Source organism: Accipiter gentilis, chromosome 4 (genome assembly GCF_929443795.1).
Source record: "Accipiter gentilis chromosome 4, bAccGen1.1, whole genome shotgun sequence".
NCBI lineage: Eukaryota > Metazoa > Chordata > Aves > Accipitriformes > Accipitridae > Astur > Astur gentilis.
This window is the reverse complement of record NC_064883.1, coordinates 1863750-1934279: the sequence shown is the minus strand read 5'-3', so window position 1 is coordinate 1934279 and position 70530 is coordinate 1863750.

Genomic DNA, 70530 nt, shown 5'->3' with positions numbered 1-70530 from the left:
GCACTGGGGATCTCTGCTTTCCCAGAGACTCAGCATGTCACGGTACCCGTTCTCGGCAGTGCCTTTTTCTGAAAAGGCAAACTTACGGCTTCTTCTCCCACAAGGAAGGTGCCAGCCCTGAAAGAAATTGCTCATCTTCACCGTCCCCCTGCAGCCTATCCACAGGCACATCAGCACTGGGGATCTCTGCTTTCCCAGAGACTCAGCTTGTCACGGTGCTCGCTCTCGGCAGAGCCTTTTTCTGAAAAGGCAAACTTACGGCTCCTTCTCCCACAAGGAAAATGCCAGCCCTGAAAGATCTTGCCTGTATTCACTATCCCTCTGCAGCCTATCTTTAGCCGCAACAGCATTGGGGATCTCTGCTTTCCCAGAGACTCAGCATGTCACGGTGCTCTTTCTCTGCAGAAGCTTTTTCTGAAAAGGCAAACTTACGGCTCCTTCTCCCACAAGGAAGGTGCCAGCCCTGAAAGCTAATGCAGCTCTTCACTATCCGCCTGCAGCCTATCCACAGGCACAACAGCACTGGGGATCTCTGCTTTCCCAGAGACTCAGCATGTCACGGTGCCCGTTCTCGGCAGAAGCTTTTTCTGAAAAGGCAAACTTACGGCTCCTTCTCCCACAAGGAAGATGCCAGCCCTGAAAGAAACTGCTGATCTTCAGTATCCCTCTGCAGCCTATCCACAGGCACAACAGCACTGGGGATCTCTGCTTTCCCAGAGACTCAGCATGTCACGGTGCTCGTTCTCGGCAGAAGCTTTTTTCTGAAAAGGCAAACTTACGGCTCCTTCTCCCACAAGGAAGGTGCCAGCCCTGAAAGAAATTGCTGGTCTTCACCGTCCCCCTGCAGCCTCTCCACAGGCACAACAACACTGGGGATCTCTGCTTTCCCAGAGACTCAGCATGTCACTGTGCTCTTTCTCGGCAGAAGCTTTTTCTGAAAAGTCAAACTTACGGCTCCTTCTCCCACAAGGAAGGTGCCAGCCCTGAAAGCTAATGCAGGTCTTCACTATCCCTCTGCATCCTATCATTAGCCGCAACAGCAGTGGGGATCTCTGCTTTCCCAGAGACTCAGCATGTCACGGTGCTCGTTCTCGGCAGAAGCTTTTTCTGAAAAGGCAAACTTACGGCTCCTTCTCCCACAAGAAAGGTGCCACCCCTGAAAGAAATTGCTGATCTTCAGTATCCCTCTGCAGCCTATCCACAGGCACAACAGCACTGGGGATCTCTACTTGCCCAGAGACTCAGCATGTCACGGTGCTCGCTCTCGGCAGAAGCTTTTTCTGAAAAGTCAAACTTACGGCTCCTTCTCCCACAAGGAAGGTGCCAGCCCTGAAAGAAATTGCTGATCTTCAGTATCCCTCTGCAGCCTATCCACAGGCACAACAGCACTGGGGATCTCTGCTTTCCCAGAGACTCAGCATGTCTCGGTGCCTGTTCTCGGCACAGCCTTTTTCTGAAAAGGCAAACTTAAGGCTCCTTCTCCCACAAGGAAGGTGCCAGCCCTGAAAGCTAATGCAGCTCTTCACTATCCGCCTGCAGCCTATCCACAGGCACAACAGCAGTGGGGATCTCTGCTTTCCCAGAGACTCAGCATGTCACGGTACCCGTTCTCGGCAGTGCCTTTTTCTGAAAAGGCAAACTTACGGCTTCTTCTCCCACAAGGAAGGTGCCAGCCCTGAAAGAAATTGCTCATCTTCACCGTCCCCCTGCAGCCTATCCACAGGCACATCAGCACTGGGGATCTCTGCTTTCCCAGAGCCTCAGCTTGTCACGGTGCTCGCTCTCGGCAGAGCCTTTTTCTGAAAAGGCAAACTTACGGCTCCTTCTCCCACAAGGAAAATGCCAGCCCTGAAAGATCTTGCCTGTATTCACTATCCCTCTGCAGCCTATCTTTAGCCGCAACAGCATTGGGGATCTCTGCTTTCCCAGAGACTCAGCATGTCACGGTGCTCTTTCTCTGCAGAAGCTTTTTCTGAAAAGGCAAACTTACGGCTCCTTCTCCCACAAGGAAGGTGCCAGCCCTGAAAGCTAATGCAGCTCTTCACTATCCGCCTGCAGCCTATCCACAGGCACAACAGCACTGGGGATCTCTGCTTTCCCAGAGACTCAGCATGTCACGGTGCTCGTTCTCGGCAGAAGTTTTTTCTGAAAAGGCAAACTTACGGCTCGTCCTCCCACAAGGAAGGTGCCAGCCCTGAAAGAAATTGCTGATCTTCAGTATCCCTCTGCAGCCTATCATTAGCCGGTACAGCACTGGGGATCTCTGCTTTCCCAGAGACTCAGCATGTCACGGTGCTCGTTCTCGGCAGAAGCTTTTTCTGAAAAGGCAAACTTACGGCTCCTTCTCCCACAAGGAAGGTGCCAGCCCTGAAAGCTAATGCAGCTCTTCACTATCCCTCTGCATCCTATCCACAGGCACAACAGCACTGGGGATCTCTGCTTTCCCAGAGACTCAGCATGTCTCGGTGCTCTTTCTCGGCAGAGCCTTTTTCTGAAAAGTCAAACTTACGGCTCCTTCTCCCACAAGGAAGGTGCCAGCCCTGAAAGAAACTGCTGATCTTCAGTATCCCTCTGCATCCTATCATTAGCCGCAACAGCACTGGGGAACTCTGCTTTCCCAGAGACTCAGCATGTCACGGTGCCCGTTCTCGGCAGAAGCTTTTTCTGAAAAGGCAAACTTACGGCTCCTTCTCCCACAAGGAAGGTGCCAGCCCTGAAAGAAATTGCTCGTCTTCACCGTACCCCTGCAGCCTATCCACAGGCACATCAGCACTGGGGATCTCTACTTTCCCAGAGACTCAGCATGTCACGGTGCTCGCTCTCGGCAGAGCCTTTTTTTTAAAAGGCAAACTTACGGCTCCTTCTCCCACAAGGAAGGTGCCAGCCCTGAAAGCTAATGCATGTCTTCACTATCCCTCTGCATCCTATCATTAGCCGCAACAGCACTGGGGATCTCTGCTTTCCCAGAGACTCAGCATGTCACGGTGCTCGTTCTCGGCAGAAGCTTTTTCTGAAAAGTCAAACTTACGGCTCCTTCTCCCACAAGAAAGGTGCCAGCCCTGAAAGAAATTGCTGATCTTCAGTATCCCTCTGCAGCCTATCCACAGGCACAACAGCACTGGGGATCTCTGCTTTCCCAGAGACTCAGCATGTCTCGGTGCCCGTTCTCAGCAGAGCCTTTTTTCTGAAAAGGCAAACTTACGGCTCCTTCTCCCACAAGGAAGGTGCCAGCCCTGAAAGCTAATGCAGGTCTTCATTATCCGCCTGCAGCCTATCCACAGGAACAACAGCACTGGGGATCTCTGCTTTCCCAGAGACTCAGCATGTCACGGTGCTCGCTCTCGGCAGAGCCTTTTTCTGAAAAGGCAATCTTAAGGCTCCTTCTCCCACAAGGAAAATGCCAGCCCTGAAAGATCTTGCCTGTATTCACTATCCCTCTGCAGCCTATCTTTAGCCGCAACAGCATTGGGGATCTCTGCTTTCCCAGAGACTCAGCATGTCACGGTGCCCGTTCTCGGCAGAAGCTTTTTCTGAAAAGGCAAACTTACGGCTCCTTCTCCCACAAGGAAGCTGCCAGCCCTGAAAGCTAATGCAGCTCTTCACTATCCGCCTGCAGCCTATCCACAGGCACAACAGCACTGGGGATCTCTGCTTTCCCAGAGACTCAGCATGTCTCGGTGCCCATTCTCGGCAGAAGGTTTTTCTGAAAAGGCAAACTTACGGCTCCTTCTCCCACAAGGAAGGTGCCAGCCCTGAAAGCTAATGCAGCTCTTCACTATCCGCCTGCAGCCTATCCACAGGCACAACAGCACTGGGGATCTCTGCTTTCCCAGAGACTCAGCATGTCACGGTACCCGTTCTCGGCAGTGCCTTTTTCTGAAAAGGCAAACTTACGGCTCCTTCTCCCACAAGGAAGGTGCCAGCCCTGAAAGAAATTGCTGATCTTCAGTATCCCTCTGCAGCCTATCCACAGGCACAACAGCACTGGGGATCTCTGCTTTCCCAGAGACTCAGCATGTCTCGGTGCCCGTTCTCGGCACAGCCATTTTCTGAAAAGGCAAACTTAGGGCTCCTTCTCCCACAAGGAAGGTGCCAGCCTTGAAAGCTAGTGCAGCTCTTCACTATCCGCCTGCAGCCTATCCACAGGCACAAGAGCACTGGGGATCTCTGCTTTCCCAGAGACTCAGCATGTCACGGTGCTCGTTCTCGGCAGAAGCTTTTTTTGAAAAGGCAAACTTACGGCTCCTTCTCCCACAAGGTAGGTGCCAGCCCTGAAAGCTAGTGCAACTCTTCACTATCCGCCTGCAGCCTATCCACAGGCACAACAGCACTGGGGATCTCTGCTTTCCCAGAGACTCAGCATGTCACGGTGCTCGCTCTCGGCAGAGCCTTTTTCTGAAAAGGCAAACTTACGGCTCCTTCTCCCACAAGGAAGGTGCCAGCCCTGAAAGAAATTGCTGATCTTCAGTATCCCTCTGCAGCCTATCCACAGGCACAACAGCACTGGGGATCTCTGCTTTCCCAGAGACTCACCATGTCTCGGTGCCCGTTCTCGGCACAGCCTTTTTCTGAAAAGGCAAACTTAAGGCTCCTTCTCCCACAAGGAAGGTGCCAGCCCTGAAAGAAACTGCTGATCTTCAGTATCCCTCTGCAGCCTATCCACAGGCACAACAGCACTGGGGATCTCTGCTTTCCCAGAGACTCAGCATGTCACGGTACCCGTTCTCGGCAGTGCCTTTTTCTGAAAAGGCAAACTTACGGCTCCTTCTCCCACAAGGAAGGTGCCAGCCCTGAAAGAAATTGCTCGTCTTCACCGTCCCCCTGCAGCCTATCCACAGGCACATCAGCACTGGGGATCTCTGCTTTCCCAGAGACTCAGCATGTCACGGTGCTCGCTCTCGGCAGAGCCTTTTTCTGAAAAGGCAAACTTACGGCTCCTTCTCCCACAAGGAAAATGCCAGCCCTGAAAGATCTTGCCTGTATTCACTATCCCTCTGCAGCCTATCTTTAGCCGCAACAGCATTGGGGATCTCTGCTTTCCCAGAGCTCAGCATGTCACGGTGCTCTTTCTCTGCAGAAGCTTTTTCTGAAAAGGCAAACTTACGGCTCCTTCTCCCACAAGGAAGGTGCCAGCCCTGAAAGCTAATGCAGGTCTTCACTTTCCGCCTGCAGCCTATCCACAGGCACAACAGCACTGGGGATCTCTGCTTTCCCAGAGACTCAGCATGTCACGGTGCTCTTTCTCGGCAGAGCCTTTTTCTGAAAAGGCAAACTTACGGCTCCTTCTCCCACAAGGAAGGTGCCAGCCCTGAAAGAAACTGCTGATCTTCAGTATCCCTCTGCAGCCTATCCACAGGCACAACAGCACTGGGGATCTCTGCTTTCCCAGAGACTCAGCATGTCACGGTGCTCGTTCTCGGCAGAAGCTTTTTTCTGAAAAGGCAAACTTACGGCTCCTTCTCCCACAAGGAAGGTGCCAGCCCTGAAAGAAATTGCTGGTCTTCACCGTCCCCCTGCAGCCTCTCCACAGGCACAACAACACTGGGGATCTCTGCTTTCCCAGAGACTCAGCATGTCACGGTGCTCTTTCTCGGCAGAAGCTTTTTCTGAAAAGGCAAACTTACGGCTCCTTCTCCCACAAGGAAGGTGCCAGCCCTGAAAGCTAATGCAGGTCTTCACTATCCGCCTGCAGCCTATCCACAGGCACAACAGCACTGGGGATCTCTGCTTTCCCAGAGACTCAGCATGTCATGGTGCTCGTTCTCGGCAGAAGCTTTTTCTGAAAAGTCAAACTTACGGCTCCTTCTCTCACAAGGAAGGTGCCAGCCCTGAAAGAAATTGCTCGTCTTCACCGTACCCCTGCAGCCTATCCACAGGCACATCAGCACTGGGGATCTCTACTTTCGCAGAGACTCAGCATGTCACGGTGCTCGCTCTCGGCAGAGCCTTTTTTTGAAAAGGCAAACTTACGGCTCCTTCTCCCACAAGGAAGGTGCCAGCCCTGAAAGCTAATGCAGGTCTTCACTATCCCTCTGCATCCTATCATTAGCCGCAACAGCAGTGGGAATCTCTGCTTTCCCAGAGACTCAGCATGTCACGGTGCTCGTTCTCGGCAGAAGCTTTTTCTGAAAAGTCAAACTTACGGCTCCTTCTCCCACAAGAAAGGTGCCAGCCCTGAAAGAAATTGCTGATCTTCAGTATCCCTCTGCAGCCTATCCACAGGCACAACAGCACTGGGGATCTCTGCTTTCCCAGAGACTCAGCATGTCTCGGTGCCCGTTCTCAGCAGAGCCTTTTTTTGAAAAGGCAAACTTACGGCTCCTTCTCCCACAAGGAAGGTGCCAGCCCTGAAAGCTAATGCAGGTCTTCACTATCCGCCTGCAGCCTATCCACAGGAACAACAGCACTGGGGATCTCTGCTTTCCCAGAGACTCAGCATGTCACGGTGCTCGTTCTCGGCAGAAGCTTTTTCTGAAAAGGCAAACTTACGGCTCCTTCTCCCACAAGGAAGGTGCCAGCCCTGAAAGAAACTGCTGATCTTCAGTATCCCTCTGCAGCCTATCCACAGGCACAACAGCACTGGGGATCTCTGCTTTCCCAGAGACTCAGCATGTCACGGTGCTCGTTCTCGGCAGAAGCTTTTTTCTGAAAAGGCAAACTTACGGCTCCTTCTCCCACAAGGAAGGTGCCAGCCCTGAAAGAAATTGCTGATCTTCAGTATCCCTCTGCAGCCTATCCACAGGCACAACAGCACTGGGGATCTCTGCTTTCCCAGAGACTCAGCATGTCACGGTGCTCGTTCTCGGCAGAAGCTTTTTTCTGAAAAGGCAAACTTACGGCTCCTTCTCCCACAAGGAAGGTGCCAGCCCTGAAAGAAATTGCTCGTCTTCACCGTCCCCCTGCAGCCTATCCACAGGCACATCAGCAGTGGGGATCTCTGCTTTCCCAGAGACTCAGCATGTCACGGTGCTCGCTCTCGGCAGAGCCTTTTTCTGAAAAGGCAATCTTAAGGCTCCTTCTCCCACAAGGAAAATGCCAGCCCTGAAAGATCTTGCCTGTATTCACTATCCCTCTGCAGCCTATCTTTAGCCGCAACAGCATTTGGGATCTCTGCTTTCCCAGAGACTCAGCATGTCACGGTGCCCGTTCTCGGCAGAAGCTTTTTCTGAAAAGGCAAACTTACGGCTCCTTCTCCCACAAGGAAGCTGCCAGCCCTGAAAGCTAATGCAGCTCTTCACTATCCGCCTGCAGCCTATCCACAGGCACAACAGCACTGGGGATCTCTGCTTTCCCAGAGACTCAGCATGTCACGGTGCTCATTTTCGGCAGAAGCTTTTTCTGAAAAGGCAAACTTACGGCTCCTTCTCCCACAAGGAAAATGCCAGCCCTGAAAGATCTTGCCTGTATTCACTATCCCTCTGCAGCCTATCTTTAGCCGCAACAGCATTGGGGATCTCTGCTTTCCCAGAGACTCAGCATGTCACGGTGCTCATTCTCAGCAGAAGCTTTTTCTGAAAAGGCAAACGTCTGGCTCCTTCTCACACAAGGAGCTGCCAGCCCTGAAAGCTAATGCAGGTCTTCACTAACCGCCTGCAGCCTATCCACAGGCACAAGAGCACTGGGGATCTCTGCTTTCCCAGAGACTCAGCATGTCACGGTGCCCGTTCTCGGCAGAAGCTTTTTCTGAAAAGGCAAACTTACGGCTCCTTCTCCCACAAGGAAGGTGCCAGCCCTGAAACAAAACTGCTGATCTTCAGTATCCCTCTGCAGCCTATCCACAGGCACAAGAGCACTGGGGATCTCTGCTTTCCCAGAGACTCAGCATGTTACGGTGCTCTTTCTCGGCAGAAGCTTTTTTCTGAAAAGGCAAACTTACGGCTCCTTCTCCCACAAGGAAGGTTCCAGCCCTGAAAGAAACTGCTGATCTTCAGTATCCCTCTGCAGCCTATCCACAGGCACAACAGCACTGGGGATCTCTGCTTTCCCAGAGACTCAGCATGTCTCGGTGCCCATTCTCGGCAGAAGGTTTTTCTGAAAAGGCAAACTTACGGCTCCTTCTCCCACAAGGTAGGTGCCAGCCCTGAAAGCTAGTGCAGCTCTTCACTATCCGCCTGCAGCCTATCCTCAGGCACAACAGCACTGGGGATCTCTGCTTTCCCAGAGACTCAGCATGTCACGGTGCTCGCTCTCGGCAGAGCCTTTTTCTGAAAAGGCAAACTTACGGCTCCTTCTCCCACAAGGAAGGTGCCAGCCCTGAAAGAAATTGCTGATCTTCAGTATCCCTCTGCAGCCTATCCACAGGCACAACAGCACTGGGGATCTCTGCTTTCCCAGAGACTCAGCATGTCTCGGTGCCCGTTCTCGGCACAGCCTTTTTCTGAAAAGGCAAACTTAAGGCTCCTTCTCCCACAAGGAAGGTGCCAGCCCTGAAAGCTAATGCAGCTCTTCACTATCCGCCTGCAGCCTATCCACAGGCACAACAGCACTGGGGATCTCTGCTTTCCCAGAGACTCAGCATGTCACGGTACCCGTTCTCGGCAGTGCCTTTTTCTGAAAAGGCAAACTTACGGCTCCTTCTCCCACAAGGAAGGTGCCAGCCCTGAGAGAAATTGCTCGTCTTCACCGTCCCCCTGCAGCCTATCCACAGGCACATCAGCACTGGGGATCTCTGCTTTCCCAGAGACTCAGCATGTCACGGTGCTCGCTCTCGGCAGAGCCTTTTTCTGAAAAGGCAATCTCAAGGCTCCTTCTCCCACAAGGAAAATGCCAGCCCTGAAAGATCTTGCCTGTATTCACTATCCCTCTGCAGCCTATCTTTAGCCGCAACAGCATTGGGGATCTCTGCTTTCCCAGAGACTCAGCATGTCACGGTGCCCGTTCTCGGCAGAAGCTTTTTCTGAAAAGGCAAACTTACGGCTCCTTCTCCCACAAGGAAGCTGCCAGCCCTGAAAGCTAATGCAGCTCTTCACTATCCGCCTGCAGCCTATCCACAGGCACAACAGCACTGGGGATCTCTGCTTTCCCAGAGACTCAGCATGTCTCGGTGCCCATTCTCGGCAGAAGGTTTTTCTGAAAAGGCAAACTTACGGCTCCTTCTCCCACAAGGAAGGTGCCAGCCCTGAAAGCTAATGCAGGTCTTCACTATCCGCCTGCAGCCTATCCACAGGCACAACAGCACTGGGGATCTCTGCTTTCCCAGAGACTCAGCATGTCACGGTACCCGTTCTCGGCAGTGCCTTTTTCTGAAAAGGCAAACTTACAGCTCCTTCTCCCACAAGGAAGGTGCCAGCCCTGAAAGAAATTGCTGATCTTCAGTATCCCTCTGCAGCCTATCCACAGGCACAACAGCACTGGGGATCTCTGCTTTCCCAGAGACTCAGCATGTCTCGGTGCCCGTTCTCGGCACAGCCTTTTTCTGAAAAGGCAAACTTAGGGCTCCTTCTCCCACAAGGAAGGTGCCAGCCTTGAAAGCTAGTGCAGCTCTTCACTATCCGCCTGCAGCCTATCCACAGGCACAAGAGCACTGGGGATCTCTGCTTTCCCAGAGACTCAGCATGTCACGGTGCTCGTTCTCGGCAGAAGCTTTTTTTGAAAAGGCAAACTTACGGCTCCTTCTCCCACAAGGTAGGTGCCAGCCCTGAAAGCTAGTGCAACTCTTCACTATCCGCCTGCAGCCTATCCACAGGCACAACAGCACTGGGGATCTCTGCTTTCCCAGAGACTCAGCATGTCACGGTGCTCGCTCTCGGCAGAGCCTTTTTCTGAAAAGGCAAACTTACGGCTCCTTCTCCCACAAGGAAGGTGCCAGCCCTGAAAGAAATTGCTGATCTTCAGTATCCCTCTGCAGCCTATCCACAGGCACAACAGCACTGGGGATCTCTGCTTTCCCAGAGACTCAGCATGTCACGGTGCCCGTTCTCGGCAGAGCCTTTTTCTGAAAAGGCAAACTTAAGGCTCCTTCTCCCACAAGGAAGGTGCCAGCCCTGAAAGAAACTGCTGATCTTCAGTATCCCTCTGCAGCCTATCCACAGGCACAACAGCACTGGGGATCTCTGCTTTCCCAGAGACTCAGCATGTCACGGTACCCGTTCTCGGCAGTGCCTTTTTCTGAAAAGGCAAACTTACGGCTCCTTCTCCCACAAGGAAGGTGCCAGCCCTGAAAGAAATTGCTCGTCTGCACCGTCCCCCTGCAGCCTATCCACAGGCACATCAGCAGTGGGGATCTCTGCTTTCCCAGAGACTCAGCATGTCACGGTGCTCGCTCTCGGCAGAGCCTTTTTCTGAAAAGGCAAACTTACGGCTCCTTCTCCCACAAGGAAAATGCCAGCCCTGAAAGATCTTGCCTGTATTCACTATCCCTCTGCAGCCTATCTTTAGCCGCAACAGCATTGGGGATCTCTGCTTTCCCAGAGCTCAGCATGTCACGGTGCTCTTTCTCTGCAGAAGCTTTTTCTGAAAAGGCAAACTTACGGCTCCTTCTCCCACAAGGAAGGTGCCAGCCCTGAAAGCTAATGCAGGTCTTCACTTTCCGCCTGCAGCCTATCCACAGGCACAACAGCACTGGGGATCTCTGCTTTCCCAGAGACTCAGCATGTCACGGTGCTCTTTCTCGGCAGAGCCTTTTTCTGAAAAGGCAAACTTACGGCTCCTTCTCCCACAAGGAAGGTGCCAGCCCTGAAAGAAACTGCTGATCTTCAGTATCCCTCTGCAGCCTATCCACAGGCACAACAGCACTGGGGATCTCTGCTTTCCCAGAGACTCAGCATGTCACGGTGCTCGCTCTCGGCAGAGCCTTTTTTTGAAAAGGCAAACTTACGGCTCCTTCTCCCACAAGGAAGGTGCCAGCCCTGAAAGCTAATGCAGGTCTTCACTATCCCTCTGCATCCTATCATTAGCCGCAACAGCAGTGGGAATCTCTGCTTTCCCAGAGACTCAGCATGTCACGGTGCTCGTTCTCGGCAGAAGCTTTTTCTGAAAAGTCAAACTTACGGCTCCTTCTCCCACAAGAAAGGTGCCAGCCCTGAAAGAAATTGCTGATCTTCAGTATCCCTCTGCAGCCTATCCACAGGCACAACAGCACTGGGGATCTCTGCTTTCCCAGAGACTCAGCATGTCTCGGTGCCCGTTCTCAGCAGAGCCTTTTTTTGAAAAGGCAAACTTACGGCTCCTTCTCCCACAAGGAAGGTGCCAGCCCTGAAAGCTAATGCAGGTCTTCACTATCCGCCTGCAGCCTATCCACAGGAACAACAGCACTGGGGATCTCTGCTTTCCCAGAGACTCAGCATCTCACGTTGCTCGTTCTCGGCAGAAGCTTTTTCTGAAAAGGCAAACTTACGGCTCCTTCTCCCACAAGGAAGGTGCCAGCCCTGAAAGAAACTGCTGATCTTCAGTATCCCTCTGCAGCCTATCCACAGGCACAACAGCACTGGGGATCTCTGCTTTCCCAGAGACTCAGCATGTCACGGTGCTCGTTCTCGGCAGAAGCTTTTTTCTGAAAAGGCAAACTTACGGCTCCTTCTCCCACAAGGAAGGTGCCAGCCCTGAAAGAAATTGCTGATCTTCAGTATCCCTCTGCAGCCTATCCACAGGCACAACAGCACTGGGGATCTCTGCTTTCCCAGAGACTCAGCATGTCACGGTGCTCGTTCTCGGCAGAAGCTTTTTTCTGAAAAGGCAAACTTACGGCTCCTTCTCCCACAAGGAAGGTGCCAGCCCTGAAAGAAACTGCTGATCTTCAGTATTACCCTGCAGCCTATCCACAGGCACATCAGCAGTGGGGATCTCTGCTTTCCCAGAGACTCAGCATGTCACGGTGCTCGCTCTCGGCAGAGCCTTTTTCTGAAAAGGCAATCTTAAGGCTCCTTCTCCCACAAGGAAAATGCCAGCCCTGAAAGATCTTGCCTGTATTCACTATCCCTCTGCAGCCTATCTTTAGCCGCAACAGCATTGGGGATCTCTGCTTTCCCAGAGACTCAGCATGTCACGGTGCCCGTTCTCGGCAGAAGCTTTTTCTGAAAAGGCAAACTTACGGCTCCTTCTCCCACAAGGAAGCTGCCAGCCCTGAAAGCTAATGCAGCTCTTCACTATCCGCCTGCAGCCTATCCACAGGCACAACAGCACTGGGGATCTCTGCTTTCCCAGAGACTCAGCATGTCACGGTGCTCGTTCTCGGCAGAAGCTTTTTCTGAAAAGTCAAACTTACGGCTCCTTCTCCCACAAGGAAGGTGCCAGCCCTGAAATCTAATGCAGGTCTTCACTATCCCTCTGCAGCTTATCATTAGCCGCAACAGCACTGGGGATCTCTGCTTTCCCAGAGACTCAGCATGTCACGGTGCTCATTTTCGGCAGAAGCTTTTCCTGAAAAGGCAAACTTACGGCTCCTTCTCCCACAAGGAAAATGCCAGCCCTGAAAGATCTTGCCTGTATTCACTATCCCTCTGCAGCCTATCTTTAGCCGCAACAGCATTGGGGATCTCTGCTTTCCCAGAGACTCAGCATGTCACGGTGCTCATTCTCGGCAGAAGCTTTTTCTGAAAAGGCAAACGTCTGGCTCCTTCTCACACAAGGAGCTGCCAGCCCTGAAAGCTAATGCAGGTCTTCACTAACCGCCTGCAACCTATCCACAGCAACAACAGCACTGGGGATCTCTGCTTTCCCAGAGACTCAGCATGTCACGGTGCCCGTTCTCGGCAGAAGCTTTTTCTGAAAAGGCAAACTTACGGCTCCTTCTCCCACAAGGAAGGTGCCAGCCCTGAAACAAAACTGCTGATCTTCAGTATCCCTCTGCAGCCTATCCACAGGCACAAGAGCACTGGGGATCTCTGCTTTCCCAGAGACTCAGCATGTGACGGTGCTCTTTCTCGGCAGAAGCTTTTTTCTGAAAAGGCAAACTTACGGCTCCTTCTCCCACAAGGAAGGTGCCAGCCCTGAAAGAAACTGCTGATCTTCAGTATCCGCCTGCAGCCTATCCTCAGGCACAACAGCACTGGGGATCTCTGCTTTCCCAGAGACTCAGCATGTCACGGTGCTCGCTCTCGGCAGAGCCTTTTTCTGAAAAGGCAAACTTACGGCTCCTTCTCCCACAAGGAAGGTGCCAGCCCTGAAAGAAATTGCTGATCTTCAGTATCCCTCTGCAGCCTATCCACAGGCACAACAGCACTGGGGATCTCTGCTTTCCCAGAGACTCAGCATGTCTCGGTGCCCGTTCTCGGCACAGCCTTTTTCTGAAAAGGCAAACTTACGGCTCCTTCTCCCACAAGGAAGGTGCCAGCCCTGAAAGCTAATGCAGGTCTTCACTTTCCGCCTGCAGCCTATCCACAGGCACAACAGCACTGGGGATCTCTGCTTTCCCAGAGACTGAGCATGTCACGGTGCTCGTTCTCGGCAGAAGTTTTTTCTGAAAAGGCAAACTTACGGCTCCTTCTCCCACAAGGAAGGTGCCAGCCCTGAAAGCTAATGCAGCTCTTCACTATCCCTCTGCATACTATCCACAGGCACAACAGCACTGGGGATCTCTGCTTTCCCAGAGACTCAGCATGTCTCGGTGCTCTTTCTCGGCAGAGCCTTTTTCTGAAAAGGCAAACTTACGGCTCCTTCTCCCACAAGGAAGGTGCCAGCCCTGAAAGCTAATGCAGCTCTTCACTATCCCTCTGCAGACTATCCACAGGCACAACAGCACTGGGGATCTCTGCTCTCCCAGAGACTCAGCATGTCACGGTGCCCGTTCTCGGCAGAAGCTTTTTCTGAAAAGGCAAACTTACGGCTCCTTCTCCCACAAGGAAGGTGCCAGCCCTGAAAGAAACTGCTGATCTTCAGTATCCCTCTGCAGCCTATCCACAGGCACAACAGCACTGGGGATCTCTGCTTTCCCAGAGACTCAGCATGTCACGGTGCTCGTTCTCGGCAGAAGCTTTTTTCTGAAAAGGCAAACTTACGGCTCCTTCTCCCACAAGGAAGGTGCCAGCCCTGAAAGAAATTGCTGGTCTTCACCGTCCCCCTGCAGCCTCTCCACAGGCACAACAACACTGGGGATCTCTGCTTTCCCAGAGACTCAGCATGTCACGGTGCTCTTTCTCGGCAGAAGCTTTTTCTGAAAACTCAAACTTACGGCTCCTTCTCCCACAAGGAAGGTGCCAGCCCTGAAAGCTAATGCAGGTCTTCAATATCCCTCTGCATCCTATCATTAGACGCAACAGCACTGGGGATCTCTGCTTTCCCAGTGAGTCAGCATGTCACGGTGCTCGTTCTCGGCAGAGCCTTTTTCTGAAAAGGCAAACTTACGGCTCCTTCTCCCACAAGGAAGGTGCCAGCCCTGAAAGCTAATGCAGGTCTTCACTATCCGCCTGCAGCCTATCCACAGGCACAACAGCACTGGGGATCTCTGCTTTCCCAGAGACTCAGCATGTCACGGTGCTCGTTCTCGGCAGAAGCTTTTTCTGAAAAGTCAAACTTATGGCTCCTTCTCCCACAAGGAAGGTGCCAGCCCTGAAAGAAATTGCTCGTCTTCACCTTCCCCCTGCAGCCTATCCACAGGCACATCAGCACTGGGGATCTCTACTTTCCCAGAGACTCAGCATGTCACGGTGCTCGCTCTCGGCAGAGCCTTTTTTTGAAAAGGCAAACTTAGGGCTCCTTCTCCCACAAGGAATGTGCCAGCCCTGAAAGCTAATGCAGGTCTTCACTATCCCTCTGCATCCTATCATTAGCCGCAACAGCAGTGGGAATCTCTGCTTTCCCAGAGACTCAGCATGTCACGGTGCTCGTTCTCGGCAGAAGCTTTTTCTGAAAAGTCAAACTTACGGCTCCTTCTCCCACAAGAAAGGTGCCAGCCCTGAAAGAAATTGCTGATCTTCAGTATCCCTCTGCAGCCTATCCACAGGCACAACAGCACTGGGGATCTCTGCTTTCCCAGAGACTCAGCATGTCTCGGTGCCCGTTCTCAGCAGAGCCTTTTTTTGAAAAGGCAAACTTACGGCTCCTTCTCCCACAAGGAAAATGCCAGCCCTGAAAGCTAATGCAGGTCTTCACTATCCGCCTGCAGCCTATCCACAGGAACAACAGCACTGGGGATCTCTGCTTTCCCAGAGACTCAGCATGTCACGGTGCTCATTTTCGGCAGAAGCTTTTTCTGAAAAGGCAAACTTACGGCTCCTTCTCCCACAAGGAAAATGCCAGCCCTGAAAGATCTTGCCTGTATTCACTATCCCTCTGCAGCCTATCTTTAGCCGCAACAGCATTGGGGATCTCTGCTTTCCCAGAGACTCAGCATGTCACGGTGCTCATTCTCGGCAGAAGCTTTTTCTGAAAAGGCAAACGTCTGGCTCCTTCTCACACAAGGAGCTGCCAGCCCTGAAAGCTAATGCAGGTCTTCACTAACCGCCTGCAGCCTATCCACAGCAACAACAGCACTGGGGATCTCTGCTTTCCCAGAGACTCAGCATGTCACGGTGCCCGTTCTCGGCAGAAGCTTTTTCTGAAAAGTCAAACTTACGGCTCCTTCTCCCACAAGGAAGCTGCCAGCCCTGAAAGCTAATGCAGCTCTTCACTATCCGCCTGCAGCCTATCCACAGGCACAACAGCACTGGGGATCTCTGCTTTCCCAGAGACTCAGCATGTCTCGGTGCCCATTCTCGGCAGAAGGTTTTTCTGAAAAGGCAAACTTACGGCTCCTTCTCCCACAAGGAAGGTGCCAGCCCTGAAAGCTAATGCAGGTCTTCACTATCCGCCTGCAGCCTATCCACAGGCACAACAGCACTGGGGATCTCTGCTTTCCCAGAGACTCAGCATGTCACGGTACCCGTTCTCGGCAGTGCCTTTTTCTGAAAAGGCAAACTTACGGCTCCTTCTCCCACAAGGAAGGTGCCAGCCCTGAAAGAAATTGCTGATCTTCAGTATCCCTCTGCAGCCTATCCACAGGCACAACAGCACTGGGGATCTCTGCTTTCCCAGAGACTCACCATGTCTCGGTGCCCGTTCTCGGCACAGCCTTTTTCTGAAAAGGCAAACTTAAGGCTCCTTCTCCCACAAGGAAGGTGCCAGCCCTGAAAGAAACTGCTGATCTTCAGTATCCCTCTGCAGCCTATCCACAGGCACAACAGCACTGGGGATCTCTGCTTTCCCAGAGACTCAGCATGTCACGGTACCCGTTCTCGGCAGTGCCTTTTTCTGAAAAGGCAAACTTACGGCTCCTTCTCCCACAAGGAAGGTGCCAGCCCTGAAAGAAATTGCTCGTCTTCACCGTCCCCCTGCAGCCTATCCACAGGCACATCAGCACTGGGGATCTCTGCTTTCCCAGAGACTCAGCATGTCACGGTGCTCGCTCTCGGCAGAGCCTTTTTCTGAAAAGGCAAACTTACGGCTCCTTCTCCCACAAGGAAAATGCCAGCCCTGAAAGATCTTGCCTGTATTCACTATCCCTCTGCAGCCTATCTTTAGCCGCAACAGCATTGGGGATCTCTGCTTTCCCAGAGCTCAGCATGTCACGGTGCTCTTTCTCTGCAGAAGCTTTTTCTGAAAAGGCAAACTTACGGCTCCTTCTCCCACAAGGAAGGTGCCAGCCCTGAAAGCTAATGCAGGTCTTCACTTTCCGCCTGCAGCCTATCCACAGGCACAACAGCACTGGGGATCTCTTCTTTCCCAGAGACTCAGCATGTCTCGGTGCCCGTTCTCGGCAGAAGCTTTTTCTGAAAAGGCAAACTTACGGCTCCTTCTCCCACAAGGAAGGTGCCAGCCCTGAAAGAAACTGCTGATCTTCAGTATCCCCCTGCAGCCTATCCACAGGCACATCAGCAGTGGGGATCTCTGCTTTCCCAGAGACTCAGCATGTCACGGTGCTCGCTCTCGGCAGAGCCTTTTTCTGAAAAGGCAATCTTAAGGCTCCTTCTCCCACAAGGAAAATGCCAGCCCTGAAAGATCTTGCCTGTATTCACTATCCCTCTGCAGCCTATCTTTAGCCGCAACAGCATTGGGGATCTCTGCTTTCCCAGAGACTCAGCATGTCACGGTGCCCGTTCTCGGCAGAAGCTTTTTCTGAAAAGGCAAACTTACGGCTCCTTCTCCCACAAGGAAGCTGCCAGCCCTGAAAGCTAATGCAGCTCTTCACTATCCGCCTGCAGCCTATCCACAGGCACAACAGCACTGGGGATCTCTGCTTTCCCAGAGACTCAGCATGTCACGGTGCTCGTTCTCGGCAGAAGCTTTTTCTGAAAAGTCAAACTTACGGCTCCTTCTCCCACAAGGAAGGTGCCAGCCCTGAAATCTAATGCAGGTCTTCACTATCCCTCTGCAGCTTATCATTAGCCGCAACAGCACTGGGGATCTCTGCTTTCCCAGAGACTCAGCATGTCACGGTGCTCATTTTCGGCAGAAGCTTTTTCTGAAAAGGCAAACTTACGGCTCCTTCTCCCACAAGGAAAATGCCAGCCCTGAAAGATCTTGCCTGTATTCACTATCCCTCTGCAGCCTATCTTTAGCCGCAACAGCATTGGGGATCTCTGCTTTCCCAGAGACTCAGCATGTCACGGTGCTCATTCTCGGCAGAAGCTTTTTCTGAAAAGGCAAACGTCTGGCTCCTTCTCACACAAGGAGCTGCCAGCCCTGAAAGCTAATGCAGGTCTTCACTAACCGCCTGCAGCCTATCCACAGCAACAACAGCACTGGGGATCTCTGCTTTCCCAGAGACTCAGCATGTCACGGTGCCCGTTCTCGGCAGAAGCTTTTTCTGAAAAGGCAAACTTACGGCTCCTTCTCCCACAAGGAAGGTGCCAGCCCTGAAACAAAACTGCTGATCTTCAGTATCCCTCTGCAGCCTATCCACAGGCACAACAGCACTGGGGATCTCTGCTTTCCCAGAGACTCAGCATGTTACGGTGCTCTTTCTCGGCAGAAGCTTTTTTCTGAAAAGGCAAACTTACGGCTCCTTCTCCCACAAGGAAGGTTCCAGCCCTGAAAGAAACTGCTGATCTTCAGTATCCCTCTGCAGCCTATCCACAGGCACAACAGCACTGGGGATCTCTGCTTTCCCAGAGACTCAGCATGTCTCGGTGCCCATTCTCGGCAGAAGGTTTTTCTGAAAAGGCAAACTTACGGCTCCTTCTCCCACAAGGTAGGTGCCAGCCCTGAAAGCTAGTGCAGCTCTTCACTATCCGCCTGCAGCCTATCCTCAGGCACAACAGCACTGGGGATCTCTGCTTTCCCAGAGACTCAGCATGTCACGGTGCTCGCTCTCGGCAGAGCCTTTTTCTGAAAAGGCAAACTTACGGCTCCTTCTCCCACAAGGAAGGTGCCAGCCCTGAAAGAAATTGCTGATCTTCAGTATCCCTCTGCAGCCTATCCACAGGCACAACAGCACTGGGGATCTCTGCTTTCCCAGAGACTCAGCATGTCTCGGTGCCCGTTCTCGGCACAGCCTTTTTCTGAAAAGGCAAACTTAAGGCTCCTTCTCCCACAAGGAAGGTGCCAGCCCTGAAAGCTAATGCAGCTCTTCACTATCCGCCTGCAGCCTATCCACAGGCACAACAGCACTGGGGATCTCTGCTTTCCCAGAGACTCAGCATGTCACGGTACCCGTTCTCGGCAGTGCCTTTTTCTGAAAAGGCAAACTTACGGCTCCTTCTCCCACAAGGAAGGTGCCAGCCCTGAAAGAAATTGCTCGTCTTCACCGTCCCCCTGCAGCCTATCCACAGGCACATCAGCACTGGGGATCTCTGCTTTCCCAGAGACTCAGCATGTCACGGTGCTCGCTCTCGGCAGAGCCTTTTTCTGAAAAGGCAATCTTAAGGCTCCTTCTCCCACAAGGAAAATGCCAGCCCTGAAAGATCTTGCCTGTATTCACTATCCCTCTGCAGCCTATCTTTAGCCGCAACAGCATTGGGGATCTCTGCTTTCCCAGAGACTCAGCATGTCACGGTGCCCGTTCTCGGCAGAAGCTTTTTCTGAAAAGGCAAACTTACGGCTCCTTCTCCCACAAGGAAGCTGCCAGCCCTGAAAGCTAATGCAGCTCTTCACTATCCGCCTGCAGCCTATCCACAGGCACAACAGCACTGGGGATCTCTGCTTTCCCAGAGACTCAGCATGTCTCGGTGCCCATTCTCGGCAGAAGGTTTTTCTGAAAAGGCAAACTTACGGCTCCTTCTCCCACAAGGAAGGTGCCAGCCCTGAAAGCTAATGCAGGTCTTCACTATCCGCCTGCAGCCTATCCACAGGCACAACAGCACTGGGGATCTCTGCTTTCCCAGAGACTCAGCATGTCACGGTACCCGTTCTCGGCAGTGCCTTTTTCTGAAAAGGCAAACTTACAGCTCCTTCTCCCACAAGGAAGGTGCCAGCCCTGAAAGAAATTGCTGATCTTCAGTATCCCTCTGCAGCCTATCCACAGGCACAACAGCACTGGGGATCTCTGCTTTCCCAGAGACTCAGCATGTCTCGGTGCCCGTTCTCGGCACAGCCTTTTTCTGAAAAGGCAAACTTAGGGCTCCTTCTCCCACAAGGAAGGTGCCAGCCTTGAAAGCTAGTGCAGCTCTTCACTATCCGCCTGCAGCCTATCCACAGGCACAAGAGCACTGGGGATCTCTGCTTTCCCAGAGACTCAGCATGTCACGGTGCTCGTTCTCGGCAGAAGCTTTTTTTGAAAAGGCAAACTTACGGCTCCTTCTCCCACAAGGTAGGTGCCAGCCCTGAAAGCTAGTGCAACTCTTCACTATCCGCCTGCAGCCTATCCACAGGCACAACAGCACTGGGGATCTCTGCTTTCCCAGAGACTCAGCATGTCACGGTGCTCGCTCTCGGCAGAGCCTTTTTCTGAAAAGGCAATCTTACGGCTCCTTCTCCCACAAGGAAGGTGCCAGCCCTGAAAGAAATTGCTGATCTTCAGTATCCCTCTGCAGCCTATCCACAGGCACAACAGCACTGGGGATCTCTGCTTTCCCAGAGACTCAGCATGTCTCGGTGCCCGTTCTCGGCACAGCCTTTTTCTGAAAAGGCAAACTTAAGGCTCCTTCTCCCACAAGGAAGGTGCCAGCCCTGAAAGAAACTGCTGATCTTCAGTATCCCTCTGCAGCCTATCCACAGGCACAACAGCACTGGGGATCTCTGCTTTCCCAGAGACTCAGCATGTCACGGTACCCGTTCTCGGCAGTGCCTTTTTCTGAAAAGGCAAACTTACGGCTCCTTCTCCCACAAGGAAGGTGCCAGCCCTGAAAGAAATTGCTCGTCTGCACCGTCCCCCTGCAGCCTATCCACAGGCACATCAGCAGTGGGGATCTCTGCTTTCCCAGAGACTCAGCATGTCACGGTGCTCGCTCTCGGCAGAGCCTTTTTCTGAAAAGGCAAACTTACGGCTCCTTCTCCCACAAGGAAAATGCCAGCCCTGAAAGATCTTGCCTGTATTCACTATCCCTCTGCAGCCTATCTTTAGCCGCAACAGCATTGGGGATCTCTGCTTTCCCAGAGCTCAGCATGTCACGGTGCTCTTTCTCTGCAGAAGCTTTTTCTGAAAAGGCAAACTTACGGCTCCTTCTCCCACAAGGAAGGTGCCAGCCCTGAAAGCTAATGCAGGTCTTCACTTTCCGCCTGCAGCCTATCCACAGGCACAACAGCACTGGGGATCTCTGCTTTCCCAGAGACTCAGCATGTCACGGTGCTCTTTCTCGGCAGAGCCTTTTTCTGAAAAGGCAAACTTACGGCTCCTTCTCCCACAAGGAAGGTGCCAGCCCTGAAAGAAACTGCTGATCTTCAGTATCCCTCTGCAGCCTATCCACAGGCACAACAGCACTGGGGATCTCTGCTTTCCCAGAGACTCAGCATGTCATGGTGCTCGTTCTCGGCAGAAGCTTTTTCTGAAAAGTCAAACTTACGGCTCCTTCTCTCACAAGGAAGGTGCCAGCCCTGAAAGAAATTGCTCGTCTTCACCGTACCCCTGCAGCCTATCCACAGGCACATCAGCACTGGGGATCTCTACTTTCGCAGAGACTCAGCATGTCACGGTGCTCGCTCTCGGCAGAGCCTTTTTTTGAAAAGGCAAACTTACGGCTCCTTCTCCCACAAGGAAGGTGCCAGCCCTGAAAGCTAATGCAGGTCTTCACTATCCCTCTGCATCCTATCATTAGCCGCAACAGCAGTGGGAATCTCTGCTTTCCCAGAGACTCAGCATGTCACGGTGCTCGTTCTCGGCAGAAGCTTTTTCTGAAAAGTCAAACTTACGGCTCCTTCTCCCACAAGAAAGGTGCCAGCCCTGAAAGAAATTGCTGATCTTCAGTATCCCTCTGCAGCCTATCCACAGGCACAACAGCACTGGGGATCTCTGCTTTCCCAGAGACTCAGCATGTCTCGGTGCCCGTTCTCAGCAGAGCCTTTTTTTGAAAAGGCAAACTTACGGCTCCTTCTCCCACAAGGAAGGTGCCAGCCCTGAAAGCTAATGCAGGTCTTCACTATCCGCCTGCAGCCTATCCACAGGAACAACAGCACTGGGGATCTCTGCTTTCCCAGAGACTCAGCATCTCACGTTGCTCGTTCTCGGCAGAAGCTTTTTCTGAAAAGGCAAACTTACGGCTCCTTCTCCCACAAGGAAGGTGCCAGCCCTGAAAGAAACTGCTGATCTTCAGTATCCCTCTGCAGCCTATCCACAGGCACAACAGCACTGGGGATCTCTGCTTTCCCAGAGACTCAGCATGTCACGGTGCTCGTTCTCGGCAGAAGCTTTTTTCTGAAAAGGCAAACTTACGGCTCCTTCTCCCACAAGGAAGGTGCCAGCCCTGAAAGAAATTGCTGATCTTCAGTATCCCTCTGCAGCCTATCCACAGGCACAACAGCACTGGGGATCTCTGCTTTCCCAGAGACTCAGCATGTCACGGTGCTCGTTCTCGGCAGAAGCTTTTTTCTGAAAAGGCAAACTTACGGCTCCTTCTCCCACAAGGAAGGTGCCAGCCCTGAAAGAAACTGCTGATCTTCAGTATTACCCTGCAGCCTATCCACAGGCACATCAGCAGTGGGGATCTCTGCTTTCCCAGAGACTCAGCATGTCACGGTGCTCGCTCTCGGCAGAGCCTTTTTCTGAAAAGGCAATCTTAAGGCTCCTTCTCCCACAAGGAAAATGCCAGCCCTGAAAGATCTTGCCTGTATTCACTATCCCTCTGCAGCCTATCTTTAGCCGCAACAGCATTGGGGATCTCTGCTTTCCCAGAGACTCAGCATGTCACGGTGCCCGTTCTCGGCAGAAGCTTTTTCTGAAAAGGCAAACTTACGGCTCCTTCTCCCACAAGGAAGCTGCCAGCCCTGAAAGCTAATGCAGCTCTTCACTATCCGCCTGCAGCCTATCCACAGGCACAACAGCACTGGGGATCTCTGCTTTCCCAGAGACTCAGCATGTCACGGTGCTCGTTCTCGGCAGAAGCTTTTTCTGAAAAGTCAAACTTACGGCTCCTTCTCCCACAAGGAAGGTGCCAGCCCTGAAATCTAATGCAGGTCTTCACTATCCCTCTGCAGCTTATCATTAGCCGCAACAGCACTGGGGATCTCTGCTTTCCCAGAGACTCAGCATGTCACGGTGCTCATTTTCGGCAGAAGCTTTTCCTGAAAAGGCAAACTTACGGCTCCTTCTCCCACAAGGAAAATGCCAGCCCTGAAAGATCTTGCCTGTATTCACTATCCCTCTGCAGCCTATCTTTAGCCGCAACAGCATTGGGGATCTCTGCTTTCCCAGAGACTCAGCATGTCACGGTGCTCATTCTCGGCAGAAGCTTTTTCTGAAAAGGCAAACGTCTGGCTCCTTCTCACACAAGGAGCTGCCAGCCCTGAAAGCTAATGCAGGTCTTCACTAACCGCCTGCAGCCTATCCACAGCAACAACAGCACTGGGGATCTCTGCTTTCCCAGAGACTCAGCATGTCACGGTGCCCGTTCTCGGCAGAAGCTTTTTCTGAAAAGGCAAACTTACGGCTCGGCTCCTTCTCCCACAAGGAAGGTGCCAGCCCTGAAACAAAACTGCTGATCTTCAGTATCCCTCTGCAGCCTATCCACAGGCACAAGAGCACTGGGGATCTCTGCTTTCCCAGAGACTCAGCATGTTACGGTGCTCTTTCTCGGCAGAAGCTTTTTTCTGAAAAGGCAAACTTACGGCTCCTTCTCCCACAAGGAAGGTGCCAGCCCTGAAAGAAACTGCTGATCTTCAGTATCCGCCTGCAGCCTATCCTCAGGCACAACAGCACTGGGGATCTCTGCTTTCCCAGAGACTCAGCATGTCACGGTGCTCGCTCTCGGCAGAGCCTTTTTCTGAAAAGGCAAACTTACGGCTCCTTCTCCCACAAGGAAGGTGCCAGCCCTGAAAGAAATTGCTGATCTTCAGTATCCCTCTGCAGCCTATCCACAGGCACAACAGCACTGGGGATCTCTGCTTTCCCAGAGACTCAGCATGTCTCGGTGCCCGTTCTCGGCACAGCCTTTTTCTGAAAAGGCAAACTTACGGCTCCTTCTCCCACAAGGAAGCTGCCAGCCCTGAAAGCTAATGCAGGTCTTCACTTTCCGCCTGCAGCCTATCCACAGGCACAACAGCACTGGGGATCTCTGCTTTCCCAGAGACTGAGCATGTCACGGTGCTCGTTCTCGGCAGAAGTTTTTTCTGAAAAGGCAAACTTACGGCTCCTTCTCCCACAAGGAAGGTGCCATCCCTGAAAGCTAATGCAGCTCTTCACTATCCCTCTGCATCCTATCATTAGCCGCAACAGCACTGGGGATCTCTGCTTTCCCAGAGACTCAGCATGTCACGCTGCTCGTTCTCGGCAGAAGCTTTTTCTGAAAAGGCAAACTTACGGCTCCTTCTCCCACAAGGAAGGTGCCAGCCCTGAAAGCTAATGCAGCTCTTCACTATCCCTCTGCATACTATCCACAGGCACAACAGCACTGGGGATCTCTGCTTTCCCAGAGACTCAGCATGTCTCGGTGCTCTTTCTCGGCAGAGCCTTTTTCTGAAAAGGCAAACTTACGGCTCCTTCTCCCACAAGGAAGGTGCCAGCCCTGAAAGCTAATGCAGCTCTTCACTATCCCTCTGCAGACTATCCACAGGCACAACAGCACTGGGGATCTCTGCTCTCCCAGAGACTCAGCATGTCACGGTGCCCGTTCTCGGCAGAAGCTTTTTCTGAAAAGGCAAACTTACGGCTCCTTCTCCCACAAGGAAGGTGCCAGCCCTGAAAGAAACTGCTGATCTTCAGTATCCCTCTGCAGCCTATCCACAGGCACAACAGCACTGGGGATCTCTGCTTTCCCAGAGACTCAGCATGTCACGGTGCTCGTTCTCGGCAGAAGCTTTTTTCTGAAAAGGCAAACTTACGGCTCCTTCTCCCACAAGGAAGGTGCCAGCCCTGAAAGAAATTGCTGGTCTTCACCGTCCCCCTGCAGCCTCTCCACAGGCACAACAACACTGGGGATCTCTGCTTTCCCAGAGACTCAGCATGTCACGGTGCTCTTTCTCGGCAGAAGCTTTTTCTGAAAACTCAAACTTACGGCTCCTTCTCCCACAAGGAAGGTGCCAGCCCTGAAAGCTAATGCAGGTCTTCAATATCCCTCTGCATCCTATCATTAGACGCAACAGCACTGGGGATCTCTGCTTTCCCAGAGAGTCAGCATGTCACGGTGCTCGTTCTCGGCAGAGCCTTTTTCTGAAAAGGCAAACTTACGGCTCCTTCTCCCACAAGGAAGGTGCCAGCCCTGAAAGCTAATGCAGGTCTTCACTATCCGCCTGCAGCCTATCCACAGGCACAACAGCACTGGGGATCTCTGCTTTCCCAGAGACTCAGCATGTCACGGTGCTCGTTCTCGGCAGAAGCTTTTTCTGAAAAGTCAAACTTATGGCTCCTTCTCCCACAAGGAAGGTGCCAGCCCTGAAAGAAATTGCTCGTCTTCACCGTCCCCCTGCAGCCTATCCACAGGCACATCAGCACTGGGGATCTCTACTTTCCCAGAGACTCAGCATGTCACGGTGCTCGCTCTCGGCAGAGCCTTTTTTTGAAAAGGCAAACTTACGGCTCCTTCTCCCACAAGGAATGTGCCAGCCCTGAAAGCTAATGCAGGTCTTCACTATCCCTCTGCATCCTATCATTAGCCGCAACAGCAGTGGGAATCTCTGCTTTCCCAGAGACTCAGCATGTCACGGTGCTCGTTCTCGGCAGAAGCTTTTTCTGAAAAGTCAAACTTACGGCTCCTTCTCCCACAAGAAAGGTGCCAGCCCTGAAAGAAATTGCTGATCTTCAGTATCCCTCTGCAGCCTATCCACAGGCACAACAGCACTGGGGATCTCTGCTTTCCCAGAGACTCAGCATGTCTCGGTGCCCGTTCTCAGCAGAGCCTTTTTTTGTAAAGGCAAACTTACAGCTCCTTCTCCCACAAGGAAGGTGCCAGCCCTGAAAGAAATTGCTGATCTTCAGTATCCCTCTGCAGCCTATCCACAGGCACAACAGCACTGGGGATCTCTGCTTTCCCAGAGACTCAGCATGTCTCGGTGCCCGTTCTCGGCACAGCCTTTTTCTGAAAAGGCAAACTTAGGGCTCCTTCTCCCACAAGGAAGGTGCCAGCCTTGAAAGCTAGTGCAGCTCTTCACTATCCGCCTGCAGCCTATCCACAGGCACAAGAGCACTGGGGATCTCTGCTTTCCCAGAGACTCAGCATGTCACGGTGCTCGTTCTCGGCAGAAGCTTTTTTTGAAAAGGCAAACTTACGGCTCCTTCTCCCACAAGGTAGGTGCCAGCCCTGAAAGCTAGTGCAACTCTTCACTATCCGCCTGCAGCCTATCCACAGGCACAACAGCACTGGGGATCTCTGCTTTCCCAGAGACTCAGCATGTCACGGTGCTCGCTCTCGGCAGAGCCTTTTTCTGAAAAGGCAAACTTACGGCTCCTTCTCCCACAAGGAAGGTGCCAGCCCTGAAAGAAATTGCTGATCTTCAGTATCCCTCTGCAGCCTATCCACAGGCACAACAGCACTGGGGATCTCTGCTTTCCCAGAGACTCAGCATGTCTCGGTGCCCGTTCTCGGCACAGCCTTTTTCTGAAAAGGCAAACTTAAGGCTCCTTCTCCCACAAGGAAGGTGCCAGCCCTGAAAGAAACTGCTGATCTTCAGTATCCCTCTGCAGCCTATCCACAGGCACAACAGCACTGGGGATCTCTGCTTTCCCAGAGACTCAGCATGTCACGGTACCCGTTCTCGGCAGTGCCTTTTTCTGAAAAGGCAAACTTACGGCTCCTTCTCCCACAAGGAAGGTGCCAGCCCTGAAAGAAATTGCTCGTCTGCACCGTCCCCCTGCAGCCTATCCACAGGCACATCAGCAGTGGGGATCTCTGCTTTCCCAGAGACTCAGCATGTCACGGTGCTCGCTCTCGGCAGAGCCTTTTTCTGAAAAGGCAAACTTACGGCTCCTTCTCCCACAAGGAAAATGCCAGCCCTGAAAGATCTTGCCTGTATTCACTATCCCTCTGCAGCCTATCTTTAGCCGCAACAGCATTGGGGATCTCTGCTTTCCCAGAGCTCAGCATGTCACGGTGCTCTTTCTCTGCAGAAGCTTTTTCTGAAAAGGCAAACTTACGGCTCCTTCTCCCACAAGGAAGGTGCCAGCCCTGAAAGCTAATGCAGGTCTTCACTTTCCGCCTGCAGCCTATCCACAGGCACAACAGCACTGGGGATCTCTGCTTTCCCAGAGACTCAGCATGTCACGGTGCTCTATCTCGGCAGAGCCTTTTTCTGAAAAGGCAAACTTACGGCTCCTTCTCCCACAAGGAAGGTGCCAGCCCTGAAAGAAACTGCTGATCTTCAGTATCCCTCTGCAGCCTATCCACAGGCACAACAGCACTGGGGATCTCTGCTTTCCCAGAGACTCAGCATGTCATGGTGCTCGTTCTCGGCAGAAGCTTTTTCTGAAAAGTCAAACTTACGGCTCCTTCTCTCACAAGGAAGGTGCCAGCCCTGAAAGAAATTGCTCGTCTTCACCGTACCCCTGCAGCCTATCCACAGGCACATCAGCACTGGGGATCTCTACTTTCGCAGAGACTCAGCATGTCACGGTGCTCGCTCTCGGCAGAGCCTTTTTTTGAAAAGGCAAACTTACGGCTCCTTCTCCCACAAGGAAGGTGCCAGCCCTGAAAGCTAATGCAGGTCTTCACTATCCCTCTGCATCCTATCATTAGCCGCAACAGCAGTGGGAATCTCTGCTTTCCCAGAGACTCAGCATGTCACGGTGCTCGTTCTCGGCAGAAGCTTTTTCTGAAAAGTCAAACTTACGGCTCCTTCTCCCACAAGAAAGGTGCCAGCCCTGAAAGAAATTGCTGATCTTCAGTATCCCTCTGCAGCCTATCCACAGGCACAACAGCACTGGGGATCTCTGCTTTCCCAGAGACTCAGCATGTCTCGGTGCCCGTTCTCAGCAGAGCCTTTTTTTGAAAAGGCAAACTTACGGCTCCTTCTCCCACAAGGAAGGTGCCAGCCCTGAAAGCTAATGCAGGTCTTCACTATCCGCCTGCAGCCTATCCACAGGAACAACAGCACTGGGGATCTCTGCTTTCCCAGAGACTCAGCATCTCACGTTGCTCGTTCTCGGCAGAAGCTTTTTCTGAAAAGGCAAACTTACGGCTCCTTCTCCCACAAGGAAGGTGCCAGCCCTGAAAGAAACTGCTGATCTTCAGTATCCCTCTGCAGCCTATCCACAGGCACAACAGCACTGGGGATCTCTGCTTTCCCAGAGACTCAGCATGTCACGGTACCCGTTCTCGGCAGTGCCTTTTTCTGAAAAGGCAAACTTACGGCTCCTTCTCCCACAAGGAAGGTGCCAGCCCTGAAAGAAATTGCTCGTCTGCACCGTCCCCCTGCAGCCTATCCACAGGCACATCAGCAGTGGGGATCTCTGCTTTCCCAGAGACTCAGCATGTCACGGTGCTCGCTCTCGGCAGAGCCTTTTTCTGAAAAGGCAAACTTACGGCTCCTTCTCCCACAAGGAAAATGCCAGCCCTGAAAGATCTTGCCTGTATTCACTATCCCTCTGCAGCCTATCTTTAGCCGCAACAGCATTGGGGATCTCTGCTTTCCCAGAGCTCAGCATGTCACGGTGCTCTTTCTCTGCAGAAGCTTTTTCTGAAAAGGCAAACTTACGGCTCCTTCTCCCACAAGGAAGCTGCCAGCCCTGAAAGCTAATGCAGCTCTTCACTATCCGCCTGCAGCCTATCCACAGGCACAACAGCACTGGGGATCTCTGCTTTCCCAGAGACTCAGCATGTCACGGTGCTCGTTCTCGGCAGAAGCTTTTTCTGAAAAGTCAAACTTACGGCTCCTTCTCCCACAAGGAAGGTGCCAGCCCTGAAATCTAATGCAGGTCTTCACTATCCCTCTGCAGCTTATCATTAGCCGCAACAGCACTGGGGATCTCTGCTTTCCCAGAGACTCAGCATGTCACGGTGCTCATTTTCGGCAGAAGCTTTTCCTGAAAAGGCAAACTTACGGCTCCTTCTCCCACAAGGAAAATGCCAGCCCTGAAAGATCTTGCCTGTATTCACTATCCCTCTGCAGCCTATCTTTAGCCGCAACAGCATTGGGGATCTCTGCTTTCCCAGAGACTCAGCATGTCACGGTGCTCATTCTCGGCAGAAGCTTTTTCTGAAAAGGCAAACGTCTGGCTCCTTCTCACACAAGGAGCTGCCAGCCCTGAAAGCTAATGCAGGTCTTCACTAACCGCCTGCAGCCTATCCACAGCAACAACAGCACTGGGGATCTCTGCTTTCCCAGAGACTCAGCATGTCACGGTGCCCGTTCTCGGCAGAAGCTTTTTCTGAAAAGGCAAACTTACGGCTCGGCTCCTTCTCCCACAAGGAAGGTGCCAGCCCTGAAACAAAACTGCTGATCTTCAGTATCCCTCTGCAGCCTATCCACAGGCACAAGAGCACTGGGGATCTCTGCTTTCCCAGAGACTCAGCATGTTACGGTGCTCTTTCTCGGCAGAAGCTTTTTTCTGAAAAGGCAAACTTACGGCTCCTTCTCCCACAAGGAAGGTGCCAGCCCTGAAAGAAACTGCTGATCTTCAGTATCCGCCTGCAGCCTATCCTCAGGCACAACAGCACTGGGGATCTCTGCTTTCCCAGAGACTCAGCATGTCACGGTGCTCGTTCTCGGCAGAGCCTTTTTCTGAAAAGGCAAACTTACGGCTCCTTCTCCCACAAGGAAGGTGCCAGCCCTGAAAGAAATTGCTGATCTTCAGTATCCCTCTGCAGCCTATCCACAGGCACAACAGCACTGGGGATCTCTGCTTTCCCAGAGACTCAGCATGTCTCGGTGCCCGTTCTCGGCACAGCCTTTTTCTGAAAAGGCAAACTTACGGCTCCTTCTCCCACAAGGAAGGTGCCAGCCCTGAAAGCTAATGCAGGTCTTCACTTTCCGCCTGCAGCCTATCCACAGGCACAACAGCACTGGGGATCTCTGCTTTCCCAGAGACTCAGCATGTCACGGTGCTCGTTCTCGGCAGAAGTTTTTTCTGAAAAGGCAAACTTACGGCTCCTTCTCCCACAAGGAAGGTGCCATCCCTGAAAGCTAATGCAGCTCTTCACTATCCCTCTGCATCCTATCATTAGCCGCAACAGCACTGGGGATCTCTGCTTTCCCAGAGACTCAGCATGTCACGCTGCTCGTTCTCGGCAGAAGCTTTTTCTGAAAAGGCAAACTTACGGCTCCTTCTCCCACAAGGAAGGTGCCAGCCCTGAAAGCTAATGCAGCTCTTCACTATCCCTCTGCATACTATCCACAGGCACAACAGCACTGGGGATCTCTGCTTTCCCAGAGACTCAGCATGTCTCGGTGCTCTTTCTCGGCAGAGCCTTTTTCTGAAAAGGCAAACTTACGGCTCCTTCTCCCACAAGGAAGGTGCCAGCCCTGAAAGCTAATGCAGCTCTTCACTATCCCTCTGCAGACTATCCACAGGCACAACAGCACTGGGGATCTCTGCTCTCCCAGAGACTCAGCATGTCACGGTGCCCGTTCTCGGCAGAAGCTTTTTCTGAAAAGGCAAACTTACGGCTCCTTCTCCCACAAGGAAGGTGCCAGCCCTGAAAGAAACTGCTGATCTTCAGTATCCCTCTGCAGCCTATCCACAGGCACAACAGCACTGGGGATCTCTGCTTTCCCAGAGACTCAGCATGTCACGGTGCTCGTTCTCGGCAGAAGCTTTTTTCTGAAAAGGCAAACTTACGGCTCCTTCTCCCACAAGGAAGGTGCCAGCCCTGAAAGAAATTGCTGGTCTTCACCGTCCCCCTGCAGCCTCTCCACAGGCACAACAACACTGGGGATCTCTGCTTTCCCAGAGACTCAGCATGTCACGGTGCTCTTTCTCGGCAGAAGCTTTTTCTGAAAACTCAAACTTACGGCTCCTTCTCCCACAAGGAAGGTGCCAGCCCTGAAAGCTAATGCAGGTCTTCAATATCCCTCTGCATCCTATCATTAGACGCAACAGCACTGGGGATCTCTGCTTTCCCAGAGAGTCAGCATGTCACGGTGCTCGTTCTCGGCAGAGCCTTTTTCTGAAAAGGCAAACTTACGGCTCCTTCTCCCACAAGGAAGGTGCCAGCCCTGAAAGCTAATGCAGGTCTTCACTATCCGCCTGCAGCCTATCCACAGGCACAACAGCACTGGGGATCTCTGCTTTCCCAGAGACTCAGCATGTCACGGTGCTCGTTCTCGGCAGAAGCTTTTTCTGAAAAGTCAAACTTATGGCTCCTTCTCCCACAAGGAAGGTGCCAGCCCTGAAAGAAATTGCTCGTCTTCACCGTCCCCCTGCAGCCTATCCACAGGCACATCAGCACTGGGGATCTCTACTTTCCCAGAGACTCAGCATGTCACGGTGCTCGCTCTCGGCAGAGCCTTTTTTTGAAAAGGCAAACTTACGGCTCCTTCTCCCACAAGGAATGTGCCAGCCCTGAAAGCTAATGCAGGTCTTCACTATCCCTCTGCATCCTATCATTAGCCGCAACAGCAGTGGGAATCTCTGCTTTCCCAGAGACTCAGCATGTCACGGTGCTCGTTCTCGGCAGAAGCTTTTTCTGAAAAGTCAAACTTACGGCTCCTTCTCCCACAAGAAAGGTGCCAGCCCTGAAAGAAATTGCTGATCTTCAGTATCCCTCTGCAGCCTATCCACAGGCACAACAGCACTGGGGATCTCTGCTTTCCCAGAGACTCAGCATGTCTCGGTGCCCGTTCTCAGCAGAGCCTTTTTTTGTAAAGGCAAACTTACGGCTCCTTCTCCCACAAGGAAAATGCCAGCCCTGAAAGCTAATGCAGGTCTTCACTATCCGCCTGCAGCCTATCCACAGGAACAACAGCACTGGGGATCTCTGCTTTCCCAGAGACTCAGCATGTCACGGTGCTCATTTTCGGCAGAAGCTTTTTCTGAAAAGGCAAACTTACGGCTCCTTCTCCCACAAGGAAAATGCCAGCCCTGAAAGATCTTGCCTGTATTCACTATCCCTCTGCAGCCTATCTTTAGCCGCAACAGCATTGGGGATCTCTGCTTTCCCAGAGACTCAGCATGTCACGGTGCTCATTCTCGGCAGAAGCTTTTTCTGAAAAGGCAAACGTCTGGCTCCTTCTCACACAAGGAGCTGCCAGCCCTGAAAGCTAATGCAGGTCTTCACTAACCGCCTGCAGCCTATCCACAGCAACAACAGCACTGGGGATCTCTGCTTTCCCAGAGACTCAGCATGTCACGGTGCCCGTTCTCGGCAGAAGCTTTTTCTGAAAAGTCAAACTTACGGCTCCTTCTCCCACAAGGAAGGTGCCAGCCCTGAAACAAAACTGCTGATCTTCAGTATCCCTCTGCAGCCTATCCACAGGCACAAGAGCACTGGGGATCTCTGCTTTCCCAGAGACTCAGCATGTTACGGTGCTCTTTCTCGGCAGAAGCTTTTTTCTGAAAAGGCAAACTTACGGCTCCTTCTCCCACAAGGAAGGTGCCAGCCCTGAAAGAAATTGCTGATCTTCAGTATCCCTCTGCAGCCTATCCACAGGCACAACAGCACTGGGGATCTCTGCTTTCCCAGAGACTCAGCATGTCTCGGTGCCTGTTCTCGGCAGAGCCTTTTTCTGAAAAGGCAAACTTACGGCTCCTTCTCCCACAAGGAAAATGCCAGACCTGAAAGATCTTGCCTGTATTCACTATCCCTCTGCAGCCTACCTTTAGCCGCAACAGCATAGGGGATCTCTGCTTTCCCAGAGACTCAGCATGTCACGGTGCTCTTTCTCTGCAGAAGCTTTTTCTGAAAAGGCAAACTTACGGCTCCTTCTCCCACAAGGAAGGTGCCAGCCCTGAAAGCTAATGCAGGTCTTCACTTTCCGCATGCAGCCTATCCACAGGCACAACAGCACTGGGGATCTCTGATTTCCCAGAGACTCAGCATGTCACGGTGCTCTGTCTCGGCAGAAGTTTTTTCTGAAAAGGCAAACTTACGGCTCCTTCTCCCACAAGGAAGGTGCCAGCCCTGAAAGCTAATGCAGCTCTTCACTATCCCTCTGCATCCTATCATTAGCCGCAACAGCACTGGGGATCTCTGCTTTCCCAGAGACTCAGCATGTCACGGTGCTCGTTCTCGGCAGAAGCTTTTTCTGAAAAGGCAAACTTACGGCTCCTTCTCCCACAAGGAAGGTGTCAGCCCTGAAAGAAATTGCTGATCTTCAGTATCCCTCTGCAGCCTAACCACAGGCACAACAGCACTGGGGATCTCTGCTTTCCCAGAGACTCAGCATGTCTCGGTGCCCGTTCTCGGCAGAGCCTTTTTCTGAAAAGGCAAACTTACGGCTCCTTCTCCCACAAGGAAGGTGCCAGCCCTGAAAGCTAATGCAGCTCTTCACTATCCCTCTGCATCCTATCCACAGGCACAACAGCACTGGGGATCTCTGCTTTCCCAGAGACTCAGCATGTCACGGTGCCCGTTCTCGGCAGAAGCTTTTTCTGAAAAGGCAAACTTACGGCTCCTTCTCCCACAAGGAAAATGCCAGCCCTGAAAGATCTTGCCTGTATTCACTATCCCTCTGCAGCCTATCTTTAGCCGCAACAGCATTGGGGATCTCTGCTTTCCCAGAGACTCAGCATGTCACGGTGCTCATTCTCGGCAGAAGCTTTTTCTGAAAAGGCAAACGTCTGGCTCCTTCTCACACAAGGAGCTGCCAGCCCTGAAAGCTAATGCAGGTCTTCACTAACCGCCTGCAGCCTATCCACAGCAACAACAGCACTGGGGATCTCTGCTTTCCCAGAGACTCAGCATGTCACGGTGCCCGTTCTCGGCAGAAGCTTTTTCTGAAAAGGCAAACTTACGGCTCCTTCTCCCACAAGGAAGGTGCCAGCCCTGAAACAAAACTGCTGATCTTCAGTATCCCTCTGCAGCCTATCCACAGGCACAAGAGCACTGGGGATCTCTGCTTTCCCAGAGACTCAGCATGTTACGGTGCTCTTTCTCGGCAGAAGCTTTTTTCTGAAAAGGCAAACTTACGGCTCCTTCTCCCACAAGGAAGGTTCCAGCCCTGAAAGAAACTGCTGATCTTCAGTATCCCTCTGCAGCCTATCCACAGGCACAACAGCACTGGGGATCTCTGCTTTCCCAGAGACTCAGCATGTCTCGGTGCCCATTCTGGGCAGAAGGTTTTTCTGAAAAGGCAAACTTACGGCTCCTTCTCCCACAAGGTAGGTGCCAGCCCTGAAAGCTAGTGCAGCTCTTCACTATCCGCCTGCAGCCTATCCACAGGCACAACAGCACTGGGGATCTCTGCTTTCCCAGAGACTCAGCATGTCACGGTGCTCGCTCTCGGCAGAGCCTTTTTCTGAAAAGGCAAACTTACGGCTCCTTCTCCCACAAGGAAGGTGCCAGCCCTGAAAGAAATTGCTGATCTTCAGTATCCCTCTGCAGCCTATCCACAGGCACAACAGCACTGGGGATCTCTGCTTTCCCAGAGACTCAGCATGTCTCGGTGCCCGTTCTCGGCACAGCCTTTTTCTGAAAAGGCAAACTTAAGGCTCCTTCTCCCACAAGGAAGGTGCCAGCCCTGAAAGCTAATGCAGCTCTTCACTATCCGCCTGCAGCCTATCCACAGGCACAACAGCACTGGGGATTTCTGCTTTCCCAGAGACTCAGCATGTCACGGTACCCGTTCTCGGCAGTGCCTTTTTCTGAAAAGGCAAACTTACGGCTCCTTCTCCCACAAGGAAGGTGCCAGCCCTGAAAGAAATTGCTCGTCTTCACCGTCCCCCTGCAGCCTATCCACAGGCACATCAGCACTGGGGATCTCTGCTTTCCCAGAGACTCAGCATGTCACGGTGCTCGCTCTCGGCAGAGCCTTTTTCTGAAAAGGCAAACTTACGGCTCCTTCTCCCACAAGGAAAATGCCAGCCCTGAAAGATCTTGCCTGTATTCACTATCCCTCTGCAGCCTATCTTTAGCCGCAACAGCATTGGGGATCTCTGCTTTCCCAGAGACTCAGCATGTCACGGTGCTCTTTCTCTGCAGAAGCTTTTTCTGAAAAGGCAAACTTACGGCTCCTTCTCCCACAAGGAAGGTGCCAGCCCTGAAAGCTAATGCAGGTCTTCACTTTCCGCCTGCAGCCTATCCACAGGCACAACAGCACTGGGGATCTCTGCTTTCCCAGAGACTGAGCATGTCACGGTGCTCGTTCTCGGCAGAAGTTTTTTCTGAAAAGGCAAACTTACGGCTCCTTCTCCCACAAGGAAGGTGCCATCCCTGAAAGCTAATGCAGCTCTTCACTATCCCTCTGCATCCTATCATTAGCCGCAACAGCACTGGGGATCTCTGCTTTCCCAGAGATTCAGCATGTCACGCTGCTCGTTCTCGGCAGAAGCTTTTTCTGAAAAGGCAAACTTACGGCTCCTTCTCCCACAAGGAAGGTGCCAGCCCTGAAAGCTAATGCAGCTCTTCCCTATCCCTCTGCATACTATCCACAGGCACAACAGCACTGGGGATCTCTGCTTTCCCAGAGACTCAGCATGTCTCGGTGCTCTTTCTCGGCAGAGCCTTTTTCTGAAAAGGCAAACTTACGGCTCCTTCTCCCACAAGGAAGGTGCCAGCCCTGAAAGCTAATGCAGGTCTTCACTAACCGCCTGCAGCCTATCCACAGCAACAACAGCACTGGGGATCTCTGCTTTCCCAGAGACTCAGCATGTCACGGTGCCCGTTCTCGGCAGAAGCTTTTTCTGAAAAGGCAAACTTACGGCTCCTTCTCCCACAAGGAAGGTGCCAGCCCTGAAAGAAACTGCTGATCTTCAGTATCCCTCTGCAGCCTATCCACAGGCACAACAGCACTGGGGATCTCTGCTTTCCCAGAGACTCAGCATGTCACGGTGCTCGTTCTCGGCAGAAGCTTTTTTCTGAAAAGGCAAACTTACGGCTCCTTCTCCCACAAGGAAGGTGCCAGCCCTGAAAAAAATTGCTGGTCTTCACCGTCCCCCTGCAGCCTCTCCACAGGCACAACAACACTGGGGATCTCTGCTTTCCCAGAGACTCAGCATGTCACGGTGCTCTTTCTCGGCAGAAGCTTTTTCTGAAAACTCAAACTTACGGCTCCTTCTCCCACAAGGAAGGTGCCAGCCCTGAAAGCTAATGCAGGTCTTCAATATCCCTCTGCATCCTATCATTAGACGCAACAGCAGTGGGGATCTCTGCTTTCCCAGAGAGTCAGCATGTCACGGTGCTCGTTCTCGGCAGAGCCTTTTTCTGAAAAGGCAAACTTACGGCTCCTTCTCCCACAAGGAAGGTGCCAGCCCTGAAAGCTAATGCAGGTCTTCACTATCCGCCTGCAGCCTATCCACAGGCACAACAGCACTGGGGATCTCTGCTTTCCCAGAGACTCAGCATGTCACGGTGCTCGTTCTCGGCAGAAGCTTTTTCTGAAAAGTCAAACTTACGGCTCCTTCTCCCACAAGGAAGGTGCCAGCCCTGAAAGAAATTGCTCGTCTTCACCGTCCCCCTGCAGCCTATCCACAGGCACATCAGCACTGGGGATCTCTACTTTCCCAGAGTCTCAGCATGTCACGGTGCTCGCTCTCGGCAGAGCCTTTTTTTGAAAAGGCAAACTTACGGCTCCTTCTCCCACAAGGAAGGTGCCAGCCCTGAAAGCTAATGCAGGTCTTCACTATCCCTCTGCATCCTATCATTAGCCGCAACAGCAGTGGGAATCTCTGCTTTCCCAGAGAATCAGCATGTCACGGTGCTCGTTCTCGGCAGAAGCTTTTTCTGAAAAGTCAAACTTACGGCTCCTTCTCCCACAAGAAAGGTGCCAGCCCTGAAAGAAATTGCTGATCTTCAGTATCCCTCTGCAGCCTATCCACAGGCACAACAGCACTGGGGATCTCTGCTTTCCCAGAGACTCAGCATGTCTCGGTGCCCGTTCTCAGCAGAGCCTTTTTTTGAAAAGGCAAACTTACGGCTCCTTCTCCCACAAGGAAAATGCCAGCCCTGAAAGCTAATGCAGGTCTTCACTATCCGCCTGCAGCCTATCCACAGGAACAACAGCACTGGGGATCTCTGCTTTCCCAGAGACTCAGCATGTCACGGTGCTCATTTTCGGCAGAAGCTTTTTCTGAAAAGGCAAACTTACGGCTCCTTCTCCCACAAGGAAAATGCCAGCCCTGAAAGATCTTGCCTGTATTCACTATCCCTCTGCAGCCTATCTTTAGCCGCAACAGCATTGGGGATCTCTGCTTTCCCAGAGACTCAGCATGTCACGGTGCTCATTCTCGGCAGAAGCTTTTTCTGAAAAGTCAAACTTACGGCTCCTTCTCCCACAAGGAAGGTGCCAGCCCTGAAACAAAACTGCTGATCTTCAGTATCCCTCTGCAGCCTATCCACAGGCACAAGAGCACTGGGGATCTCTGCTTTCCCAGAGACTCAGCATGTTACGGTGCTCTTTCTCGGCAGAAGCTTTTTTCTGAAAAGGCAAACTTACGGCTCCTTCTCCCACAAGGAAGGTTCCAGCCCTGAAAGAAATTGCTGATCTTCAGTATCCCTCTGCAGCCTATCCACAGGCACAACAGCACTGGGGATCTCTGCTTTCCCAGAGACTCAGCATGTCTCGGTGCCTGTTCTCGGCAGAGCCTTTTTCTGAAAAGGCAAACTTACGGCTCCTTCTCCCACAATGAAAATGCCAGCCCTGAAAGATCTTGCCTGTATTCACTATCCCTCTGCAGCCTACCTTTAGCCGCAACAGCATTGGGGATCTCTGCTTTCCCAGAGACTCAGCATGTCACGGTGCTCTTTCTCTGCAGAAGCTTTTTCTGAAAAGGCAAACTTACGGCTCCTTCTCCCACAAGGAAGGTGCCAGCCCTGAAAGCTAATGCAGCTCTTCACTATCCCTCTGCATCCTATCCACAGGCACAACAGCACTGGGGATCTCTGCTTTCCCAGAGACTCAGCATGTCACGGTGCCCGTTCTCGGCAGAAGCTTTTTCTGAAAAGGCAAACTTACGGCTCCTTCTCCCACAAGGAAGGTGCCAGCCCTGAAAGAAACTGCTGATCTTCAGTATCCCTCTGCAGCCTATCCACAGGCACAACAGCACTGGGGATCTCTGCTTTCCCAGAGACTCAGCATGTCACGGTGCTCGTTCTCGGCAGAAGCTTTTTTCTGAAAAGGCAAACTTACGGCTCCTTCTCCCACAAGGAAGGTGCCAGCCCTGAAAGAAACTGCTGATCTTCAGTATCCCCCTGCAGCCTATCCACAGGCACATCAGCACTGGGGATCTCTACTTGCCCAGAGACTCAGCATGTCACCGTGCTCGCTCTCGGCAGAGCCTTTTTCTGAAAAGGCAATCTTAAGGCTCCTTCTCCCACAAGGAAAATGCCAGCCCTGAAAGTTCTTGCCTGTATTCACTATCCCTCTGCAGCCTATCTTTAGCCGCAACAGCATTGGGGATCTCTGCTTTCCCAGAGACTCAGCATGTCACGGTGCTCATTCTCGGCAGAAGCTTTTTCTGAAAAGGCAAACGTCTGGCTCCTTCTCACACAAGGAGCTGCCAGCCCTGAAAGCTAGTGCAGCTCTTCACTATCCGCCTGCAGCCTATCCACAGGCACAACAGCACTGGGGATCTCTGCTTTCCCAGAGACTCAGCATGTCACGGTGCTCGCTCTCGGCAGAGCCTTTTTCTGAAAAGGCAAACTTACGGCTCCTTCTCCGACAAGGAAGGTGCCAGCCCTGAAAGAAATTGCTGATCTTCAGTATCCCTCTGCAGCCTATCCACAGGCACAACAGCACTGGGGATCTCTGCTTTCCCAGAGACTCAGCATGTCTCGGTGCCTGTTCTCGGCAGAGCCTTTTTCTGAAAAGGCAAACTTACGGCTCCTTCTCCCACAAGGAAAATGCCAGCCCTGAAAGATCTTGCCTGTATTCACTATCCCTCTGCATCCTATCATTAGCCGCAACAGCACTGGGGATCTCTGCTTTCCCAGAGACTCAGCATGTCACGGTGCTCGTTCTCGGCAGAAGCTTTTTCTGAAAAGGCAAACTTACGGCTCCTTCTCCCACAAGGAAGGTGCCAGCCCTGAAAGAAATTGCTGATCTTCAGTATCCCTCTGCAGCCTATCCACAGGCACAACAGCACTGGGGATCTCTGCTTTCCCAGAGACTCAGCATGTCTCGGTGCCCGTTCTCGGCAGAGCCTTTTTCTGAAAAGGCAAACTTACGGCTCCTTCTCCCACAAGGAAGGTGCCAGCCCTGAAAGCTAATGCAGCTCTTCACTATCCGCCTGCAGCCTATCCACAGGCACAACAGCACTGGGGATCTCTGCTTTCCCATAGACTCAGCATGTCACGGTGCCCGTTCTCGGCAGAAGCTTTTTCTGAAAAGGCAAACTTACGGCTCCTTCTCCCACAAGGAAGGTGCCAGCCCTGTAAGAAACTGCTGATCTTCAGTATCCCTCTGCAGCCTATCCACAGGCACAACAGCACTGGGGATCTCTGCTTTCCCAGAGACTCAGCATGTCACGGTGCTCGTTCTCGGCAGAAGCTTTTTTCTGAAAAGGCAAACTTACGGCTCCTTCTCCCACAAGGAAGGTGCCAGCCCTGAAAGAAATTGCTGGTCTTCACCGTCCCCCTGCAGCCTCTCCACAGGCACAACAACACTGGGGATCTCTGCTTTCCCAGAGACTCAGCATGTCACGGTGCTCTTTCTCGGCAGAAGCTTTTTCTGAAAAGGCAAACTCACGGCTCCTTCTCCCACAAGGAAGGTGCCAACCCTGAAAGCTAATGCAGGTCTTCAATATCCCTCTGCATCCTATCATTAGACGCAACAGCAGTGGGGATCTCTGCTTTCCCAGAGACTCAGCATGTCACGGTGCTCGTTCTCGGCAGAGCCTTTTTCTGAAAAGGCAAACTTACGGCTCCTTCTCCCACAAGGAAGGTGCCAGCCCTGAAAGCTAATGCAGGTCTTCACTATCCGCCTGCAGCCTATCCACAGGCACAACAGCACTGGGGATCTCTGCTTTCCCAGAGACTCAGCATGTCTCGGTGCTCGTTCTCGGCAGAAGCTTTTTCTGAAAAGTCAAACTTACGGCTCCTTCTCCCACAAGGAAGGTGCCAGCCCTGAAAGAAATTGCTCTTCTTCACCGTCCCCCTGCAGCCTATCCACAGGCACATCAGCACTGGGGATCTCTACTTTCCCAGAGACTCAGCATGTCACGGTGCTCGTTCTCGGCAGAAGGGTTTTCTGAAAAGGCAAACTTACGGCTCCTTCTCCCACAAGGAAGCTGCCAGCCCTGAAAGAAACTGCTGATCTTCAGTATCCCTCTGCAGCCTATCCACAGGCACAACAGCACTGGGGATCTCTGCTTTCCCAGAGACTCAGCATGTCACGGTGCTCTTTCTCGGCAGAAGCTTTTTTCTGAAAAGGCAAACTTACGGCTCCTTCTCCCACAAGGAAGGTGCCAGCCCTGAAAGAAATTGCTCGTCTTCACCGTCCCCCTGCAGCCTATCCACAGGCACATCAGCACTGGGGATCTCTGCTTTCCCAGAGACTCAGCATGTCACGGTGCTCGTTCTCGGCAGAAGCTTTTTCTGAAAAGGCAAACTTACGGCTCCTTCTCCCACAAGGAAGGTGCCAGCCCTGAAATCTAATGCAGGTCTTGACTATCCCTCTGCAGCTTATCATTAGCCGCAACAGCACTGGGGATCTCTGCTTTCCCAGAGACTCTGCATGTCACGGTGCTCATTTTCGGCAGAAGCTTTTTCTGAAAAGGCAAACGTCCGGCTCCTTCTCCCACAAGGAAAATGCCAGCCCTGAAAGATCTTGCCTGTATTCACTATCCCTCTGCAGCCTATCTTTAGCCGCAACAGCATTGGGGATCTCTGCTTTCCCAAAGACTCAGCATGTCACGGTGCTCATTCTCGGCAGAAGCTTTTTCTGAAAAGGCAAACGTCTGGCTCCTTCTCACACAAGGAGCTGCCAGCCCTGAAAGCTAATGCAGCTCTTCACTATCCGCCTGCAGCCTATCCACAGCAACAACAGCACTGGGGATCTCTGCTTTCCCAGAGACTCAGCATGTCACGGTGCCCGTTCTCGGCAGAAGCTTTTTCTGAAAAGGCAAACTTACGGCTCCTTCTCCCACAAGGAATGTGCCAGCCCTGAAAGAAACTGCTGATCTTCAGTATCCCTCTGCAGCCTATCCACAGGCACAACAGCACTGGGGATCTCTGCTTTCCCAGAGACTCAGCATGTCACGGTGCTCTTTCTCGGCAGAAGCTTTTTTCTGAAAAGGCAAACTTACGGCTCCTTCTCCCACAAGGAAGGTTCCAGCCCTGAAAGAAATTGCTCGTCTTCACCGTCCCCCTGCAGCCTATCCACAGGCACAACAGCACTGGGGATCTCTGCTTTCCCAGAGACTCAGCATGTCACGGTGCTCGTTCTCGGCAGAATCTTTTTTCTGAAAAGGCAAACTTACGGCTCCTTCTCCCACAAGGAAGGTGCCAGCCCTGAAAGAAATTGCTGGTCTTCACCGTCCCTCTGCAGCCTATCCACAGGCACAACAGCACTGGGGATCTCTGCTTTCCCAGAGACTCAGCATGTCTCGGTGCCCGTTCTCGGCAGAGCCTTTTTCTGAAAAGGCAAACTTACGGCTCCTTCTCCCACAAGGAAGGTGCCAGCCCTGAAAGCTAATGCAGCTCTTCACTATCCCTCTGCAGCTTATCATTAGCCGCAACAGCACTGGGGATCTCTGCTTTCCCAGAGATTCAGCATGTCACGGTGCTCGTTCTCGGCAGAAGCTTTTTCTGAAAAGGCAAACTTATGGCTCCTTCTCCCACAAGGAAGGTGCCAGCCCTGAAAGAAATTGCTCGTCTTCACCGTCCCCCTGCAGCCTATCCACAGGCACAACAGCACTGGGGATCTCTGCTTTCCCAGAGACTCAGCATGTCACGGTGCTCATTCTCGGCAGAAGCTTTTTCTGAAAAGGCAAACTTACGGCTCCTTCTCCCACAAGGAAAATGCCAGCCCTGAAAGATCTTGCCTGTATTCACTATCCCTCTGCAGCCTATCTTTAGCCGCAACAGCATTGGGGATCTCTGCTTTCCCAGAGACTCAGCATGTCACGGTGCTCGCTCTCGGCAGAAGCTTTTTTCTGAAAAGGAAACTTACGGCTCCTTCTCCCACAAGGAAGGTGCCAGCCCTGAAAGCTAATGCAGGTCTTTACTATCCGCCTGCAGCCTATCCACAGGCACAACAGCACTGGGGATCTCTGCTTTCCCAGAGACTCAGCATGTCACGGTGCCCGTTCTCGGCAGAGCCTTTTTCTGAAAGGCAAACTTAAGGCTCCTTCTCCCACAAGGAAGGTGCCAGCCCTGAAAGCTAATGCAGCTCTTCACTATCCGCCTGCAGCCTATCCACAGGCACAACAGCACTGGGGATCTCTGCTTTCCCAGAGACTCAGCATGTCACGGTACCCGTTCTCGGCAGTGCCTTTTTCTGAAAAGGCAAACTTACGGCTCCTGCTCCCACAAGGAAGGTGCCAGCCCTGAAAGAAATTGCTCGTCTTCACCGTCCCCCTGCAGCCTATCCACAGGCACATCAGCACTGAGGATCTCTGCTTTCCCAGAGACTCAGCATGACACGGTGCTCGTTCCTGGCAGAGCCTTTTTCTGAAAAGGCAAACTTACGGCTCCTTCTCCCACAAGGAAGGTGCCAGCCCTGAAAGAAATTGCTGATCTTCAGTATCCCTCTGCAGCCTATCCACAGGCACAACAGGACTGGGGATCTCTGCTTTCCCTGAGACTCAGCATGTCTCGGTGCCCGTTCTCGGCAGAAGCTTTTTCTGAAAAGGCAAACTTACGGCTCCTTCTCCCACAAGGAAAATGCCAGCCCTGAAAGATCTTGCCTGTATTCACTATCCCTCTGCAGCCTATCTTATAGCCGCAACAGCATTGGGGATCTCTGCTTTCAGAGAGACTCAGCATGTCACGGTGCTCGTTCTCGGCAGAGCCTTTTTCTGAAAAGGCAAACGTCTGGCTCCTTCTCACACAAGGAGCTGCCAGTCCTGAAAGCTAATGCAGGTCTTCACTAACCGCCTGCAGCCTATCCACAGCAACAACAGCACTGGGGATCTCTGCTTTCCCAGAGACTCAGCATGTCTCGGTGCCCATTCTCGGCAGAAGCTTTTTCTGAAAAGGCAAACTTACGGCTCCTTCTCCCACAAGGAAGGTTCCAGGCCTGAAACAAAACTGCTGATCTTCAGTATCCCTCTGCAGCCTATCCACAGGCACAACAGCACTGGGGATCTCCGCTTTCCCAGAGACTCAGCATGTCACGGTGCTCTTTCTCGGCAGAAGCTTTTTTCTGAAAAGGCAAACTTACGGCTCCTTCTCCCACAAGGAAGGTGCCAGCCCTGAAAGAAACTGCTGAACTTCACTATCCGCCTGCAGCCTATCCACAGGCACAACAGCACTGGGGATCTCTGCTTTCCCAGAGACTCAGCATGTCACGGTGCTCGTTCTCGGCAGAAGCTTTTTCTGAAAAGGCAAACTTACGGCTCCTTCTCCCACAAGGAAGGTGCCAGCCCTGAAAGAAATTGCTCGTCTTCACCGTCCCCCTGCAGCCTATCCACAGGCACATCAGCACTGGGGATCTCTACTTTCCCAGAGACTCAGCATGTCACGGTGCTCGCTCTCGGCAGAGCCTTTTTCTGAAAAGGCAATCTTAAGGCTCCTTCTCCCACAAGGAAAATGCCAGCCCTGAAAGATCTTGCCTGTATTCACTATCCCTCTGCAGCCTATCTTTAGCCGCAACAGCATTGGGGATCTCTGCTTTCCCAGAGACTCAGCATGTCACGGTGCTCGTTCTCGGCAGAAGATTTTTCTGAAAAGGCAAAGGTCTGGCTCCTTCTCACACAAGGAGCTGCCAGCCCTGAAAGCTAATGCAGGTCTTCACTATCCGCCTGCAGCCTATCCACAGCAACAACAGCACTGGGGATCTCTGCTTTCCCAGAGACTCAGCATGTCACGGTGCCCGTTCTCGGCAGAAGCTTTTTCTGAAAAGGCAAACTTAGGGCTCCTTCTCCCACAAGGAAGGTGCCAGCCTTGAAAGCTAGTGCAGCTCTTCACTATCCGCCTGCAGCCTATCCACAGGCACAACAGCACTGGGGATCTCTGCTTTCCCAGAGACTCAGCATGTCACGGTGCCCATTCTCGGCAGAGCCTTTTTCTGAAAAGGCAAACTTACGGCTCCTTCTCCCACAAGGAAGGTGCCAGCCCTGAAAGCTAATGCAGCTCTTCACTATCCCTCTGCAGCTTATCATTAGCCGCAACAGCACTGGGGATCTCTGCTTTCCCAGAGATTCAGCATGTCACGGTGCTCGTTCTCGGCAGAAGCTTTTTCTGAAAAGGCAAACTTATGGCTCCTTCTCCCACAAGGAAGGTGCCAGCCCTGAAAGAAATTGCTCGTCTTCACCGTCCCCCTGCAGCCTATCCACAGGCACAACAGCACTGGGGATCTCTGCTTTCCCAGAGACTCAGCATGTCACGGTGCTCATTCTCGGCAGAAGCTTTTTCTGAAAAGGCAAACTTACGGCTCCTTCTCCCACAAGGAAAATGCCAGCCCTGAAAGATCTTGCCTGTATTCACTATCCCTCTGCAGCCTATCTTTAGCCGCAACAGCATTGGGGATCTCTGCTTTCCCAGAGACTCAGCATGTCACGGTGCTCTTTCTCGGCAGAAGCTTTTTCTGAAAAGGAAACTTACGGCTCCTTCTCCCACAAGGAAGGTGCCAGCCCTGAAAGCTAATGCAGGTCTTTACTATCCGCCTGCAGCCTATCCACAGGCACAACAGCACTGGGGATCTCTGCTTTCCCAGAGACTCAGCATGTCACGGTGCTCGTTCTCGGCAGAAGCTTTTTCTGAGAAGGCAAACTTACGGCTCCTTCTCCCACAAGGAAGGTGCCAGCCCTGAAAGAAATTGCTGATCTTCAGTATCCCTCTGCAGCCTATCCACAGGCACAACAGCACTGGGGATCTCTGCTTTCCCAGAGACTCAGCATGTCTCGGTGCCCATTCTCGGCAGAGCCTTTTTCTGAAAAGGCAAACTTAGGGCTCCTTCTCCCACAAGGAAGGTGCCAGCCCTGAAAGAAATTGCTCGTCTTCACCGTCCCCCTGCAGCCTATCCACAGGCACATCAGCACTGGGGATCTCTGCTTTCCCAGAGACTCAGCATGTCACGGTGCTCGCTCTCGGCAGAGCCTTTTTCTGAAAAGGCAATCTTAAGGCTCCTTCTCCCACAAGGAAAATGCCAGCCCTGAAAGATCTTACCTGTATTCACTATCCCTCTGCAGCCTATCTTTAGCCGCAACAGCATTGGGGATCTCTGCTTTCCCAGAGACTCAGCATGTCACGGTGCCCGTTCTCGGCAGAGCCTTTTTCTGAAAAGGCAAACTTACGGCTCCTTCTCCCACAAGGAAGCTGCCAGCCCTGAAAGCTAATGCAGCTCTTCACTATCTGCTGCAGCCTATCCACAGGCACAACAGCACTGGGGATCTCTGCTTTCCCAGAGACTCAGCATGTCACGGTGCTCGTTCTCGGCAGAAGCTTTTTCTGAAAAGTCAAACTTACGGCTCCTTCACCCACAAGGAAGGTGCCAGCCCTGAAAGAAATTGCTCGTCTTCACCGTCCCCCTGCAGCCTATCCACAGGCACATCAGCACTGGGGATCTCTACTTTCCCAGAGACTCAGCATGTCACGGTGCTCGCTCTCGGCAGAGCCTTTTTCTGAAAAGGCAATCTTAAGGCTCCTTCTCCCACAAGGAAAATGCCAGCCCTGAAAGATCTTGCCTGTATTCACTATCCCTCTGCAGCCTATCTTTAGCCACAACAGCATTGGGGATCTCTGCTTTCCCAGAGACTCAGCATGTCACGGTGCCCGTTCTCGGCAGAGCCTTTTTCTGAAAAGGCAAACTTACGGCTCCTTCTCCCACAAGGAAGGTGCCAGCCCTGAAATCTAATGCAGGTCTTCACTATCCCTCTGCAGCTTATCATTAGCCGCAACAGCACTGGGGATCTCTGCTTTCCCAGAGACTCAGCATGTCACGGTGCTCTTTCTCGGCAGAGCCTTTTTCTGAAAAGGCAAACTTACGGCTCCTTCTCCCACAAGGAAGGTGCCAGCCCTGAAAGCTAATGCAGCTCTTCACTATCCCTCTGCAGACTATCCACAGGCACAACAGCACTGGGGATCTCTGCTTTCCCAGAGACTCAGCATGTCACGGTGCCCGTTCTCGGCAGAAGCTTTTTCTGAAAAGGCAAACTTACGGCTCCTTCTCCCACAAGGAAGGTGCCAGCCCTGAAAGAAACTGCTGATCGTCAGTATCCCTCTGCAGCCTATCCACAGGCACAACAGCACTGGGGATCTCTGCTTTCCCAGAGACTCAGCATGTCACGGTGCCCGTTCTCGGCAGAAGCTTTTTCTGAAAAGGCAAACTTACGGCTCCTTCTCCCACAAGGAAGGTGCCAGCCCTGAAAGCTAATGCAGCTCTTCACTATCCGCCTGCAGCCTATCCACAGGCACAACAGCACTGGGGATCTCTGCTTTCCCAGAGACTCAGCATGTCACGGTGCTCATTTTCGGCAGAAGCTTTTTCTGAAAAGGCAAACTTACGGCTCCTTCTCCCACAAGGAAAATGCCAGCCCTGAAAGATCTTGCCTGTATTCACTATCCCTCTGCAGCCTATCTTTAGCCGCAACAGCATTGGGGATCTCTGCTTTCCCAGAGACTCAGCATGTCACGGTGCTCGCTCTCGGCAGAAGATTTTTCTGAAAAGGCAAAGCTCTGGCTCCTTCTCACACAAGGAGCTGCCAGCCCTGAAAGCTAATGCAGCTCTTCACTAACCGCCTGCAGCCTATCCACAGGCACAACAGCACTGGGGACCTCTGCTTTCCCAGAGACTCAGCATGTCACGGTGCTCTTTCTCGGCAGAAGCTTTTTCTGAAAAGGCAAACTTACGGCTCCTTCTCCCACAAGGAAGGTGCCAGCCCTGAAAGAAACTGCTGATCTTCACTATCCCTCTGCATCCTATCATTAGCCGCAACAGCAGTGGGGATCTCTGCTTTCCCAGAGACTCAGCATGTCACGGTGCTCGTTCTCGGCAGAAGCTTTTTCTGAAAAGGCAAACTTACGGCTCCTTCTCCCACAAGGAAGGTGCCAGCCCTGAAAGCTAATGCAGCTCTTCACTATCCCTCTGCATCCTATCATTAGCCGCAACAGCAGTGGGGATCTCTGCTTTCCCAGAGACTCAGCATGTCTCGGTGCCCGTTCTCGGCAGAGCCTTTTTCTGAAAAGGCAAACTTACGGCTCCTTCTCCCACAAGGAAGGTGCCAGCCCTGAAAGCTAATGCAGCTCTTCACTATCCGCCTGCAGCCTATCCACAGGCACAACAGCACTGGGGACCTCTGCTTTCCCAGAGACTCAGCATGTCACGGTGCTCGCTCTCGGCAGAAGCTTTTTCTGAAAAGGCAATCTTAAGGCTCCTTCTCCCACAAGGAAAATGCCAGCCCTGAAAGATCTTGCCTGTATTCACTATCCCTCTGCAGCCTATCTTTAGCCGCAACAGCACTGGGGATCTCGGCTTTCCCAGAGACTCAGCATGTCACGGTGCCCATTCTCGGCAGAGCCTTTTTCTGAAAAGGCAAACTTACGGCTCCTTCTCCCACAAGGAAGGTGCCAGCCCTGAAAGCTAATGCAGCTCTTCACTATCCGCCTGCAGCCTATCCACAGGCACAACAGCACTGGGGATCTCGGCTTTCCCAGAGACTCAGCATGTCACGGTGCCCGCTCTCGGCAGAAGCTTTTTCTGAAAAGGCAAACTTACGGCTCCTTCTCCCACAAGGAAGGTGCCAGCCCTGAAAGAAATTGCTGATCTTCAGTATCCCTCTGCAGCCTATCCACAGGCACAACAGCACTGGGGAACTCTGCTTTCCCAGAGACTCAGCATGTCACGGTGCCCGCTCTCGGCAGAAGCTTTTTCTGAAAAGGCAAACTTACGGCTCCTTCTCCCACAAGGAAGGTGCCAGCCCTGAAAGAAACTGCTGATCTTCACTATCCCTCTGCATCCTACCATTAGCCGCAACAGCAGTGGGGATCTCTGCTTTCCCAGAGACTCAGCATGTCACGGTGCTCGTTCTCGGCAGAAGCTTTTTTCTGAAAAGGCAAACTTACGGCTCCTTCTCCCACAAGGAAGGTGCCAGCCCTGAAAGAAATTGCTGGTATTCACCGTCCCCTTGCAGCCTCTCCACAGGCACAACAGCACTGGGGATCTCTGCTTTCCCAGAGACTCAGCATGTCACGGTGCTCTTTCTCGGCAGAAGCTTTTTTCTGAAAAGGCAAACTTACGGCTCCTTCTCCCACAAGGAAGGTGCCAGCCCTGAAAGCTAATGCAGCTCTTCACTATCCCTCTGCATCCTATCATTAGCCGCAACAGCAGTGGGGATCTCTGCTTTCCCAGAGACTCAGCATGTCACGTTGCTCGTTCTCGGCAGAAGCTTTTTCTGAAAAGGCAAACTTACGGCTCCTTCTCCCACAAGGAAGGTGCCAGCCCTGAAAGCTAATGCAGCTCTTCACTATCCCTCTGCAGCCTATCATTAGCCGCAACAGCAGTGGGGATCTCTGCTTTCCCAGAGACTCAGCATGTCACGGTGCTCGTTCTCGGCAGAAGCTTTTTCTGAAAAGGCAAACGTCTCGCTCCTTCTCCCACAAGGAAGCTGCCAGCCCTGAAAGCTAATGCAGCTCTTCACTATCCGCCTGCAGCCTATCCACAGGCACAACAGCACTGGGGATCTCTGCTTTCCCAGAGACTCAGCATGTCACGGTGCTCGTTCTCGGCAGAAGCTTTTTTCTAAAAAGGCAAACCTACGGCTCCTTCTCCCACAAGGAAGGTGCCAGCCCTGAAAAAAGTTGCTGCTCTTCACCTTCGCCCTGCAGCCTCTCCACAGGCACAACAACACTGGGGATCTCTGCTTTCCCAGAGACTCAGCATGTCACGGCGGTCTTTCTCGGCAGAAGCTTTTTTCTGAAAAGTCAAACTTACGGCTCCTTCTCCCACAAGGAAGGTGCCAGCCCTGAAAGCTAATGCAGGTCTTCACTATCCCTCTGCATCCTATCATTAGCCGCAACAGCACTGGGGATCTCTGCTTTCCCAGAGACTCAGCATGTCACGTTGCTCGTTCTCGGCAGAAGCTTTTTCTGAAAAGGCAAACTTACGGCTCCTTCTCCCACAAGGAAGGTGCCAGCCCTGAAAGCTAATGCAGCTCTTCACTATCCCTCTGCAGCCTATCATTAGCCGCAACAGCAGTGGTGATCTCTGCTTTCCCAGAGACTCAGCATGTCACGGTGCTCTTTCTCGGCAGAAGCTTTTTCTGAAAAGGCAAACGTCTCACTCCTTCTCCCACAAGGAAGCTGCCAGCCCTGAAAGCTAATGCAGGTCTTCACTATCCGCCTGCAGCCTATCCACAGGCACAACAGCACTGGGGATCTCTGCTTTCCCAGAGACTCAGCATGTCACGGTGCTCGTTCTCGGCAGAAGCTTTTTCTGAAAAGGCAAACTTACGGCTCCTTCTCCCACAAGGAAGGTGCCAGCCCTGAAAGAAATTGCTCGTCTTCACCGTCCCCCTGCAGCCTATCCACAGGCACAACAGCACTGGGGATCTCTGCTTTCCCAGAGACTCAGCATGTCTCGGTGCCATTCTCGGCAGAGCCTTTTTCTGAAAAGGCAAACTTACGGCTCCTTCTACCACAAGGAAGGTGCCAGCCCTGAAAGCTAATGCAGGTCTTCACTATCCGCCTGCAGCCTATCCACAGGCACAACAGCACTGGGGATCTCTGCTTTCCCAGAGACTCAGCATGTCACGGTGCTCTTTCTCGGCAGAAGCTTTTTCTGAAAAGGCAAACTTACGGCTCCTTCTCCCACAAGGAAGGTGCCAGCCCTGAAAGAAACTGCTGATCTTCACTATCCCTCTGCATCCTATCATTAGCCGCAACAGCACTGGGGATCTCTGCTTTCCCAGAGACTCAGCATGTCACGTTGCTCGTTCTCGGCAGAAGCTTTTTCTGAAAAGGCAAACTTACGGCTCCTTCTCCCACAAGGAAGGTGCCAGCCCTGAAAGCTAATGCAGCTCTTCACTATCCCTCTGCAGCCTATCATTAGCCGCAACAGCAGTGGTGATCTCTGCTTTCCCAGAGACTCAGCATGTCACGGTGCTCTTTCTCGGCAGAAGCTTTTTCTGAAAAGGCAAACGTCTCACTCCTTCTCCCACAAGGAAGCTGCCAGCCCTGAAAGCTAATGCAGGTCTTCACTATCCGCCTGCAGCCTATCCACAGGCACAACAGCACTGGGGATCTCTGCTTTCCCAGAGACTCAGCATGTCACGGTGCTCGTTCTCGGCAGAAGCTTTTTCTGAAAAGGCAAACTTACAGCTCCTTCTCCCACAAGGAAGGTGCCAGCCCTGAATAAAATTGCTCGTCTTCACCGTCCCCCTGCAGCCTATCCACAGGCACATCAGCACTGGGGATCTCTGCTTTCCCAGGGACTCAGCATGTCACGGTGCTCACTCTCGGCAGAGCCTTTTTCTGAAAAGGCAATCTTAAGGCTCCTTCTCCCACAAGGAAAATGCCAGCCCTGAAAGATCTTGCCTGTATTCACTATCTCTCTGCAGCCTATCTTTAGCCGCAACAGCATTGGGGATCTCTGCTTTCCCAGAGACTCAGCATGTCACGGTGCCCGTTCTTGGCAGAGCCTTTTTCTGAAAAGGCAAACTTACGGCTCCTTCTCCCACAAGGAAGGTGCCAGCCCTGAAAGCTAATGCAGGTCTTCACTATCCGCCTGCAGCCTATCCACAGGCACAACAGCACTGGGGATCTCTGCTTTCCCAGAGACTCAGCATGTCACGGTGCTCGTTCTCGACAGAAGCTTTTTCTGAAAAGGCAAACTTACGGCTCCTTCTCCCACAAGGAAGGTGCCAGCCCTGAAAGAAATTGCTGATCTTCAGTATCCCTCTGCAGCCTATCCACAGGCACAACAGCACTGGGGATCTCTGCTTTCCCAGAGACTCAGCATGTCTCGGTGCCCATTCTCGGCAGAGCCTTTTTCTGAAAAGGCAAACTTACGGCTCCTTCTACCACAAGGAAGGTGCCAGCCCTGAAAGCTAATGCAGGTCTTCACTATCCGCCTGCAGCCTATCCACAGGCACAACAGCACTGGGGATCTCTGCTTTCCCAGAGACTCAGCATGTCACGGTGCTCTTTCTCGGCAGAAGCTTTTTCTGAAAAGGCAAACTTACGGCTCCTTCTCCCACAAGGAAGGTGCCAGCCCTGAAAGAAACTGCTGATCTTCACTATCCCTCTGCATCCTATCATTAGCCGCAACAGCAGTGGGGATCTCTGCTTTCCCAGAGACTCAGCATGTCACGGTGCTCGTTCTCGGCAGAAGCTTTTTTCTGAAAAGGCAAACTTACGGCTCCTTCTCCCACAAGGAAGGTGCCAGCCCTGAAAGGAATTGCTGGTCTTCACCGTCCCCCTGCAGCCTCTCCACAGGCACAACAGCACTGGGGATCTCTGCTTTCCCAGAGACTCAGCATGTCACGGTGCTCTTTCTCGGCAGAAGCTTTTTTCTGAAAAGGCAAACTTACGGCTCCTTCTCCCACAAGGAAGGTGCCAGCCCTGAAAGCTAATGCAGCTCTTCACTATCCCTCTGCATCCTATCATTAGCCGCAACAGCAGTGGGGATCTCTGCTTTCCCAGAGACTCAGCATGTCACGGTGCCCGTTCTCGGCAGAGCCTTTTTCTGAAAAGGCAAACGTCTCGCTCCTTCTCCCACAAGGAAGCTGCCAGCCCTGAAAGCTAATGCAGGTCTTCACTATCCGCCTGCAGCCTATCCACAGGCACAACAGCACTGGGGACCTCTGCTTTCCCAGAGACTCAGCATGTCACGGTGCTCGCTCTCGGCAGAAGCTTTTTCTGAAAAGGCAATCTTAAGGCTCCTTCTCCCACAAGGAAAATGCCAGCCCTGAAAGATCTTGCCTGTATTCACTATCCCTCTGCAGCCTATCTTTAGCCGCAACAACACTGGGGATCTCTGCTTTTCCAGAGACTCAGCATGTCACGGTGCTCGTTCTCGGCAGAAGCTTTTTTCTGAAAAGGCAAACTTACGGCTCCTTCTCCCACAAGGAAGGTGCCAGCCCTGAAAGAAATTGCTGGTATTCACCGTCCCCCTGCAGCCTCTCCACAGGCACAACAGCACTGGGGATCTCTGCTTTCCCAGAGACTCAGCATGTCACGGTGCCCGCTCTCGGCAGAAGCTTTTTCTGAAAAGGCAAACTTACGGCTCCTTCTCCCACAAGGAAGGTGCCAGCCCTGAAAGAAACTGCTGATCTTCACTATCCCTCTGCATCCTACCATTAGCCGCAACAGCAGTGGGGATCTCTGCTTTCCCAGAGACTCAGCATGTCACGGTGCTCTTTCTCGGCAGAAGCTTTTTTCTGAAAAGGCAAACTTACGGCTCCTTCTCCCACAAGGAAGGTGCCAGCCCTGAAAGCTAATGCAGCTCTTCACTATCCCTCTGCATCCTACCATTAGCCGCAACAGCAGTGGGTATCTCTGCTTTCCCAGAGACTCAGCATGTCACGTTGCTCATTCTCGGCAGAAGCTTTTTCTGAAAAGGCAAACTTACGGCTCCTTCTCCCACAAGGAAGGTGCCAGCCCTGAAAGCTAATGCAGCTCTTCACTATCCCTCTGCAGCCTATCATTAGCCGCAACAGCAGTGGGGATCTCTGCTTTCCCAGAGACTCAGCATGTCACGGTGCTCGTTCTCGGCAGAAGCTTTTTCTGAAAAGGCAAACGTCTCGCTCCTTCTCCCACAAGGAAGCTGCCAGCCCTGAAAGCTAATGCAGCTCTTCACTATCCGCCTGCAGCCTATCCACAGGCACAACAGCACTGGGGATCTCTGCTTTCCCAGAGACTCAGCATGACACGGTGCTCGTTCTCGGCAGAAGCTTTTTTCTAAAAAGGCAAACCTACGGCTCCTTCTCCCACAAGGAAGGTGCCAGCCCTGAAAAAAATTGCTGCTCTTCACCTTCGCCCTGCAGCCTCTCCACAGGCACAACAACACTGGGGATCTCTGCTTTCCCAGAGACTCAGCATGTCACGGCGGTCTTTCTCGGAAGAAGCTTTTTTCTGAAAAGTCAAACTTACGGCTCCTTCTCCCACAAGGAAGGTGCCAGCCCTGAAAGCTAATGCAGGTCTTCACTATCCCTCTGCATCCTATCATTAGCCGCAACAGCACTGGGGATCTCTGCTTTCCCAGAGACTCAGCATGTCACGTTGCTCGTTCTCGGCAGAAGCTTTTTCTGAAAAGGCAAACTTACGGCTCCTTCTCCCACAAGGAAGGTGCCAGCCCTGAAAGCTAATGCAGGTCTTCACTATCCTTCTGCATCCTATCATTAGCCGCAACAGCAGTGGTGATCTCTGCTTTCCCAGAGACTCAGCATGTCACGGTGCTCTTTCTCGGCAGAAGCTTTTTCTGAAAAGGCAAACGTCTCACTCCTTCTCCCACAAGGAAGCTGCCAGCCCTGAAAGCTAATGCAGGTCTTCACTATCCGCCTGCAGCCTATCCACAGGCACAACAGCACTGGGGATCTCTGCTTTCCCAGAGACTCAGCATGTCACGGTGCTCTTTCTCGGCAGAAGCTTTTTCTGAAAAGGCAAACTTACGGCTCCTTCTCCCACAAGGAAGGTGCCAGCCCTGAAAGAAACTGCTGATCTTCACTATCCCTCTGCATCCTATCATTAGCCGCAACAGCAGTGGGGATCTCTGCTTTCCCAGAGACTCAGCATGTCACGGTGCTCGTTCTCGGCAGAAGCTTTTTTCTGAAAAGGCAAACTTACGGCTCCTTCTCCCACAAGGAAGGTGCCAGCCCTGAAAGCTAATGCAGCACTTCACTATCCCTCTGCATCCTATCATTAGCCGCAACAGCAGTGGGGATCTCTGCTTTCCCAGAGACTCAGCATGTCACGGTGCCCGTTCTTGGCAGAGCCTTTTTCTGAAAAGGCAAACTTACGGCTCCTTCTCCCACAAGGAAGGTGCCAGCCCTGAAAGCTAATGCAGGTCGTCATTATCCGCCTGCAGCCTATCCACAGGCACAACAGCACTGGGGATCTCTGCTTTCCCAGAGACTCAGCATGTCACGGTGCTCGCTCTCGGCAGAAGCTTTTTCTGAAAAGGCAAACTTTCGGCTCCTTCTCCCACAAGGAAGGTGCCAGCCCTGAAAGAAATTGCTGATCTTCAGTATCCCTCTGCAGCCTATCCACAAGCACAACAGCACTGGGGATCTCTGCTTTCCCAGAGACACAGCATGTCTCGGTGCCCATTCTCGGCAGAGCCTTTTTCTGAAAAGGCAAACTTACGGCTCCTTCTACCACAAGGAAGGTTCCAGCCGTGAAAGCTAATGCAGGTCTTCACTATCCGCCTGCAGCCTATCCACAGGCACAACAGCACTGGGGATCTCGGCTTTCCCAGAGACTCAGCATGTCACGGTGCTCTTTCTCGGCAGAAGCTTTTTCTGAAAAGGCAAACTTACGGCTCCTTCTCCCACAAGGAAGGTGCCAGCCCTGAAAGAAACTGCTGATCTTCACTATCCCTCTGCATCCTATCATTAGCCGCAACAGCAGTGGGGATCTCTGCTTTCCCAGAGACTCAGCATGTCACGGTGATCGTTCTCGGCAGAAGCTTTTTTCAGAAAAGGCAAACTTACGGCTCCTTCTCCCACAAGGAAGGTGCCAGCCCTGAAAGGAATTGCTGGTCTTCACCGTCCCCCTGCAGCCTCTCCACAGGCACAACAGCACTGGGGATCTCTGCTTTCCCAGAGACTCAGCATGTCACGGTGCTCTTTCTCGGCAGAAGCTTTTTTCTGAAAAGGCAAACTTACGGCTCCTTCTCCCACAAGGAAGGTGCCAGCCCTGAAAGCTAATGCAGCTTTTCACTATACGCCTGCAGCCTATCCACAGGCACAACAGCACTGGGGATCTCTGCTTTCCCAGAGACTCAGCATGTCACGGTGCCCGCTCTCGGCAGAGCCTTTTTCTGAAAAGGCAAACTTACGGCTCCTTCTCCCACAAGGAAGGTGCCAGCCCTGAAAGCTAGTGCAGCTCTTCACTATCCGCCTGCAGCCTATCCACAGGCACAACAGCACTGGGGATCTCGGCTTTCCCAGAGACTCAGCATGTCACGGTGCTCGCTCTCGGCAGAGCCTTTTTCTGAAAAGGCAAACTTACGGCTCCTTCTCCCACAAGGAAGGTGCCAGCCCTGAAAGAAATTGCTGATCATCAGTATCCCTCTGCAGCCTATCCACAGGCACAACAGCAGTGGGGATCTCTGCTTTCCCAGAGACTCAGCATGTCACGGTGCTCGTTCTCGGCAGAAGCTTTTTTCTGAAAAGGCAAACTTACGGCTCCTTCTCCCACAAGGAAGGTGCCAGCCCTGAAAGAAATTGCTCGTCTTCACCGTCCCCCTGCAGCCTCTCCACAGGCACAACAACACTGGGGATCTCTGCTTTCCCAGAGACTCAGCATGTCACGGCGCTCTTTCTCGGCAGAAGCTTTTTTCTGAAAAGGCAAACTTACGGCTCCTTCTCCCACAAGGAAGGTGCCAGCCCTGAAAGATAATGCAGGTCTTCACTATCCCTCTGCATCCTATCTTTAGCCGCAACAGCAGTGGGGATCTCTGCTTTCCCAGAGACTCAGCATGTCACGGTGCTCGTTCTCGGCAGAAGCTTTTTCTGAAAAGGCAAACGTCTCGCTCCTTCTCCCACAAGGAAGCTGCCAGCCCTGAAAGCTAATGCAGCTCTTCACTATCCGCCTGCAGCCTATCCACAGGCACAACAGCACTGGGGACCTCTGCTTTCCCAGAGACTCAGCATGTCACGGTGCCCGCTCTCGGCAGAAGCTTTTTCTGAAAAGGCAATCTTAAGGCTCCTTCTCCCAAAAGGAAAATGCCAGCCCTGAAAGATCTTGCCTGTATTCACTATCCCTCTGCAGCCTATCTTTAGCCGCAACAGCATTGGGGATCTCTGCTTTCCCAGAGACTCAGCATGTCACGGTGCTCGTTCTCGGCAGAAGCTTTTTCTGAAAAGGCAAACTTACGGCTCCTTCTCCCACAAGGAAGGTGCCAGCCCTGAAAGCTAATGCAGCTCTTCACTATCCGCCAGCAGCCTATCCACAGGCACAACAGCACTGGGGACCTCTGCTTTCCCAGAGACTCAGCATGTCACGGTGCTCGCTCTCGGCAGAAGCTATTTCTGAAAAGGCAATCTTAAGGCTCCTTCTCCCACAAGGAAAATGCCAGCCCTGAAAGATCTTGCCTGTATTCACTATCCCTCTGCAGCCTATCTTTAGCCGCAACAGCACTGGGGATCTCTGCTTTCCCAGAGACTCAGCATGTCACGGTGCCCATTCTCGGCAGAGCCTTTTTCTGAAAAGGCAAACTTACGGCTCCTTCTACCACAAGGAAGGTGCCAGCCCTGAAAGCTAATGCAGCTCTTCACTATCCGCCTGCAGCCTATCCACAGGCACAACAGCACTGGGGATCTCGGCTTTCCCAGAGACTCAGCATGTCACGGTGCCCGCTCTCGGCAGAAGCTTTTTCTGAAAAGGCAAACTTACGGCTCCTTCTCCCACAAGGAAGGTGCCAGCCCTGAAAGAAATTGCTGATCTTCAGTATCCCTCTGCAGCCTATCCACAGGCACAACAGCACTGGGGAACTCTGCTTTCCCAGAGACTCAGCATGTCACGGTGCCCGCTCTCGGCAGAAGCTTTTTCTGAAAAGGCAAACTTACGGCTCCTTCTCCCACAAGGAAGGTGCCAGCCCTGAAAGAAACTGCTGATCTTCACTATCCCTCTGCATCCTACCATTAGCCGCAACAGCAGTGGGGATCTCTGCTTTCCCAGAGACTCAGCATGTCACGGTGCTCGTTCTCGGCAGAAGCTTTTTTCTGAAAAGGCAAACTTACGGCTCCTTCTCCCACAAGGAAGGTGCCAGCCCTGAAAGAAATTGCTGGTATTCACCGTCCCCCTGCAGCCTCTCCACAGGCACAACAGCACTGGGGATCTCTGCTTTCCCAGAGACTCAGCATGTCACGTTGCTCGTTCTCGGCAGAAGCTTTTTCTGAAAAGGCAAACTTACGGCTCCTTCTCCCACAAGGAAGGTGCCAGCCCTGAAAGAAACTGCTGATCTTCAGTATCCCTCTGCAGCCTATCCACAGGAACAACAGCAGTGGGGATCTCTGCTTTCCCAGAGACTCAGCATGTCACGGTGCTCGTTCTCGGCAGAAGCTTTTTTCTGAAAAGGCAAACTTACAGCTCCTTCTACCACAAGGAAGGTGCCAGCCCTGAAAGAAATTGCTCGTCTTCACCGTCCCCCTGCAGCCTCTCCACAGGCACAACAACACTGGGGATCTCTGCTTTCCCAGAGACTCAGCATGTCACGGTGCTCGTTCTCGGCAGAAGCTTTTTTCTGAAAAGGCAAACTTACGGCTCCTTCTCCCACAAGGAAGGTGTCAGCCCTGAAAGCTAATGCAGGTCTTCACTATCCCTCTGCATCCTATCATTAGCCGCAACAGCACTGGGGATCTCTGCTTTCCCAGAGACTCAGCATGTCACGGTGCTCGCTCTCGGCAGAAGCTTTTTCTGAAAAGGCAAACATCTCGCTCCTTCTCCCACAAGAAAGCTGCCAACCCTGAAAGCTAATGCAGGTCTTCACTAACCGCCTGCAGCCTATCCACAGCAACAACAGCACTGGGGATCTCTGCTTTCCCAGAGACTCAGCATGTCACGGTGCCCGTTCTCGGCAAAAGCTTTTTCTGAAAAGGCAAACTTACGGCTCCTTCTCCCACAAGGAAGGTGCCAGCCCTGAAAGCTAATGCAGCTCTTCACTATCCGCCTGCACTCTATCCACAGGCACAACAGCACTGGGGATCTCTGCTTTCCCAGAGACTCAGCATGTCACGGTGCTCGCTCTCGGCAGAAGCTTTTTTCTGAAAAGGCAAACTTACGGCTCCTTCTCCCACAAGGAAGGTGCCAGCCCTGAAAGAAATTGCTGATCTTCAGTATCCCTCTGCAGCCTATCCACAGGCACAACAGCACTGGGGATCTCTGCTTTCCCAGAGACTCAGCATGTCTCGGTGCCCATTCTCGAGAGAGCCTTTTTCTGAAAAGGCAAACTTACGGCTCCTTCCACCACAAGGAAGGTGCCAGGCCTGAAAGCTAATGCAGGTCTTCACTATCCGCCTGCAGCCTATCCACAGGCACAACAGCACTGGGGATCTCTGCTTTCCCAGAGACTCAGCATGTCACGGTGCTCTTTCTCGGCAGAAGCTTTTTCTGAAAAGGCAAACTTACGGCTCCTTCTCCCACAAGGAAGGTGCCAGCCCTGAAAGAAACTGCTGATCTTCACTATCCCTCTGCATCCTATCATTAGCCGCAACAGCAGTGGGGATCTCTGCTTTCCCAGAGACTCAGCATGTCACGGTGCCCGTTCTTGGCAGAGCCTTTTTCTGAAAAGGCAAACTTACGGCTCCTTCTCCCACAAGGAAGGTGCCAGCCCTGAAAGCTAATGCAGGTCTTCATTATCCGCCTGCAGCCTATCCACAGGCACAACAGCACTGGGGATCTCTGCTTTCCCAGAGACTCAGCATGTCACGGTGCTCGTTCTCGGCAGAAGCTTTTTCTGAAAAGGCAAACTTACGGCTCCTTCTCCCACAAGGAAGGTGCCAGCCCTGAAAGAAATTGCTGATCTTCAGTATCCCTCTGCAGCCTATCCACAGGCACAACAGCACTGGGGATCTCTGCTTTCCCAGAGACACTGCATGTCTCGGTGCCCATTCTCGGCAGAGCCTTTTTCTGAAAAGGCAAACTTACGGCTCCTTCTACCACAAGGAAGGTGCCAGCCCTGAAAGCTAATGCAGGTCTTCACTATCCCCCTGCAGCCTATCCACAGGCACAACAGCACTGGGGATCTCGGCTTTCCCAGAGACTCAGCATGTCACGGTGCTCTTTCTCGGCAGAAGCTTTTTCTGAAAAGGCAAACTTACGGCTCCTTCTCCCACAAGGAAGGTGCCAGCCCTGAAAGAAACTGCTGATCTTCACTATCCCTCTGCATCCTATCATTAGCCGCAACAGCAGTGGGGATCTCTGCTTTCCCAGAGACTCAGCATGTCACGGTGATCGTTCTCGGCAGAAGCTTTTTTCTGAAAAGGCAAACTTACGGCTCCTTCTCCCACAAGGAAGGTGCCAGCCCTGAAAGGAATTGCTGGTCTTCACCGTCCCCCTGCAGCCTCTCCACAGGCACAACAGCACTGGGGATCTCTGCTTTCCCAGAGACTCAGCATGTCACGGTGCTCTTTCTCGGCAGAAGCTTTTTTCTGAAAAGGCAAACTTACGGCTCCTTCTCCCACAAGGAAGGTGCCAGCCCTGAAAGCTAATGCAGCTCTTCACTATCCCTCTGCATCCTATCATTAGCCGCAACAGCAGTGGGGATCTCTGCTTTCCCAGAGACTCAGCATGTCACGGTGCCCGTTCTCGGCAGAGCCTTTTTCTGAAAAGGCAAACTTACGGCTCCTTCTCCCACAAGGAAGGTGCCAGCCCTGAAAGCTAATGCAGCTTTTCACTATACGCCTGCAGCCTATCCACAGGCACAACAGCACTGGGGATCTCTGCTTTCCCAGAGACTCAGCATGTCACGGTGCCCGCTCTCGGCAGAGCCTTTTTCTGAAAAGGCAAACTTACGGCTCCTTCTCCCACAAGGAAGGTGCCAGCCCTGAAAGCTAGTGCAGCTCTTCACTATCCGCCTGCAGCCTATCCACAGGCACAACAGCACTGGGGATCTCGGCTTTCCCAGAGACTCAGCATGTCACGGTGCTCGCTCTCGGCAGAGCCTTTTTCTGAAAAGGCAAACTTACGGCTCCTTCTCCCACAAGGAAGGTGCCAGCCCTGAAAGAAACTGCTGATCTTCACTATCCCTCTGCATCCTACCATTAGCCGCAACAGCAGTGGTGATCTCTGCTTTCCCAGAGACTCAGCATGTCACGGTGCTCGTTCTCGGCAGAAGCTTTTTTCTGAAAAGGCAAACTTACGGCTCCTTCTCCCACAAGGAAGGTGCCAGCCCTGAAAGAAATTGCTGATCTTCAGTATCCCTCTGCAGCCTATCCACAGGCACAACAGCACTGGGGAACTCTGCTTTCCCAGAGACTCAGCATGTCACGGTGCCCGCTCTCGGCAGAAGCTTTTTCTGAAAAGGCAAACTTACGGCTCCTTCTCCCACAAGGAAGGTGCCAGCCCTGAAAGAAACTGCTGATCTTCACTATCCCTCTGCATCCTACCATTAGCCGCAACAGCAGTGGGGATCTCTGCTTTCCCAGAGACTCAGCATGTCACGGTGCTCGTTCTCGGCAGAAGCTTTTTTCTGAAAAGGCAAACTTACGGCTCCTTCTCCCACAAGGAAGGTGCCAGCCCTGAAAGAAATTGCTGGTATTCACCGTCCCCCTGCAGCCTCTCCACAGGCACAACAGCACTGGGGATCTCTGCTTTCCCAGAGACTCAGCATGTCACGGTGCTCGTTCTCGGCAGAAGCTTTTTTCTGAAAAGGCAAACTTACGGCTCCTTCTCCCACAAGGAAGGTGCCAGCCCTGAAAGCTAATGCAGCTCTTCACTATCCCTCTGCATCCTATCATTAGCCGCAACAGCAGTGGGGATCTCTGCTTTCCCAGAGACTCAGCATGTCACGTTGCTCGTTCTCGGCAGAAGCTTTTTCTGAAAAGGCAAACTTACGGCTCCTTCTCCCACAAGGAAGGTGCCAGCCCTGAAAGAAACTGCTGATCTTCAGTATCCCTCTGCAGCCTATCCACAGGAACAACAACAGTGGGGATCTCTGCTTTCCCAGAGACTCAGCATGTCACGGTGCTCGTTCTCGGCAGAAGCTTTTTTCTGAAAAGGCAAACTTACAGCTCCTTCTACCACAAGGAAGGTGCCAGCCCTGAAAGAAATTGCTCGTCTTCACCGTCCCCCTGCAGCCTCTCCACAGGCACAACAACACTGGGGATCTCTGCTTTCCCAGAGACTCAGCATGTCACGGTGCTCGTTCTCGGCAGAAGCTTTTTTCTGAAAAGGCAAACTTACGGCTCCTTCTCCCACAAGGAAGGTGTCAGCCCTGAAAGCTAATGCAGGTCTTCACTATCCCTCTGCATCCTATCATTAGCCGCAACAGCACTGGGGATCTCTGCTTTCCCAGAGACTCAGCATGTCACGGTGCTCGCTCTCGGCAGAAGCTTTTTCTGAAAAGGCAAACATCTCGTTCCTTCTCCCACAAGAAAGCTGCCAACCCTGAAAGCTAATGCAGTTCTTCACTAACCGCCTGCAGCCTATCCACAGCAACAACAGCACTGGGGATCTCTGCTTTCCCAGAGACTCAGCATGTCACGGTGCCCGTTCTCGGCAAAAGCTTTTTCTGAAAAGGCAAACTTACGGCTCCTTCTCCCACAAGGAAGGTGCCAGCCCTGAAAGAATCTGCTGATCTTCAGTATCCCTCTGCAGCCTATCCACAGGCACAACAGCACTGGGGATCTCTGCTTTCCCAGAGACTCAGCATGTCACGGTGCCCGTTCTCGGCAGAAGCTTTTTCTGAAAAGGCAAACTTACGGCTCCTTCTCCCACAAGGAAGGTGCCAGCCCTGAAAGCTAATGCAGCTCTTCACTATCCGCCTGCAGCCTATCCACAGGCACAACAGCACTGGGGATCTCTGCTTTCCCAGAGACTCAGCATGTCACGGTGCTCGCTCTCGGCAGAAGCTTTTTTCTGAAAAGGCAAACTTACGGCTCCTTCTCCCACAAGGAAGGTGCCAGCCCTGAAAGAAATTGCTGATCTTCAGTATCCCTCTGCAGCCTATCCACAGGCACAACAGCACTGGGGATCTCTGCTTTCCCAGAGACTCAGCATGTCTCGGTGCCCATTCTCGAGAGAGCCTTTTTCTGAAAAGGCAAACTTACGGCTCCTTCTACCACAAGGAAGGTGCCAGCCCTGAAAGCTAATGCAGGTCTTCACTATCCGCCTGCAGCCTATCCACAGGCACAACAGCACTGGGGATCTCTGCTTTCCCAGAGACTCAGCATGTCACGGTGCTCTTTCTCGGCAGAAGCTTTTTCTGAAAAGGCAAACTTACGGCTCCTTCTCCCACAAGGAAGGTGCCAGCCCTGAAAGAAACTGCTGATCTTCACTATCCCTCTGCATCCTATCATTAGCCGCAACAGCAGTGGGGATCTCTGCTTTCCCAGAGACTCAGCATGTCACGGTGCTCGTTCTCGGCAGAAGCTTTTTTCTGAAAAGGCAAACTTACAGCTCCTTCTACCACAAGGAAGGTGCCAGCCCTGAAAGAAATTGCTCGTCTTCACCGTCCCCCTGCAGCCTCTCCACAGGCACAACAACACTGGGGATCTCTGCTTTCCCAGAGACTCAGCATGTCACGGTGCTCGTTCTCGGCAGAAGCTTTTTTCTGAAAAGGCAAACTTACGGCTCCTTCTCCCACAAGGAAGGTGTCAGCCCTGAAAGCTAATGCAGGTCTTCACTATCCCTCTGCATCCTATCATTAGCCGCAACAGCACTGGGGATCTCTGCTTTCCCAGAGACTCAGCATGTCTCGGTGCCCATTCTCGAGAGAGCCTTTTTCTGAAAAGGCAAACTTACGGCTCCTTCTCCCACAAGGAAGGTGCCAGCCCTGAAAGCTAATGCAGGTCTTCACTATCCGCCTGCAGCCTATCCACAGGCACAACAGCACTGGGGATCTCTGCTTTCCCAGAGACTCAGCATGTCACGGTGCCCGTTCTCGGCAAAAGCTTTTTCTGAAAAGGCAAACTTACGGCTCCTTCTCCCACAAGGAAGGTGCCAGCCCTGAAAGAATCTGCTGATCTTCAGTATCCCTCTGCAGCCTATCCACAGGCACAACAGCACTGGGGATCTCTGCTTTCCCAGAGACTCAGCATGTCACGGTGCTCGTTCTCGGCAGAAGCTTTTTTCTGAAAAGGCAATCTTAAGGCTCCTTCTCCCACAAGGAAAATGCCAGCCCTGAAAGATCTTGCCTGTATTCACTATCCCTCTGCAGCCTATCTTTAGCCGCAACAGCACTGGGGATCTCTGCTTTCCCAGAGACTCAGCATGTCACGGTGCCCGTTCTCGGCAGAAGCTTTTTCTGAAAAGGCAAACTTACGGCTCCTTCTCCCACAAGGAAGGTGCCAGCCCTGAAAGAAACTGCTGATCTTCAGTATTCCTCTGCAGCCTATCCACAGGCACAACAGCACTGGGGATCTCTGCTTTCCCAGAGACTCAGCATGTCACGGTGCCCGTTCTCGGCAGAAGCTTTTTCTGAAAAGGCAAACTTACGGCTCCTTCTCCCACAAGGAAGGTGCCAGCCCTGAAAGCTAATGCAGCTCTTCACTATCCGCCTGCAGCCTATCCACAGGCACAACAGCACTGGGGATCTCTGCTTTCCCAGAGACTCAGCATGTCACGGTGCTCGCTCTCGGCAGAAGCTTTTTTCTGAAAAGGCAAACTTACGGCTCCTTCTCCCACAAGGAAGGTGCCAGCCCTGAAAGAAATTACTGATCTTCAGTATCCCTCTGCAGCCTATCCACAGGCACAACAGCACTGGGGATCTCTGCTTTCCCAGAGACTCAGCATGTCTCGGTGCCCATTCTCGAGAGAGCCTTTTTCTGAAAATGCAAACTTACGGCTCCTTCCACCACAAGGAAGGTGCCAGGCCTGAAAGCTAATGCAGGTCTTCACTATCCGCCTGCAGCCTATCCCCAGGCACAACAGCACTGGGGATCTCTGCTTTCCCAGAGACTCAGCATGTCACGGTGCTCTTTCTCGGCAGAAGCTTTTTCTGAAAAGGCAAACTTACGGCTCCTTCTCCCACAAGGAAGGTGCCAGCCCTGAAAGAAACTGCTGATCTTCACTATCCCTCTGCATCCTATCATTAGCCGCAACAGCAGTGGGGATCTCTGCTTTCCCAGAGACTCAGCATGTCACGGTGCTCGTTCTCGGCAGAAGCTTTTTACTGAAAAGGCAAACTTACGGCTCCTTCTCCCACAAGGAAGGTGCCAGCCCTGAAAGGAATTGCTGGTCTTCACCGTCCCCCTGCAGCCTCTCCACAGGCACAACAGCAGTGGGGATCTCTGCTTTCCCAGAGACTCAGCATGTCACGGTGCTCTTTCTCGGCAGAAGCTTTTTTCTGAAAAGGCAAACTTACGGCTCCTTCTCCCACAAGGAAGGTGCCAGCCCTGAAAGCTAATGCAGCTCTTCACTATCCCTCTGCATCCTATCATTAGCCGCAACAGCAGTGGGGATCTCTGCTTTCCCAGAGACTCAGCATGTCATGGTGCCCGTTCTTGGCAGAGCCTTTTTCTGAAAAGGCAAACTTACGGCTCCTTCTCCCACAAGGAAGGTGCCAGCCCTGAAAGCTAATGCAGGTCTTCATTATCCGCCTGCAGCCTATCCACAGGCACAACAGCACTGGGGATATCTGCTTTCCCAGAGACTCAGCATGTCACGGTGCTCGTTCTCGGCAGAAGCTTTTTCTGAAAAGGCAAACTTACGGCTCCTTCTCCCACAAGGAAGGTGCCAGCCCTGAAAGAAATTGCTGATCTTCAGTATCCCTCTGCAGCCTATCCACAGGCACAACAGCACTGGGGATCTCTGCTTTCCCAGAGACACAGCATGTCTCGGTGCCCATTCTCGGCAGAGCCTTTTTCTGAAAAGGCAAACTTACGGCTCCTTCTACCACAAGGAAGTGCCAGCCCTGAAAGCTAATGCAGGTCTTCACTATCCGCCTGCAGCCTATCCACAGGCACAACAGCACTGGGGATCTCGGCTTTCCCAGAGACTCAGCATGTCACGGTGCTCTTTCTCGGCAGAAGCTTTTTCTGAAAAGGCAAACTTACGGCTCCTTCTCCCACAAGGAAGGTGCCAGCCCTGAAAGAAACTGCTGATCTTCACTATCCCTCTGCATCCTATCATTAGCCGCAACAGCAGTGGGGATCTCTGCTTTCCCAGAGACTCAGCATGTCACGGTGATCGTTCTCGGCAGAAGCTTTTTTCTGAAAAGGCAAACTTACGGCTCCTTCTCCCACAAGGAAGGTGCCAGCCCTGAAAGGAATTGCTGGTCTTCACCGTCCCCCTGCAGCCTCTCCACAGGCACAACAGCAGTGGGGATCTCTGCTTTCCCAGAGACTCAGCATGTCACGGTGCTCTTTCTCGGCAGAAGCTTTTTTCTGAAAAGGCAAACTTACGGCTCCTTCTCCCACAAGGAAGGTGCCAGCCCTGAAAGCTAATGCAGCTCTTCACTATCCCTCTGCATCCTATCATTAGCCGCAACAGCAGTGGGGATCTCTGCTTTCCCAGAGACTCAGCATGTCACGGTGCCCGTTCTCGGCAGAGCCTTTTTCTGAAAAGGCAAACTTACGGCTCCTTCTCCCACAAGGAAGGTGCCAGCCCTGAAAGAAATTGCTGGTCTTCACCGTCCCCCTGCAGCCTATCCACAGGCACAACAGCACTGGGGATCTCTGCTTTCCCAGAGACTCAGCATGTCACGGTGCCCGCTCTCGGCAGAAGCTTTTTCTGAAAAGGCAAACTTACGGCTCCTTCTCCCACAAGGAAGGTGCCAGCCCTGAAAGCTAGTGCAGCTCTTCACTATCCGCCTGCAGCCTATCCACAGGCACAACAGCACTGGGGATCTCGGCTTTCCCAGAGACTCAGCATGTCACGGTGCTCGCTCTCGGCAGAGCCTTTTTCTGAAAAGGCAAACTTACGGCTCCTTCTCCCACAAGGAAGGTGCCAGCCCTGAAAGAAATTGCTGATCTTCAGTATACCTCTGCAGCCTATCCACAGGCACAACAGCAGTGGGGATCTCTGCTTTCCCAGAGACTCAGCATGTCACGGTGCTCGTTCTCGGCAGAAGCTTTTTTCTGAAAAGGCAAACTTACGGCTCCTTCTCCCACAAGGAAGGTGCCAGCCCTGAAAGAAATTGCTCGTCTTCACCGTCCCCCTGCAGCCTCTCCACAGGCACAACAACACTGGGGATCTCTGCTTTCCCAGAGACTCAGCATGTCACGGCGCTCTTTCTCGGCAGAAGCTTTTTTCTGAAAAGGCAAACTTACGGCTCCTTCTCCCACAAGGAAGGTGCCAGCCCTGAAAGCTAATGCAGGTCTTCACTATCCCTCTGCATCCTATCTTTAGCCGCAACAGCAGTGGGGATCTCTGCTTTCCCAGAGACTCAGCATGTCACGGTGCTCGTTCTCGGCAGAAGCTTTTTCTGAAAAGGCAAACGTCTCGCTCCTTCTCCCACAAGGAAGCTGCCAGCCCTGAAAGCTAATGCAGCTCTTCACTATCCGCCTGCAGCCTATCCACAGGCACAACAGCACTGGGGACCTCTGCTTTCCCAGAGACTCAGCATGTCACGGTGCCCGCTCTCGGCAGAAGCTTTTTCTGAAAAGGCAATCTTAAGGCTCCTTCTCCCAAAAGGAAAATGCCAGCCCTGAAAGATCTTGCCTGTATTCACTATCCCTCTGCAGCCTATCTTTAGCCGCAACAGCATTGGGGATCTCTGCTTTCCCAGAGACTCAGCATGTCACGGTGCTCGTTCTCGGCAGAGCCTTTTTTTGAAAAGGCAAACTTACGGCTCCTTCTCCCACAAGGAAGGTGCCAGCCCTGAAAGCTAATGCAGCTCTTCACTATCCGCCAGCAGCCTATCCACAGGCACAACAGCACTGGGGACCTCTGCTTTCCCAGAGACTCAGCATGTCACGGTGCTCGCTCTCGGCAGAAGCTATTTCTGAAAAGGCAATCTTAAGGCTCCTTCTCCCACAAGGAAAATGCCAGCCCTGAAAGATCTTGCCTGTATTCACTATCCCTCTGCAGCCTATCTTGAGCCGCAACAGCACTGGGGATCTCTGCTTTCCCAGAGACTCAGCATGTCACGGTGCTCGCTCTCGGCAGAAGCTTTTTTCTGAAAAGGCAAACTTACGGCTCCTTCTCCCACAGGGAAGGTGCCAGCCCTGAAAACTAATGCATTTTTTCACTATCCCTCTGCAGCCTATCCACAGGCACAACAGCTTTGGGGATCTCTGCTTTCCCAGAGACTCAGCATGTCACGGTGCTCGCTCTCGGCAGAAGCTTTTTCTGAAAAGGCAAACATCTCGCTCCTTCTCCCACAAGAAAGCTGCCAACCCTGAAAGCTAATGCAGGTCTTCACTAACCGCCTGCAGCCTATCCACAGCAACAACAGCACTGGGGATCTCTGCTTTCCCAGAGACTCAGCATGTCACGGTGCCCGTTCTCGGCAAAAGCTTTTTCTGAAAAGGCAAACTTACGGCTCCTTCTCCCACAAGGAAGGTGCCAGCCCTGAAAGAAACTGCTGATCTTCAGTATTACCCTGCAGCCTATCCACAGGCACATCAGCAGTGGGGATCTCTGCTTTCCCAGAGACTCAGCATGTCACGGTGCTCGCTCTCGGCAGAGCCTTTTTCTGAAAAGGCAATCTTAAGGCTCCTTCTCCCACAAGGAAAATGCCACCCCTGAAAGATCTTGCCTGTATTCACTATCCCTCTGCAGCCTATCTTTAGCCGCAACAGCACTGGGGATCTGTGCTTTCCCAGAGACTCAGCATGTCACAGTGCCCGTTCTCGGCAGAAGCTTTTTCTGAAAAGGCAAACTTACGGCTCCTTCTCCCACAAGGAAGGTGCCAGCCCTGAAAGAAACTGCTGATCTTCAGTATTCCTCTGCAGCCTATCCACAGGCACAACAGCACTGGGGATCTCTGCTTTCCCAGAGACTCAGCATGTCACGGTGCCCGTTCTCGGCAGAAGCTTTTTCTGAAAAGGCAAACTTACGGCTCCTTCTCCCACAAGGAAGGTGCCAGCCCTGAAAGCTAATGCAGCTCTTCACTATCCGCCTGCAGCCTATCCACAGGCACAACAGCACTGGGGATCTCTGCTTTCCCAGAGACTCAGCATGTCACGGTGCTCGCTCTCGGCAGAAGCTTTTTTCTGAAAAGGCAAACTTACGGCTCCTTCTCCCACAAGGAAGGTGCCAGCCCTGAAAGCTAATGCAGGTCTTCACTATCCCTCTGCATCCTATCATTAGCCTCAAGAGCACTGGGGATCTCTGCTTTCCCAGAGACTCAGCATGTCACGGTGCTCGCTCTCGGCAGAAGCTTTTTCTGAAAAGGCAAACGTCTCGCTCCTTCTCCCACAAGAAAGCTGCCAGCCCTGAAAGCTAATGCAGGTCTTCACTAACTGCCTGCAGCCTATCCACAGCAACAACAGCACTGGGGATCTCTACTTTCCCAGAGACTCAGCATGTCACGGTGCCCGTTCTCGGCAGAAGCTTTTTCTGAAAAGGCAAACTTACGGCTCCTTCTCCCACAAGGAAGGTGCCAGCCCTGAAAGAAACTGCTGATCTTCAGTATCCCTCTGCAGCCTATCTTTAGCCGCAACAGCATTGGGGATCTCTGCTTTCCCAGAGACTCAGCATGTCACGGTGCTCTTTCTCGGCAGAAGCTTTTTTCTGAAAAAGCAAACTTACGGCTCCTTCTCCCACAAGGAAGGTGCCAGCCCTGAAAGAAACTGCTGATCTTCAGTATCCCTCTGCAGCCTCTCCACAGGCACAACAGCACTGGGGATCTCTGCTTTCCCAGAGACTCAGCATGTCACGGTGCTCGTTCTCGGCAGAAGCTTTTTTCTAAAAAGGCAAACTTACGGCTCCTTCTCCCACAAGGAAGGTGCCAGCCCTGAAAGAAATTGCTGGTCTTCACCGTCCCCCTGCAGCCTCTCCACAGGCACAACAACACTGGGGATCTCTGCTTTCCCAGAGACTCAGCATGTCACGGCGCTCTTTCTCGGCAGAAGCTTTTTTCTGAAAAGGCAAACTTACGGCTCCTTCTCCCACAAGGAAGGTGCCAGCCCTGAAAGCTAATGCAGCTCTTCACTATCCGCCTGCAGCCTCTCCACAGGCACAACAACACTGGGGATCTCTGCTTTCCCAGAGACTCAGCATGTCACGGTGCTCGTTCTCGGCACAAACTTTTTCTGAAAAGGCAAACGTCTCGCTCCTTCTCCCACAAGGAAGCTGCCAGCCCTGAAAGCTAATGCAGGTCTTCACTATCCGCCTGCAGCCTATCCACAGGCACAACAGCACTGGGGATCTCTGCTATCTCAGAGACTCAGCATGTCACGGTGCTCGTTGTCGGCAGAAGCTTTTTCTGAAAAGGCAATCTTAAGGCTCCTTCTCCCACAAGGAAAATGCCAGCCCTGAAAGATCTTGCCTATATTCACTATCCCTCTGCAGCCTAACTTTAGCCGCAACAGCACTGGGGATCTCTGCTTTCCCAGAGACTCAGCATGTCACGGTGCCCATTCTCGGCAGAGCCTTTTTCTGAAAAGGCAAACTTACGGCTCCTTCTACCACAAGGAAGGTGCCAGCCCTGAAAGCTAATGCAGCTCTTCACTATCCGCCTGCAGCCTATCCACAGGCACAACAGCACTGGGGATCTCGGCTTTCCCAGAGACTCAGCATGTCACGGTGCCCGCTCTCGGCAGAAGCTTTTTCTGAAAAGGCAAACTTACGGCTCCTTCTCCCACAAGGAAGGTGCCAGCCCTGAAAGAAATTGCTGATCTTCAGTATCCCTCTGCAGCCTATCCACAGGCACAACAGCACTGGGGATCTCTGCTTTCCCAGAGACTCAGCATGTCACGGTGCCCGCTCTCGGCAAAAGCTTTTTCTGAAAAGGCAAACTTACGGCTCCTTCTCCCACAAGGAAGGTGCCAGCCCTGAAAGAAACTGCTGATCTTCACTATCCCTCTGCATCCTATCATTAGCCGCAACAGCAGTGGGGATCTCTGCTTTCCCAGAGACTCAGCATGTCACGGTGCTCGTTCTCGGCAGAAGCTTTTTTCTGAAAAGGCAAACTTACGGCTCCTTCTCCCACAAGGAAGGTGCCAGCCCTGAAAGCTAATGCAGCTCTTCACTATCCGCCTGCAGCCTATCCACAGGCACAACAGCACTGGGGATCTCTGCTTTCCCTGAGACTCAGCATGTCACGGTGCTCGTTCTCGGCAGAAGCTTTTTTCTGAAAAGGCAAACTTACGGCTCCTTCTCCCACAAGGAAGGTGCCAGCCCTGAAAGCTAATGCAGCTCTTCACTATCCCTCTGCAGCCTATCCACAGGCACAACAGCACTGGGGATCTCTGCTTTCCCAGAGACTCAGCATGTCACGGTGCTCGTTCTCGGCAGAAGCTTTTTCTGAAAAGGCAAACGTCTCGCTCCTTCTCCCACTAGGAAGGTGCCAGCCCTGAAAGAAATTGCTGATCTTCAGTATCCCTCTGCAGCCTATCCACAGGCACAACAGCACTGGGGATCTCTGCTTTCCCAGAGACTCAGCATGTCTCGGTGCCCATTCTCGGCAGAGCCTTTTTCTGAAAAGGCAAACTTACGGCTCCTTCTACCACAAGGAAGGTGCCAGCCCTGAAAGCTAATGCAGGTCTTCACTATCCGCCTGCAGCCTATCCACAGGCACAACAGCACTGGGGATCTCGGCTTTCCCAGAGACTCAGCATGTCACGGTGCCCGCTCTCGGCAGAAGCTTTTTCTGAAAAGGCAAACTTACGGCTCCTTCTCCCACAAGGAAGGTGCCAGCCCTGAAAGAAACTGCTGATCTTCACTATCCCTCTGCATCCTATCATTAGCCGCAACAGCAGTGGGGATCTCTGCTTTCCCAGAGACTCAGCATGTCACGGTGCTCGTTCTCGGCAGAAGCTTTTTTCTGAAAAGGCAAACTTACGGCTCCTTCTCCCACAAGGAAGGTGCCAGCCCTGAAAGGAATTGCTGGTCTTCACCGTCCCCCTGCAGCCTCTCCACAGGCACAACAGCACTGGGGATCTCTGCTTTCCCAGAGACTCAGCATGTCACGGTGCTCTTT